The 55,435-nt window shown below is 34.2% G+C and overlaps 5 protein-coding genes and 1 long non-coding RNA gene across 11 annotated transcripts in view; 2 read left to right on the top strand and 4 right to left on the bottom strand.

Annotated features, from left to right (window-relative positions):
- Positions 1 to 8,691: 8,691 nt before the first annotated feature.
- LOC114164525 (linoleate 13S-lipoxygenase 3-1, chloroplastic-like) lies at positions 8,692 to 12,872 on the top strand. The gene is made up of 8 exons (XM_028049236.2): positions 8,692 to 9,203; positions 9,295 to 9,557; positions 9,995 to 10,235; positions 10,317 to 10,637; positions 10,737 to 10,930; positions 11,043 to 11,335; positions 11,442 to 11,708; positions 11,793 to 12,872. Exons 1-8 carry the CDS (start codon positions 8,810 to 8,812, stop codon positions 12,559 to 12,561), a joined length of 2,742 nt encoding a protein of 913 aa, XP_027905037.1. The 5' UTR covers positions 8,692 to 8,809; the 3' UTR covers positions 12,562 to 12,872.
- A 476-nt stretch (positions 12,873 to 13,348) lies between these two features.
- Positions 13,349 to 24,433, bottom strand: PSD (ARM repeat superfamily protein). Of its 4 annotated transcripts, none has more exons than XR_003599413.2 (14): positions 22,489 to 24,430; positions 22,199 to 22,288; positions 22,020 to 22,109; positions 21,742 to 21,846; positions 21,482 to 21,541; positions 21,134 to 21,196; positions 20,954 to 21,049; positions 18,665 to 18,832; positions 17,599 to 17,772; positions 17,435 to 17,497; positions 17,267 to 17,365; positions 14,135 to 14,281; positions 13,687 to 13,877; positions 13,349 to 13,573 (listed from the first exon to the last, which is right to left on the bottom strand). XR_003599413.2 is itself a non-coding variant. In XM_028047687.2 (13 exons), exons 1-13 carry the CDS (start codon positions 24,202 to 24,204, stop codon positions 13,791 to 13,793), a joined length of 2,958 nt encoding a protein of 985 aa, XP_027903488.2. In that variant the 5' UTR covers positions 24,205 to 24,431; the 3' UTR covers positions 13,349 to 13,790. The 4 variants fall into 4 exon arrangements, 1 of the variants encoding a protein (XP_027903488.2); XR_014984454.1 differs by lacking the exons at positions 13,349 to 13,573; positions 13,687 to 13,877 and adding exons at positions 15,400 to 15,623; positions 15,852 to 15,961 and having other exon boundaries at positions 14,145 to 14,281; positions 22,489 to 24,433; XM_028047687.2 differs by having other exon boundaries at positions 13,349 to 13,877; positions 22,489 to 24,431.
- Positions 24,434 to 25,774: 1,341 nt separating this feature from the next.
- On the bottom strand, positions 25,775 to 36,759 carry LOC114164731 (ion channel CASTOR). 3 transcript variants are annotated; one of them, XM_028049482.2, is made up of 12 exons: positions 36,448 to 36,758; positions 36,284 to 36,364; positions 35,534 to 36,145; positions 35,142 to 35,324; positions 34,098 to 34,157; positions 33,821 to 34,024; positions 33,156 to 33,404; positions 29,978 to 30,076; positions 29,175 to 29,369; positions 28,496 to 28,588; positions 26,499 to 26,762; positions 25,775 to 26,271 (listed from the first exon to the last, which is right to left on the bottom strand). In XM_028049482.2, exons 1-12 carry the CDS (start codon positions 36,733 to 36,735, stop codon positions 26,053 to 26,055), a joined length of 2,547 nt encoding a protein of 848 aa, XP_027905283.2. In that variant the 5' UTR covers positions 36,736 to 36,758; the 3' UTR covers positions 25,775 to 26,052. The 3 variants fall into 3 exon arrangements, with proteins under 3 accessions (XP_027905283.2, XP_027905284.2, XP_085522567.1); XM_028049483.2 differs by having other exon boundaries at positions 36,532 to 36,758; XM_085666441.1 differs by lacking the exon at positions 28,496 to 28,588 and having other exon boundaries at positions 36,448 to 36,759.
- A 2,456-nt stretch (positions 36,760 to 39,215) lies between these two features.
- LOC114163360 (ankyrin repeat-containing protein At5g02620-like) lies at positions 39,216 to 46,749 on the bottom strand. The gene is made up of 4 exons (XM_028047628.2): positions 46,492 to 46,749; positions 45,748 to 46,218; positions 44,688 to 45,097; positions 39,216 to 40,360 (listed from the first exon to the last, which is right to left on the bottom strand). The coding sequence occupies exons 2-4, from the start codon at positions 46,169 to 46,171 to the stop codon at positions 39,518 to 39,520; spliced, it is 1,677 nt and encodes a 558-aa protein (XP_027903429.1). The 5' UTR covers positions 46,172 to 46,218; positions 46,492 to 46,749; the 3' UTR covers positions 39,216 to 39,517.
- A 2,405-nt stretch (positions 46,750 to 49,154) lies between these two features.
- Positions 49,155 to 49,655, bottom strand: LOC146883430 (uncharacterized). Its single transcript, XM_085666292.1, has one exon. It carries the CDS (start codon positions 49,653 to 49,655, stop codon positions 49,155 to 49,157), a length of 501 nt encoding a protein of 166 aa, XP_085522418.1.
- A 4,442-nt stretch (positions 49,656 to 54,097) lies between these two features.
- The window catches only part of LOC114164507 (uncharacterized), a 2,325-nt gene continuing 987 nt past the window's right edge, over positions 54,098 to 55,435 (top strand). The window contains exon 1 of the long non-coding RNA XR_014984306.1: positions 54,098 to 54,248. This is a non-coding gene — a long non-coding RNA (uncharacterized LOC114164507). The remainder of the gene's footprint in view (positions 54,249 to 55,435) is intronic.

The following is a 55,435-nucleotide window of genomic DNA, read 5'->3' as shown; positions in this document are numbered from 1 at the left end:
TCCGAACCTGCTGTAAAAATTTCAGCCCGATCCAACGGTGAACGAATCCGCAGCGCCGAATTTACTGCGACAGCTCTATGAAAAACGTGAACAGAATTTTCCCTCTACCTCTCCCTCTATGTGTTAGGGCTTTCAGTGTATTCTTACTCTATTGTTCTGCCTCTCTCTTTATTTTATAGCCTCCTCTCCACTAGGTTTAAGTGAGACATGGGCTTCTCAAATTTTGGGCCTTTTCTCCACATAGGAAGGGAGCCCAATACCCAACAAATCTCCCCCTCACAACTATGTGGAGATAACCGCCAAACCGGCGATCTCACAACAAACTTCAAACTTTCCTCTTGGCAATGCTTTAGTCATCATATCAGCACCATTATCATCTGTATGAACCTTTTTCAACTCCAACAACTTAGCATCCAAAGCATCACGTATCCAATGATACCTCACATCAATATGTTTGGATCTAGAATGAAAAGTTGGATTCTTACCAAGATGGATAGCACTTTGGCTATCAACAAACAATGAATAGTTATCTTGCCTAAAACCAAGCTCCTGCAAGAATTTCTTCAACCATAACACCTCCTTGCATGCTTCAGTAATAGCAATGAACTCTGCCTCTGTAGTAGACAACGCTACACACCTTTGTAGTCTTGATTGCCAAGCCACAGCTCCTCCTGCAAACTTTATCAAATAGCCAGAAGTGGACTTTCTGGAATCAATATCCCCAGCCATATCTGAGTCTGAGTAACCCATCAAAGTAGGTTGATCACCTCCAAAACAAAGCTTCATATCAACTGTACCATGAAGATACCTCAAAATCCATTTCACAGCATTCCAATGCTCTCTACCTGGGTTTGACAAAAATCGACTAACTGTACCAACAGCATGTGCAATATCTGGTCTTGTACACACCATCGCATACATCAAACTGCCCACCGCAGATGCATAAGGAACTCTACTCATATTGGTCTTCTCAACTTCATTTGAAGGACTCTGTTTAACACTCAGTTTAAAATGAGTAGCAAGAGGAGTACTCACAGCTTTAGCATTTTCCATCTGGAATCTCTGCAACACCTTCCTAATGTATTGCTCTTGTGATAGATAAATCTTCTTTTCTCTCCTATCACGTGAGATATGTATGCCAAGAATCCTTTTAGCAGCTCCCAAGTCTTTCATGGCAAAAGACTCGCCAAGTGTCTTCTTTGACCTGTCAATTCTGGAAATATCTTTCCCAACAATAAGCATGTCATCAACATATAATAACAGGATAATAAAGTCATCATTAGAAAACCTTTTAACAAAGACACAATGATCAGAAGTAGTCTTCATGTAACCCTGCTCACACATAAAAGACTCAAACTTCTTATACCACTGCCTTGGAGCCTGCTTCAAACCGTATAGACTCTTTCTTAGTCTACACACATAATCTTCCTTGCCTTTAACAAGAAAACCATCAGGTTGCTTCATGTATATCTCTTCCTCCAAATTACCATGAAGGAAAGCTGTCTTCACATCCATCTGCTCAACCTCCAAATCAAGAGTAGCAGCTAAACTTAGCACAGTTCTGATGGATGACATTTTCACCACAGGTGAGAAAATCTCATTGAAATCAACACCCTTTTTCTGTCTGAAACCTTTCACCACTAATCTGGCCTTGTACCTTGGAAGCGTAGAATTTGAATCTTGTTTCACCCTGAAAATCCACCTAGTTTCCAATGCCCTTTTGCCCTTAGGCAATTTCACCAAGTCGTAAGTGTGATTATCATGCAAAGATTTCATCTCATCTTGCATTGCATCCAGCCACTGTTTCTTCTCTTCACTATCCAAAGCCTCTTCAAAACACTCAGGTTCTCCACCGTCAGTCAAGGTTATGTACTCATCACAGGAATACCTTGTAGAAGGTTGTTTTTGTCTATTAGACCTCCTGAGTTGGACTTGAGGTGATTCAGGTATATCACCAAGATCGTCATCATCATCATGTTCCTCTTGAGCATCATCAATTGGAACCTCTACTCCACTTCCAAACTGTTGATCATCAACATCACCATGTTGCTCATTGTCTTGAGCTTCCGTTTCAACATTCTCCAAATTGTGAGCGGGCAACCTCATCGGATTACCATCAGTGAGATTACTATCTTTCTCGGGTGTGGTCTTCTCCACCTTATCAATGTCTTCAATGGTCTGGTCTTCCATGAATTGTACATCACGACTTCTAACAAGCTTCTTCTCAACAGGATCATAAAACCTGTAGCCAAATTCATCCTCACCATAGCCAATAAAGATACATTGCCTTGTCTTTTTATCTAACTTGGATCTTTCATCCTTAGGAACATGAACAAATGCCCTGCAACCAAAGACACGCAAATGATCATAGCTAACATTCTTACCAAACCAAATTTTGTCTGGCACCTCAGTATTCAAAGCAACTGCGGGACTGAGATTAATAACATGCACAGCTGCAAGCAATGCCTCTCCCCAAAAGTGCTTAGGCAACTTTGCTTCTGAAAGCATACATGTAACCCTTTCAGCCAAGGTCCTGTTCATCCTCTCCGCTAGACCATTCAACTGAGGAGTTTTAGGAGGAGTCTTCTCGTGTCTAATACCATGCTGCCTGCAATAAACATCAAAAGGTCCACGGTACTCACCACCATTATCACTACGGATGCATTTCAGCTTCTTACCTGATTGCCTCTCAACCATAGCATGAAATTCCTTGAACTTTTCAAGTACTTGACCTTTCCGCTGAAGAGCATAGACCCATAGCTTCCTGGAACAATCATCAATAAAAGTAACAAAGTAAAGTGCACCACTAAATGACTTTACCTTTAATGGGCCACAAACGTCAGAATGCACCAATTCAAGCAATTCTGACTTCCTTGAGGGAGGATGCTTCTTAAAAGATACTCTGGTTTGTTTACCAGCCATGCAATGAGAACATTTCTCCAATTCTGCATTTCTCAATCCCATAAGCACATCCTTTTTAGCTAAGCAGTTAAGCCCTTTCTCACTTATATGACCAAGCCTCCGGTGCCACAAAGATGCCTCCATATACATAGCATTCACACTGTCTTTAGCAACCAAAGCTTTAGTCCAATACAATTTAGATTGTCTCTCCCCTCTGGCCATAACCAAGTTACCTTTAGTGAGCTTCCATTTACTAGAACCAAAGTGATTGTCATAACCACAATCATCAAGCAACTGCACAGAGATTAAATTAAAACGAACATCTGGAGCATGTTTGACTCCTTTAAGCAACAACTGCACTCCCATGTTGGTTTGCAGGCAAACATCACCAACACCAATCACTTTAGACTCACCATCATTACCCATCTTCAACACTCCAAAATCACCAGAAGTGTAAGATGTGAAGAACTCCTTCCTAGGTGTAACATGCAGTGTAGCACCACTATCAATAATCCACATGCTCTCATCAGATACAAGATTAACAGACTCAAAGTTACGAAGAAGAACAAGATCACCATCTGTAGCAGTAGTGACACGATCATCATCATCATGATCATTCTCTCTCTGTTTGCCCTTCTTGTCTTTGTTCTCCTTTTTCCACTTAAAACAATATTTCTGAATGTGCCCAGTTTTATGACAAAAATGACACTCTAAATTCTTGTATCTTGACTTGGACTTGCTCCTACTCTTCTCTCTACCACCTTTATGTTCCTTTTTCTGACTTCTCCCCCTAGCTTCTGTAACAAGCATCTCAGACTGAGATGAAGAACCATGTGCCTTCCTTCTCATCTCTTCATTAAGAGCACCGCTCTTTGCCATCTGAAAAGAAACAACACCATTCGAGGCAGAGTTCGTAATTGAAACCCGAAATACCTCCCAAGACTCTGGTAGAGTATTAAGCAACCATAATCCCATAACTTCGTCATCAAACTTTATGCCCATTCCTGACAATTGATCTAGGAGCCCTTGAAACTCATTTAAGTGATCAGAAATAGAAGAATTCTCCCTGTACCTCAAATTCATCAAGCAATTTAACAAATACAATTTATTATTGCCCGACTTAGAAGCATACAAAGACTCAATCTTCTCCCACAAAGCTCTGGCATGTGTCTCATTAGCAATATGATTATAAACATTATCTTCAACATATTGCCGAATAAAACCACATACCTGTTGGTGCTCAAAGTCCCATTCTTCTTCAGACATAGAATCTGGCTTCTGTGTAGCAAAGACCGGAAGATGCAATTTCTTGACAAATAATAAATCTTTCATCTTGCCCTTCCACAAATGATAATTTGTACCATTCAAAGCAACCATCTTTGCATTTGCCTCCATCATTCAAGCAAGTAAATATAGCCCAACCAAGAGCTCTGATGCCACTCTGATGGGGAAAACAATAACAAACAATATACCAGAGAATGCAGCGGATATAATTTCCCCTAACTTGCAAGAATCTATGAGGAGCAATAATCAAAGAGCAGCAATAATAAACCACCAAAAGCACAAATAAAGGCACCAAGATTTTTAACGTGGAAAACCCCTCAAATCAAGGGTAAAAACCACGAGTCGTCCAGACCAAAGAAATAGCTTCACTATGATCAACAAGAGTACAAAAGAGTCTTAATCAATAGCACAAATTAGTGCCAACACCCAACCAAATAACAAAGCAACAAAGCTTTCAAATAGAGAAGAACAAGAGAGGAAAACCTCTACAAATCACTGCTGCAGTGCGAAATTAATATCTCCCAACTCAGACCTCGTATCAAAGATCCGACCGGTCAGAATGAAGAGCAATGAGTTCCGAACCTGCTGTAAAAATTTCAGCCCGATCCAACGGTGAACGAATCCGCAGCGCCGAATTTACTGCGACAGCTCTATGAAAAACGTGAACAGAATTTTCCCTCTACCTCTCCCTCTATGTGTTAGGGCTTTCAGTGTATTCTTACTCTATTGTTCTGCCTCTCTCTTTATTTTATAGCCTCCTCTCCACTAGGTTTAAGTGAGACATGGGCTTCTCAAATTTTGGGCCTTTTCTCCACATAGGAAGGGAGCCCAATACCCAACAAGTGATAGTGACTATACTGGAGATGAAGATGAAGAGAACATCTAGATACGTTTTCATGATGGGTTCATTTGTTATTTCATGGTTGTCAAAGAAACAACCTAAAGTTACTTTATCCTCTACTGAAATTGAGTTTATTGCATTTATACTTCATGTGCTTGCCAAGCCATTTGGTTAAGAAGATTACTTAAAGAGATTGGGTATGATGAAGGAGGCCTATATAGTATTTTGTGACAATGTTTCTGCAATTAAGTTGTCAAAGAATTATGTTTTACAAGGAAGGAGTAAACATATAAATGTCATATTCCCTTTTTTACATGATTTGTACAAGGATGCTGTTATTAATGTTATCTATTGCAAAAGTGAGGAGCATATTGTATGTATAACGACAAAATCTTTCAAAACAATTATGTTTGAGAAGTTTCAAAACATGATGGGGTGTATTCAAGAAAGAAAGTTGAGATGATAACAAATTTAAGGAAGGAAAATCTTAATATTTATTTAGTATTCTCTATTTTGAATAAGTCAATACCTATTTATTTGAAATTTATTGTTAGTCATGAGTTTACCCGAATGAGATGTAAAAGATAAGTTGTTTATTTATATGTTTATTTTAAAGAGTGATATTTTTCTTTTCATTTGTTATATATGTAACCGAAAGTTTTGGATGAATGATATGCTGCACTATTAACATACTCTAACAAAGAAAGTCAGGATTCTCTTGACTATAACAATTCAATTAATTAAAAATGGGTGTAACTTTGAAGGTACTATAATTTGTATTTATTTACTTGAAATATTTGTTTTGGTTTGTTTGAGTTTTGTCCTTAGGGTAGGATCAATAATAAACTTTTATGGGTTCTTATGTTTCTCCGTTTGGCATTTAGGTCACCCATCTCCAAGAAAAAGAAAATTAAAAGTCATGATTTTGAAAGAGTTATAAGGAATTAGTCTTTGGTTGTGGTGGTGAGCGCGTCGGCCCTATAGAATTTTGGAATCTTGAAAGGTTGAACTTTTGAGCACTCATTCCCTCGGTCAACATCTACCTCCACGTATTCCTACTGTTGCCGTTTACACATACTAAACAATTAATTCTATTTTTTAATGCTTTTAACTCTTTCTTCAATACCTTTTAAACTCTGCTTTAAATAAAAAGTAATTAAATTTAAAAAGAATCACTTAAAGAATAAAATTTATAAGATAATTATTTTTGTATTTAATAATAAATGTATGACTAAACTAAACTACCTACCTATTTTTAAATAATTAATTATATGTATGACTTTGATTTATTGGGTTTTGGGTTGATTGGAGTTGGACTAAGCGACACAATACTTGTTATTCAATTCAACCATCTCCAATTTTAAAGAGAAGTGTTCATATCTCCGCGGTTATGTGAAAATGAAAAGTCCCAAGTTTTAAAATGTTTACAAATTCTACAACAATTCTATGGTCTCAACTAATGCAATGCAACTTCCACTTTAATATTCTTCCCCCGAAGGGTTTTTAGCATTAAAATAATGTCATTTCTCTGAACTCAATTAAACAAGTTAACTAGGTCATGCTATCATTAATTCAACTTTTTGTGTTTCATTTACTTTTTTATTTTAATTCTTTTCCATCCGGTGGGCCTGCTTCTATGGATCTAATACCGCAGGGGATGGAAAATTGAAACAAGATTTCGTTAAATAATTTGTCTGGATAAATATAATTTATTAATTTAATCATAATACCTATTAGATGATGGATATATATAATTGAAATTTTATTTCGAATGGTATAGTCATAAGTTAATGCGCTGACAGATTTCTATTAAAGTGTGAAGTTATAATAAAAAAATGTGATGTCATTATAAAAATTTGTTTTGCATAAAACAATTCTATTTAGTATGCAAAAATTATTGTAGTGAGAGTAATTATTCTTGTTAATTGTTTTCTTATTTTCAAAGTCCTTCTCAATATAATGTTTTAGTTGTAGGTTTCAAAATTTTAAAACTACAATTAGTTTTTTTTTTTTTTTATCAAAAATCGATTCAGTCATGACTTTTATTTTCAAATCTGACAAATTTGATCGAATTGAACTCTAAAAAAAAATATTGACCTTAATATAACGAAATAAATTTGACTTGATTTTTCGTCATAACAATATTTTCTACTAAAATGCGTCATCAATTTTATTTACGCTTTTGTAGTATATTTAACTATTGTTTAAATGTGAATATTATTTTGAATATTAAAAATATGTAATTCAAGAACACTAAGCAAAGGTTTAAGCCGCCATAAAACATTTTTCATATTCTTAGATTATCACACACAAACAAACACACACAGATATAATTTTGTTTTTTGTGATTGACAAAAAGAAATTATAGTCTAAAGTCTCGGTAACTAGGAATACTTTTCTTATACAATAATAAGAACCTCATTACTATACGTGTCTTCAAATCTAACCAATTAACCAATAACCCTATTTCCTCTTATTCAAAACTAATGTTAGAACTGCATCGATAGTTTTATCAAGTGTTTTGGAAATTGATTTTATATTATGAAAATGAGTTTTTTTTAATGGTTAATCATATACGAAGTTACACCACTTATTTATTTAATAAAACTTTTATTACTGAAAAAGTTATTGTTGTTAATTAAAAAACAACTATTTTCTACTTAACATCGTAACAATTTAAGTGTTATATAATTTAATGGTGACTTGTTTCAAATCTTTATCTTAAATAGTAAATTTTAAATTTAAATCAATTTTACAAAATGAATTTGTACGAAATTTAGTCACTTATATATTATAAATTCTCTTTATCCCATAACGAGATATTCAACAATAATACAATTTTATCTTGGTTTAACATTAAACCTTTCTTAGCTTTACAAATCAATTTTTTTTTAGATAACTCTATCAAATGAAGTGTTTGTAACTTAGTTCTTTGAGAGCAAACCTAACTTTGTCTTCCTTTATTTTCAATATATAGGAAGTAATGAGAGTGTTCTGAATATGCTTTGGATGGATGGATACATTCTTCACATAAACAGTTTACGGAAAAAGAAATGAATTACAGACTGCAACAATTGGAGGAAAATATTTTGTGCTTTTTTCTTTTGCTTCGAAAGGTACCATTGAGTTGGTAAGTTGACTTAAAGAATGCTTCTACTTGTTCCAATAATAATAGCGATCAATGCTTTACAGGAAATATTTGATGACACAAGTAGACACAATGTTACTTTAGCTTGTTTTTCGAAAAGCTTTTTGTACTACGCAATGTATGTAATTAAACATTTTCCTTAAACATTGCTTGTACATTAGCCTCTAAATGTTTTTTTTTTTAAAGAAACCCTAAGAGAAACGACTCTTAAAAAAGGAGAACACAACAAAGGAATCTAATGTTAATTTTTTTTTAGGATAATTGTTTTCATTCCTTACATTTGCACGAATGTATCCGATATAATATGAAACGTATTCAGGAACATATCTTCTGGCAAGATAAAACTATTTATTTGGGTTCTAATCAAATTAAAAAATAAAACATAGTTTGTTTCTGGTCCACGCGGAGTGTTTATACTTAAAAATTAAAAAGAAAAAAAATGGTTTTGACTTGGTAGCGGGGGAGAAAATATAACTCTAGATTCACAAATAAATATGGACGGAAAGACTCACCTGCATTGCATACTCAATTCTCTTTTTTTTTTTTTTTTCTTTCTTCTTTCTTCTTTCTTCTTTCTGCCCTAAACATAAAAACAAACTCAACGCTTCATCCGTTGTGAAAAAGAAGCAGCCAACATGCCAGTGGCTCTTCATAACGAACTCATGGGTTTTACCTCGTTTGCTTCTGCTTCCTCCAAACTTCTTCTTCAGAATAATACTTTTCGACACAACCAACCCTTGTTCGGCCTCAATCCTATCTCGCTTCCTTTCCAGAACACAACAAGGGGTACGAGGTTGAGAAGGGAAGCAAGGTTTCCGGTGGCAGCTATCAGTCAGGATTTTATGAAGACCACACTGAGAGTGCATGCAGAGAAACCGGTGCAATTCAAGGTCAGAGCTGTGGTAACAGTGAGGAACAAGATCAGAGAGGATTTCAAAGAGACCATGTTGAAGCATTTGGACGCCATCACTGATAGGATAGGGACAAGAAATGTTGTGCTGGAGCTTATCAGCACTGACATTGACCCAAGTAAGCCTTTCACAACTCACCATTATTACTTCCCACTCTCTCTTCGAAAACACATCAAACGAATCTAATGTTATTTTAATCTGCTTCTTAGAAACGAAATCTCCAAAGAAGAGCAACAAAGCAGCCCTAAAGGACTGGTCAAAGAAATCCAGTGTCAAAGCAGAGAGAGTTAATTATACAGCCGAATTCATTGTGGACTCGAATTTTGGAGTCCCTGGAGCTATTGCTGTGACAAACAAACACCAAAGAGAGTTCTTCTTGGAAAGCATAGTGATCGAAGGGTTTGTGAGTGGAGCAGTTCATTTCCCCTGCAACTCATGGGTACAGGGAGAGAGGATATTCTTTTCTAACAAGGTACCCAACTTGGAAAGGTCAAAGCATTTAATTACTATTTAATGCTAACCGGTGGAACATGCATTCCATTTTTTTTTTCTTTTAAAAATTTTAACTTTGATTGAAAAAAAAAAAGATACATGATTGTCAAAGTTTGTCAAAATTTGTTAGTTAAAATATCATTCTCCTTTTTATTATTCAAAATTTTCAACTTTCAATTGTGACTCGGCTATTTTGATCAAAGAAAAAGTCTTCCTCCATAATCACAAGTTACAAATCGTAAACAAGCAGCCATAGATTATTATACCCGTGAAATGTGTTTTCAAAATTCTTATCGACTAATGCTGGGGTTAATTTGAGCTTACGTATATCAACCACCGACAACATGGACGCTACCCAATTTAATACATACAAGTTGTTTTATTTTTTATTCTGCTAATTCTGGTTTACTTTGTCAGGCATATTTACCTGGTGATACACCTGGTGGGCTTAGAGTACTGAGGGAGAAAGAGTTGATAAATCTTAGAGGTGATGGGAAAGGAGTTAGAAAATTGTGTGATAGAATATATGATTTCGACATATACAACGATCTGGGTAATCCAGATGAAGGAATTGAGCTTACCAGACCGACTCTTGGTGGAACCCAAAACCATCCATACCCAAGACGCTGTCGTACTGGTCGGGCCCCCACTGATACAGGTAACATTATAACAATTCATTCACTCGTCTAAGGTTGATTATTACGTACGTGAGCATAACACAGTAAATTGCGTGTTATAGATATGCATGCTGAGAGTCGTGTGGATTTGCCACAGCCTATGTACGTACCAAGAGACGAGCAATTCGACGAGGCTAAGATGAACACATTCGTAATGAAGAGGCTGAAGGCAGTTCTCCATAACTTGATCCCTGGCCTTAAGGCTAGTCTTTCTGCTGATAACCAAGACTTCAACCGATTTTCAGACTTCGACGACCTTTACAATGATGGCCAGCCCTTGCAAGATGAAATTATAAAGAAAATCCCACTGTCACAAGTGATCATCAAGATACAACAATGCAGCCAGGGACTTCTCAAGTATGACACGCCTAAAATTATTTCCAGTGAGTGTCCCTGCTGTTTTCCTTCATAATTATTATATTGTTATGGTAAACAAGGTGTTGCTTGCTGATTAAACTAATGATCTCGTGCTTGTCATACAGAGGACAAATTTGCCTGGCTTCGAGATGACGAATTCGCCAGGCAAGCAATAGCAGGAGTCAACCCTGTTAACATTGAGCGGCTTAAAGTTTTCCCACCGGTGAGCAAACTTGACCCGGAAATGTATGGCCACCAAGAGTCTGCACTCAAAGAAGAACATATTTTGGCACAACTTAATGGCATGACCGTGCAACAGGTACTCCTCAAAATCCTCGACAACATGACTGAAAATGTTTTGTCGCCAAATCCCATGACTTATCTTAAACAATTGGGACCCTACACTAACGTTGTTACTTCGAATTTGTCAGGCAATAGAGGCAAACAAGCTGTTTATGATAAATTATCACGATGTCTATGTTCCATTTGTTGACCGGATCAACGCCCTTGATGGTAGAAAATCCTATGCTACCCGCACCATATTTTTCTTGACACCGCTTGGCACTCTCAAACCAATTGCTATAGAACTTAGCCTCGGACCAAGTTCCGGATCGAAACGCGTAGTTACCCCTCCTGTGGACGCAACCACATATTGGAAGTGGCAGCTTGCCAAAGCTCATGTTTGTGCCAATGATGCTGGTGTGCACCAACTTGTTAACCATTGGTAAGAGAATCCGGAAGCAACATATGTACTACATTTAACTACAATTAATTTGATTACATCTTGTTGGTTAACTTATCCAAAAAGAATTTTGGTAAACTGTATGCAGGTTACGCACACATGCCTGCATGGAACCATTTATATTGTCTGCTCATAGACAATTAAGTGCAATGCATCCTGTTTTTAAGCTGTTGGATCCACACATGAGGTACACATTGGATATCAATGCTTTAGCTCGCCAGAAACTGATCAATGCTGATGGAATCATCGAGTCTAGTTTTACACCTGGGCGCTACTGCACGGAGATCAGTTCTGCTGCATACAAACACTTGTGGCGCTTTGACATGGAAGGCCTCCCGGCAGATCTCATACGCAGGTTAGTTGAAAAAGAAAAGAGACCCATTTCTGAGTTGAAGGAATCTTATAAATGAGAGTCTCATTGCATGATCCATCGGTGCAGGGGAATGGCGGTACCTGACGCAACACAGCCAAATGGTGTAAAACTGGTAATAGAAGACTACCCTTATGCTGCAGATGGGCTTATGGTCTGGTCTGCAATCGAGAACTGGGTCCGCACCTATGTGCAGCACTACTACGGCCATCCAGGCCAGGTTTGCAATGACAGGGAGCTACAAGCATGGTACTCTGAATCAATAAATGTGGGGCATGCTGATCTTAGGCATGAAAGGTGGTGGCCCACGTTGAATGATAGTGAGGATCTTGTGTCTATACTTACCACATTGATTTGGACGGTATCCGCACAGCATGCAGCCATTAATTTTGGACAGTACCCTTATGGAGGTTATGTGCCCAATCGTCCTCCGCTAATGAGAAGATTAATCCCAGAAGACGAAGAGGAAAAAAAGAGTGAAAAACATGCGAATTTCATGGCAGATCCCGAAAAGTATTTCCTAAATGCGCTGCCCAGCTTGTTACAAGCTACAAAATATATGGCCATAGTTGACACACTCTCTACCCACTCACCGGACGAGGAGTATTTGGGGGAGCGCCAACAGTCATCGATTTGGTCAGGTGAAGCAGAGATGATCGAGGCATTCTACAGCTTCTCCGCAGAAATGAAAGGGATAGAGAAGGAGATTGAGCGAAGGAACTGTGACCCAACACTCAGAAACCGCTGTGGCCCAGGGGTTTTACCTTACGAGTTACTTGCACCTACCTCTCCACCCGGCGTTACATGCAGAGGGATTCCTAACAGTGTCTCCACGTAAAGTCTCACCTTCCCCACCCATTACAAATTTTGTCACATATATTCATTCTCATTTGCAAATATGTCCATCACCAAAATCTGCCTAAGATCACTAATTCACGGAAACAACTCTACTGTGAATGTGATTGTAATTTCCAACTTGTACGCACGCGATACTAATTTTCATTTTTTCATTAAATTTAATTATTTGTATTTCTCTTAGATCTCTTTTCATTCTGCTTCTTCCCCCATTGTCTGTGCCGCAATTGATGTCGTTAGTTCCTGACATTGTAATATAAAAACCATATAGGCATTTGTCACTTTTCCCTTCAATACCATTTTTGCAAAATGTATGTCTTCGATTATTATTTTTTTTTTGTTATTTATGTTTTTGGGATGGAGAAAAAACGAACTATGTGGAACAAAAGTTCGAGAGTGCTTCAAGCATATTTGTCATCACTTCCGTTCAATAAAACTTTGCTTCATTCTTATAGCATATATATTTTTCTTAAACATTTATAAGATGGTTTATTACAACTTAAGTTTAACTTAGACACTAGGATTGAACGTCAGAGTATCAACTTATATTGAATTCAAATTTGTATGATTGAGAAATACTAATATTTTTTCATATTGAATTTGATAACATCGTTAATAAAATAGATTGACATAAATATTAAAAAATGTCATAAATAAACTCTTTGAATATATATATGGACAGAATTGTGATTGTAATTATGGAGTAAACAGAAAGGGCATCAACAAATCTTAAAGGAAACGGAAACGATGCGACACGGAGAAAGAAAGGGTTGAGAAATCAAAAACCAAAATCTTGACCTCATATTGACAAGCTTGGAACCGATGGTTGGAAGTCCAGTGTCAAGAGAATAGCAAAAATTTACAAGTGTGGGACAAAAAGAATAATGTAAGACCTGAGACAAAATTAGCTGATTGGTGAGGTTGCATGAGGAAGGCGTCAAAATTAGGGCCAGTAGAATATCCATCGCTCGTCCGCAAAATCTATATACACAACCCTGCAGTATTCCCCACCGTTTCATTACCGCACTATTGAGGGACAAAATTTACTGGTGACTGAAAAACAAATCAAAACTCAAACTTGATTTCATCAAAAACAAATCGTAACTACCTTCTGTAGAAAGAAATCAAACGCCAAACTAGGAGACGGCCAAAAAACAAAGCCTTATATATTATATAGGAAGAGGACTCGCTAATTTTTCCAATACAAGTATGCTATCTGAATACAAGGCTTCCATTCTGCTGCAGTCTCAAGTTTTCCACTACTGACTGATAGAATGATTTTAGTGCCTTTAAATCACCCTGCACCAAAATATCGTAGTATTTTAGCCCACCACAATAGATATTCATCTGGTGATTCACCTATTAAACAACAAGCACTACGATTCACACTTTACTTAGCAAGAGACATTACAGAGCATAAATAATCTTTTCATCAAATTACTCACAACATAAGCATGGCAGAGAAGAAGTTCCAGGATGTTATATGGGGGAAAAATAACTTCGATAATTACAGTAGGACTATATTCTAAACATTCACCGCCATAAGCTTTTATTACCTGCAACTTTTGACGATATTGCTCAGCCAGATCTTGTGGGCTATGTGCAGAAGATAATCCTTTTGATACAAAATGAACCACAAAATCATCCCCAAATTTTTCATACATTACCTTCTGTGCCAGCACGATTTCTCCAAATAAAATAAACTGTACAGAAAATCAAAAATAGAAGAAGAACATGAGCACTAAAAATTGGCACAAACCATCAAAACACTTAAATAAATATACAATATCCATCTTCCAAAGTAACAAACACCAAAAAACCATATACAAGTATTCTCCGATTACACCGTTATACTTAGTTGTCCATACCCTCATACAAATTTTCCCTCTTTTTTCTTTTCAGCTAAACAAATTTCCTTCAAACAAACCAAACGTACTGAGCCCATTAGACAAGCCAAACAATCTTTGTTTGGTTCAACTTATTTTTAAAAAATATTAGCTTATTTTTTCATACTATCTACTCAGAGCTTTTGACAAATAAGTATTTTCTTTAGAACAAGAGTTTCAAACATGCACTTATTTTATAGCAAATCTAAGATCAAGGAGACACCCTTGAATATACAAACATCTTTAAACAAATAAACTCCAAGACTAAGAATGACAAACTGGACGGATTAGATTAATTTTATTTTGAATTATAATGGATACGATAAAAAAATCATTAATCCCTTTTGATCCACTAAAAATTTAATTAAAAAATCTTATTCATCCTGATCTAATTGATAAAAAATCCAATTCAATTTATCCATTAACAATTTTTTCATGAATACAATTCATCCATAAAAATAATATATTTTAAGAAAATTAGAAATCTATTTTTAAAATTATATTTTCGGAAATAAAATCTGTGAAACAAACTTAAAATATATTTAAAAAAATTGTTAAAAAAGTAAGCTTAAGAAAGAATTATTTTTGAAAAAAAAGAATGATTGGATTAATTTTCATCCATTAAGTACTGTTGGAATACGATTGAGTCTTGTCAAGTTTTCCATAGAAGAAACTTCTTGACGGATTACAATTTGATCACTAATATGATAAAAATCTAGATTCATTGCATAGAGGATCATAACGATATAAAACTTATCCAACATTTATTTTATCTCAATTATTGAGTGAACTACCAACAATATTTTCAATTCCTCAACTATTGATTGAGATTTAGCAATGAAAGACATCATGTCATTATCAGATTGCTTAAGAGAAGCCAATCGATTAGCATAATCGTAGAAGTGTTGGATACCGTTTACAAAAATAGTTTTTACCTTGTTCAAAAAGGAGTTACAGGTTTTGAATGACATGAGAGTGACAAAGTAGAGCACAAAGACGAAAATCAGGTTTCTTCCACCGTTGAATTTGATTTGGTGGTACTCTACTCTGATCTTCTGAGTGATCATGGAAACCTTGAGCAAGATATCAAAGTTCAATTGACACAGACCAAGATAGGTAGCTTTTCCCATTTATTTTCTTAGAAGTTATAGAAGAAATCCTGGGAAAAGAGGAGATAGTCCCTAAAGACATTTTGAAACAAGGTAAAGGCATGTACATAAGAGAAAGAACATAAGGCAGCCCTAGGGTTTCAACAAAGAGATACCATGAGAAACTCCAGACAACTCACCAAATGGTACTAGAACGAAAAATAGGGGGCTGAGAGGAGCTCAAAAGGCTGCGACTACGGAAGGATAGCAACAACTAAAAGGTGGCATGAGACACGCACCTTGTTCAGCCAAGACACTGACAACGCATTAGGCGAAATTTGGATTGGCGGCGATTGAGGTTGGGTCACACTCCTTGAGGCACACCAGACCCAAGTGTCAACGAACGAAACTTCAGCAATTGATGATGACAGAAGGTTAAGAGTGGAGATCGAATGACTTTGTCGGATAGATACACACAAAGAGAGATTAACCCACTTTGATACCAACACGAGAAAAATACAAAAAGAACAACAAATAAATTAAAGAGAATGAATTTTTATTTCTTAGGATCTCACTTATAATAACTTTGGAGATGTCAAATACAATGTATGAATAAGAAAAGACTTATCTAGGAACTAGATCCAACACAAAGCTATGAACAACTTTTCAATAAACTTTATTTAAGACAACTTATTCTAACCACTATCATAAAATCATATGAAGATTAACTACATTATATGGAACCAAATACTCAACCTAGTTGGAATCCCCATGTGAATTTAATTACATTCAATTTAATAAGAGTTATTCAATTATGATAACTCTAGACATAATAAACTCCAATTACTATCAAGGCAAAGCAAATAGTTCTCAAAAAGAATTCTTTAGATGATCATGTTTGGACAATTTCAAATTCTAAAATCAAGAGGCATATTGTATGTTATACTCTATTGTTGAAAGTATTTCAATTCTATAAGTAATTTGAGCCCTTTATATTCATGATCCTCCAACAAACCATACTTATGAGTGTTCTTAATTGTAGAGTGCATCAATTGTCCGATGACGTAGGTCAGGTGAGACTAGATCACAATAGAGACATGGCACTGGGATTGTTATGCTCTTAGGTTGAAGAGTTGCAGCTTAACTATCAACTATAACTTTTGGCTTAGTGGTAAGTGTCCAATTCAACAATTGGTATCATAGCTAAGGTTACGAATTCGATTCCTCCTAATGAGACAATTGTTGTAAGTGACATCAATTGTCTTGTGGCGTGTAGGCCAAGTGGGCCAAGTCATAATCAAAGAGATTGATTCTTAGTCTCAAACAATTGTTGAGGAGGAAATTATTGCAGGGTACATAAATTATAGCTTTTGGTCAAGCATTAAGTGCTTGATAGAATATTCACTTATCCACATCATTGTTTTTGTTTTACATGTAAAATATATTTTTAAATTCTGCTTGGGAGCTTTTTTTTTCCTTGAACTTCCTCAAATGACATCCATTTTATTAAAAACAAATAAGCAAATAGTTCTCTTCAAGGGACAAAGAATGAGACCACAAACTCTTCTTTCTATTATGCAATATAAACAATCTTATAACAAGTAGCCAATTGAGGACTAATAATATACGCAATGGTTTTGAACAGTAGTGTCATACCACTTGAAAGAAACGAAGTGAAAAAAGAATGTACAAAACCATAATTCATGTATCTTACCGTGTTTGCATCATGGAAATCAAAAGATCTGTCCAGCACACTGTACAAACAACAGTTTATAGCAAATGCTTCAATCACAAAACTTCGAAAACCAGGAACCTGAAAACCATTAGACATTTAGGAAAAAATTATAAGAAAATGGGATAAGTAGAAGTAAGTAGAATATACCTTTTCCTCATAAGGCTGGGCACACCAATCTTTAATTAATCTAATAAAAATCTGTACACATGCCTAAATTGTGAAAATAAGTATGATTTAGAATGTATGTTTTGTCAAAAAACTGGTCCAGGAAAAATAATGGCTCGGTTGAATAAATAGAAAACACTATATACCTTTCTTACAAGGATATCCTTATGATTACAAGAGGAGAACAAAAGCAACTGCATCACTGAATCCAGGTATGCTTTACATTTTGGGAAAAGAAATACAGGAGACAGGTCATGTGTAGTAATCACATGAAGAAATGTATACAATGTTCGCTGAAGTTCTTGCAATTCACGAACTTCCTGAAAAAGGACCATAATAATGATAATCTTATAATCATGCACATATATTTGAGACAGTTTATAAGCAAAGAATAAGATAGATGGTAACACAAAAAGATGCTTTTCTACAATAGATTTCACATTTGAAACAATTAAGTAATGAACTAAGAACAAAACTCACATTATACCACACAGCATAGCGACTAAGTAACAAAATAGATAAGCAGTGTCATTGTTTATATCGGAAAGTTGCTCTAATTGCGGCTGCTTAGCCCCCCTTAGTTGTGATCTCTATAGCTGCCTTAATTGAAGCCTCAAGGGTGGTGTTTAGTTCCAAAGCAACAGATATGACTTACATAGAGTTAAAGTATAGGAAAGAGGAAGACATTGAGTTGAAACCCTACGTTTCAAAGATAACAATACGATAAATAGAGGAGAATTGATATCCTCTAATAATAAAGATACAATGTAGGAATAATAAAAAACGTTCTTAATAATACATATATGGTCTACATATTCTTGATCATATAAGATCTGCTCCTTATTATAAATCATAGAACTCCTAGAATTCGGGCAAATCTAACTTTATATGTCAAGTTTGAGGGATTGTTGGACACTAAGTCCAAGTTCTAAGAAATTCCTCAACCTAAGGTTCATCAGATAGTCATATTGTAGCTCCAAAACATGTAGAAAGTAAAGAAAAACAAACATAGAGAAGTGAACATTTGACAATAGAACAAACAACAAGCACAATTACTATAGCACAAGCACAAACTTCTTAAAATTTGAAATAAAGAAATAATCAAATCATAAAGACCAATCATATAACAAAGCTAACTTAAAGCAAGTATTAGAAGAGAAGGAAAATTGTATCCCATTTACTTATTACAAAACTGCAACAACATTTTCATACCTCAGTGATTGCATCAGGACCAGGAGAAGGTAACCCATTTCTAGGAATAACACTGAATATCCGCTCAACAACAGCTGGAAATATTTCCTCCAAAATGTCACGCATCAAAGTATTGAACTTGCAGATAAGTTGATTGAGTAACAAAAGAAAACCAACCATTTGCTTTGGCTGCAATAGAACGTAAACAAGACATTACACAGTTTTATCTTCAACCAAAACCAAAGTAAACAACCACATTCAGGTGCAAAACATGTACTGAATTTTGGGGTTTTTATATAGAGGGAGGAAGATGGAACTTACAGCACTCATACATTCTTAATTTCGTATGAAAAGATATTTTAGATATTTCCATATATTCTAACAGCCAACCTTAAGATTGATACAAATAAACTAAATCATATAATGATACTATAGAATGGTAGTAAGAAGATGGTTCCTAGGGACTGCCCCAGGACCCGCCAAAACTTCAAATTAATCTGCATGGGCCAGGAGATTTTTTTTTAAAAAAAGGTTGTTTCATCAGAATTCCCTGGGAAGACTACGAAGATGATTTAAAACAAAGTATGGCAGAGATCAAAACTTGAAGAGAAACTCCGCCAGAATATATTTAAACAAGCCCGTAAAGGCATGTTGAAGATGTCACACCAGTAGACAAAACCAGTTAAGAAAATGGTTGGAATGAAGAACAAAGGTCAAGGAGAGCATGATGGAGGACATTATAGTGGTGATTGTGAAAATGGTTGCGGCAACAAAGACATCTAATTTGAAGGAACAACCATGAAAACAAAGTAGAATTCCAGCATTGATAGATTTCAAAAGCGGACTGATAACGGCACAGGTCTGGAGGAAGGCACTGTACCGTTCTAATACTATATTGAAATTACAAGGTTTTGTGTATAGAAGGAAGAGGAAATAAGGGAGTGAAAAACTGAATTTGATGTTGAGTTGATGATATGTTCATAAAACCTAAAGGCACTAGGTCTTATTGATAAAAGTTATAATTATAATTAAACAAGGAAAAAAATCAAGAGATGAGGAAATAAAGTAACAAACCAATCCTAAAATATAATGGCATAAAGGGAATCTAAGATAATCTAGATAATACAAGATATTTTGGACATTTTCATACATTCTACCATTTCAAATTAGGATCAAAGTCAACGAATGATGCACAAAGAAGATACTATCCATATGAAGTTATGATTATTCTAAAAATATATAGGATATGATACGTGTAAAATAGATACCTAGATAACTATACAAGTTCCTAAAACATAAAAATATATAATTGCAAATTCTCAAACCCAAATAAAGAACATACTTCCTGGACATTACTAAATAAAAGTTATAATCATTGCAACCTTAAATCACTTCCTATTGTCTACAAATAGAAATAGTATCAAATTCATACCTTTGTTGAAATCATCCATAAATAGGACATCTTCCATTTTTGTCTCACTAAGGAGCTATTCTCCTATGTTTCTATATGAAACATGCTTCCATGTCTCATATGTAATTGAATTGAATTTTCACAAACTTTTTAAGAGGATTGGAAACCTTATGGATACATATTAGTGAAGTATATACTTAAGTAAATGAAAGTATTGATGTTTCATAGTTGTCAACCAACCACTCCAAGAGTGTTACCACCGATACTACAACATTACACATTCTCCAAAAACACATTCATGTGATACAGAAAAATGTCAAGAAACTCAAAAAGACAATCTTTTTTCCATCCTTTAAAAAGCCATACCCTTGTAGTCCCTATTACCATTTTGAATTCATGTAGGAACTAAAAGGGATTAAAATGAATTATGTAGGGATTAAAAGGTATTTAAAATAAAATGCCCAGATAATCTATAAGAACTAAAAGGGAAAATTTTGCAACTATAGGGATCAAATGAATAACTAAACCAAAAATCTACCGAAGATGACAAAATATAACAGACAGTCAGACACCCTGCAGTTAGAGGAAAGGAATATCCTAAAATGCCAGAAAGAGTTCAAGAAGGAACAAATTATCAGCAGGGTTACAGCAACATCTGTGTAACATACTAAAATCTCAGGCTTAATTAATCATATATGCATATACATATCGTTCCTAATGGGATCATATATTCAAATGGTCCGCCCATGGGAAGATAATATGTGAGAGGAATATTATTCTAAATGTCATCATATTCCAATGCAAGGAAATGTTCGACACACCAATAACAAAATGCAAGGAAATGCATTTATATAAAGAAATTTAAAAAGATTTAAGTTAAAGAAATTAGAGATATGTACTTCAATTTCTTCAAGTAACTGTTCCAATGCCTTTGGAAGGTAAGGAAAGACAGACGCTCCAAGTGTATCCACCATGCGATGTATAAAAGATGTGACCTACATACCATATATGGATATTACATAAAATTTACAGATCTACTTTAAGCAAACCACTTTTAAAACACTAAATCTAATTCATACCTTGTTTCGCAGAGGTTCTACTTTTGGAAATATAACAAGAACTTGAAGAAGTACATCCAGTGTCTACATAGAAGACAGTACGACAAGATTTAGCAAAACAAAAAGATTAAGAAACCAAACATGGGTTTAATAGAAATAGACACAAGCTAACTACGAAAAATTTTCAATCACACAAAGCATTATGCAAAGATGGGTTCTATACATTATATGGCAAAACTCCATCATTTTCATCTATAAGATTGTAGCAAGATTATTTTCTAGAGTTTTAAACAAAAAGACAAACTATACATCTGATAAACCATATACAACTCCAGGGAGCATGACCAAAAAAGTTTTGAAAATACAAACCTGCTTAAACATGAGACCAATGGCAGGGCGACTGCCAGTTACAAGTCGTTCGCTAAAGCCCTATATCATATAAAAAATAGTAAGAATGGAGGGAAAACAAAATTATTGATGTATTTTACCACAATACTACCCTTTAAACTTCAAATTAAGACAAACAAACAAAACGTAAATCTTTTTATCACTATTTGTTGAGTTTTGAGGCTTTTATAAAAGAATAAACAAAATTTGGGGAAAGTAGAAGTCTAAATTAGAAAAAGCACCTTACTGAGAGAATTAATTGCCATGATAATTTGCTGAATTACAGCAATTTTTGCATTAGCCTCCTCAGCATTCAATAACTTGGCATTTATGAGCAATGCCTCAACCTGTATTAACCGAGGATAGGAAATTATATGCACCAAACACCAACCACAATAATCTCAAAAGAAGAAATGCTTCTGGAAACAAGGGTAAACATAACTTTTATGAAGTATCTTGCACTCTTTTTTTATTATTTTTTAGATTAGAAAATCTCTTGCATTTTTAAGTAAAAAACAACCTGCTGACAAAGAGGACTGAGCAAAGAAGATAGATAATCAGATTGCTTTTCAGGCTGGATATCTTCTGTTCCAATCAATAAACCAATTGCCTGTCAAAGTACCTCAATAAATATAAGAGAAGAAAAAGAACAAAAATAATCACAGAAATGTCCATAATCCTGAAACATTAGGAGAATACCTCAAAAATGTGGCTACCATCTTCTGACCCTGATAGCTCTTCGGCAGTATAATTCATAATAGTGAATTGGGCAACAGTGTCTTGCAGGCTCTGAATTCAACAGAACATTTTAAAAAATCAAGAAGACAGATGGTGGAAGTAACCAATCACACAATCCATCCATACACATCAAGGACAACCAAAGAGTGCAAGTCAGGAATAATTTATATATAATTTTGGTTATTTAATGTAATGTTGAGTACATTTTAAAAACAGAAACAAGAAATAGGGAAGGATTATATAATTGCTACCTGCAAAATAGTCTCTATAAAAGGCACCAACTTCATCTTCAGCAATTTAACAACCCTCATAAACAAATAACTGGCTCTACGACTAACATTGATGTTTGAATGATGTATGCCTCTTTCATCAAGAAAGGCAGCTAGAACCATTGGAATATATTGAGTATTATCCTGAATAAACTTAATATATCTTGTCACTGTCTCCAAGTAAACAAGGGCAACAAGCCTATTAGAGTGACAAGGAAACTTTGTCGATAGAAGCATAATCACAAGCTCACTCAACAATCCACTCCCAGTTTTCATGGCTTCCTCACTTATAGATTCTCCAAGTGCATATAAAAGAGAAAGTGCACCTTCCACCTCCTCCACATTGCTATTCGAAGATCTAGAAACAGCACTTGCCAACGAATTTCTAATAAACATCTGAGTTACATCAGGTGCTACACGACCCACAGTGCGAAGAAGAACAAACAAATCCTTTCTGAACTCTACCATCCTATCCTCCTCCTCTTTACCAATTTTGTCCATCACATCAAGATTAGTGCGGTATGCTGGGTCGTAACGGACTAGCACTAGGATAACTTCCAATATCTGCCCCAAGTGAAGTAGATGTTTCTCCCGCAAAGGGGTAAAGCTCTTCAAAATGGTAACATAACCTGAAAGAAATTGAATGATGTTGAATGTAGCATCTAACTCAAAATTCTTCATTACATAGAAAATGGAGGGTAAAACTTCACTCAAAAGCTCCAAAGAGATTCCTTTAGCATCCTCAGAATTTATGCGTTTGAAGCAATCCAAGGCCTCAACAGCATACCCAGTAAGCAATGCAGCTATATCAGAGACCAGCTCGGCATCACCATTCTCAGTCACTAACCTAAGTAGACGACTAATATGAAGGCTTTGCAACAACGAAAGTTTGGATTGGGGCTCCATTCGCTTAGAAACAACTGCCAACAAGCATCTGACTGCAGCACCACGAAGCTGATCAGACAGATGACCAACCAAAATCAAATCAAACAACAAAGGGATAAAAGCATCATTGACTATCAACCCGATGTCTATCCAAGAAATATATCTCCTCATGGAATCTAACACACTAGTACATAGCTCTTGATCAGAATTCCGGTACATAGAAACAATGTCATACCAGGCCCTGACAATCTGAGAGACACACTGCTGTCTCATTGCATCTTTAACCCGGCTCGCAACAGTCAATTCCTCAGGGGTTCTAGGGTAGTCCAAACTAATTAATTCATCATCCAGGGCATTCAAAACTCGACAGAACATGTCTATGACCACGTTTCCTTTGCTCAAGTGTGGAAAAAAATCAACAAAGACGGAGGACCAGACCAAAGGGTAATCGAAGTAAATCAAAGTTATCAAAACCTGTGCAAGCTTGTTCTTTATGAAGGCAGGGCCTTCTAAAACCCTTATGAGGTTCTTGTCTTCGAGGCACACGATTGAAAAGACGGAGCCCCTGATCATGTGCCTCTCATCTAGGGTCATTGTCAAGTACCGTGTTCGAATGACTTCATGTAAGGTCTGTAGGCACCAAAACTGGACTTGAACAAGATTTGAAAAGCATAATTTTTCAATGCAAAGTCTACAAATTGATGGCTTCTCCTTAGTAGCGTTACAGTAAAGTTTGGCCTGTTTCTTCAAGTCATCGTCAAGGGCTCCCGATTCATCAAACATAATAAGAATCGCTTTATCCAGATCATCCATAGTGTTGTTCTAAAGAGTGGAGTTGTGGCGTGGGAGTGTCGATGGATGGGTCTCGCAAGGGCAGGTTTTGAGTTGCCTTCTCGGACTTGCCTTCTAGGACGGATCAATGGAGGAAGAACCCAATAACATAAATACGGGTTAGGGTAGGGTTTTTGTTCGCTTCTATCACTTTCTCTCTGTATCTGCTGTCTGCCTCTCTGTTCAAGGTTTTTCTTAATAGTAATGGGAGGGATTTGGATTGCCGTTTAACTTTTGATTTTTATTTTTATTTTTATTTCCTAAGCACAAAATCTAATAGGTTTTCTTATTAGAGGGGATTTTATTTATATTTTATCTTTTATATTAAACATTTTCAACTTCAGCTATGTTTTTTAACAAATCACTAAAAATATTATTTAATATTTTTCCTTAATCTGTTATAATAGAGTGAAAATAAAAACAAATATATTATATAATATTATTATTTATACCCATGTTTGAAAAATCAGTTTGATCGAAGGAGAATAAATCAATCAAGCAATCGGTTCAAATAAACCGCAAAATCAATTTAAAGAATAATTAATAAAGGAACTTAAACATTGGTCAAAGGTAAAATAAACCATCAAAAAATTATACAAATTTGATTTAACCAGAGAAATAAAGAAAAATAGTTGATAATGTATTATTTTAACTTTATTTTCATTAGCAGAAGATTTTTCTTAAAAAACTAACATAAAATATTATATATATATATATATATATATATATATATATATATATATATATATATATATGTGTATCTATTCTGAATTTCTAAACTATACAATTTTAAATTATATAATTTAAATGTATTTTTAAATTATACAATTCGAAGTAGAAATAAGTTTCTAAATTATATAATTTAAAATATATTTTTAAATTTTAAATTTTACAATTGAAAATGAATTTTCAGTTATATAGTAAAAAAGGTAAAAGATAATATAAAACTGCTAACAGAAATTCTCTGTAATCCGGAATGCTTGTATCGTCATTATTATTCATAAAAATTAAAGTTTGAACTTAGTCAAAACCAGAATAACACATGCCCTTGTATATTCAATTAACAATCCAGTTCAAAACATTATTCAAGGAAATGATTTCAAACCCAATTTTTCATTTAATAAGTTGTCTAATATTCAAGTGTCTTTAATTTAATAAGAATTAAATATGTATTAAAATTAAAATTCGTTTCATCCTAAACTTTAATATGTTTTTGTACCCAACATAAATATATATCCTAACCCAACATGTCAAAGGTGTTTTAGGATGAGATTCAATTCCTTCACACTATTTTCGTTCACACTATTTTGATACATTTCAACTTAAAACTAACTATATTAAATTAAACATAGTATATTAATTTACTTTTAAAGATTAGAAACTAAAATATATCAAATTTAAAATAAACACAAATTTTAATTTTATATCTAAATTTAAAAACTAAAATCATATTAATTCTTCAAAAAATATCAAATAAAGCCATATTATTATGTAACAAAGACCGAAAGAACGGAAAATACGAAAATTCCGACATGGTCATGTGAAATTTAAGTACGAGAGGAATTGTGGTGGTGAAGGAATTAAAAGCCTCCATCCATTCAATTTTAGAAAGGAGATGAAACTCACTTGAATTCCTACATTTTAAAATCCCAATTTTAGTCTCTAATTTTCCAAAAAGTGATGAATTTTTAACTTTCTTCACTTCCTTTGACTCTAGTTTTCACAGAGAAGGACCAAGTGAACTTACAAAGTAGGAAATTAAAGAGGTGATTTTCTAAAGTCAGGACTAGATTAACTAATGCTTACAAATTTTCCCTTTCCACAAATGCCTCATTCCTTTTCTGTAATCACCACAAAAACATCCTTCAATGACCACTTCCGTCTGTCAGTTTTTGCTGGGGGATTAATGATTGCCCTCTCTGCATTTGCTAAACGGTAGCCAATCACAATCTCTCTTCTCTGTCGAGCTCGTAACATTATCTCATAGAAACTCAATTCTTCACCTTCACAAAGGTATAGATCTGCTGGCCTTATATGCATCTCATTTCCCTAATAGAATTCCAGAAAAGAAAACTCATTAAATTATGAAGCATGAAATAAAATTAAATGTTTTAATTCAGGTTAACTGCAAGGGATGTGAATTTATCAATTTGCTATAACATAGGAACTACATAATCTAACCAAAAACCAAACCTGGCAGACCTTTCAGTACTTTTGAAATAATGTACGCAAAACATGTAATATAATCTGTCCCTTAACTTTTATAAAATGTGTACCTCCTCCGCAAACAGCTCCTCCAATACATCATTTATCTGCCGATCTTCTGCGACCATAGCCAAAGCCATGCTGACAAGTTCATTTGATAAAACATAATCACTAATCCTTGACATAGATAGAAGATTTTTTGTCCTAGGATCCAAAATTTCACTTATTATAACAGTTTTATCAGAAGCCTGCTTCATTTCCCCAATCCATGAGCCTTTAGAGAAACTTCCTCCATGGGCTTGACTGGCCATAGCTACATAAGGAAGACGCCTAGCCTGAAATAAAACATCAAAAGCTTCAGAAATAATATAGCAAGAAAAGACAAGATTATTGAAACTCCCAAAACACAAGTCAAATATGTAAGCTTCAAAGGGAAATAGGATCAGTTAATAAGGATTACAACAATGAAAAAAACAATTTAAAGTTCATCCAGTAATTGATCCTAATATTCATGAGTGGAAGTCATGAAGATCATCCAATCGTGTTTACAAACAATACCGCATAGACGATGCAATTGGTGTTCTGTCACCCTCACAAAAATTACCGTAACCACAGATAACATATTGCAGGGTTAAAATTGATACCTGAATACAAATAAAATTTTAGAGAAAAAGTTCAAGACCATGTGATTTTAATTAATTGTTAAAATAATTGAATATAAAAACATGATTATGCTTCATCTAAAAGATGATAGTTTAACTCAATAAAAGAGCATGTAAAACATGTGTTTCATCGGACAAACAATACAACCCTCTAGAGTCTTATTTTACGTCTATCATGACAGAGAGATGTGCTCAAACGATAAGAACATAGATCTAAACTAACTTCATACTAAATGAAAACACATACATGTGTATTTTATGTTGTAAGGTACCTTTACTACCGTCTGCCAAAGAGATCTATTAGCTAAAGAACAAGACACGTAAGAAGATTTCTTGGACAAAGAGTTAAGAGTTGCATTTCTTCGACAAATCCCTTAACCAGGCATTGTCAACTCAACAAAAGAAATACTTTGTACAACACTGCAATTTAGACAAATCAAGAAAATGCATGTTGTCCAAGAACAAGAAAAAAGCATCCATTGTTGCATGGAGTGCAATAAATGCATCATCAATATCAAACTCCCGACAAGAGGAAGACATACAAAAAGAGCAAATGCTACTCAACGGCTGAAAAAGGTTTCACAATGGTTACTTTCTACAAAGCCTATATAAAGCAACTCAAGAACAAGAAAACAGTGAGAGATTATATTGCCTAGTAAAAAAACACTACTAAAAATTCTGAACCAACTCAAAGCATTAAAAACATTGTTCATGTTCAATTTAGCAAGCTAGAAAAGAGAGCATCAAACTTATATACCTCAACATACGATCAACCTCTCTAGTCTAGGGATTGATTAGAGGCTTGAGTTCAAGTGGTTTAGTTCCCTTCCTACTTTTCTTAGTCTTGATTTTTTTCAAAATAGGTATCAACTCCCTATGTTTCGGGTTGTATGGTTTTTTGTAGATAGTTTGCTTTGTTTCTTTTGAGCGTGGGTTTGGTTTGGTCTCCCCATGTCTTTGTCCTTTTTCTTTTCTTTTTTAATAATATGATTTATGTGATGGCAAATAATAAATAAACTCAAGAGTGTCAACTTGATGTCAACATTCATATGATGCTTAACATATGTTTTATAAAAAAAATCATATCATATTTTCTTATTTAATGTAATCAAATCATATCTTTAACAGTTACTATGTCAACTTAGTTGAGATTTAAATCAACATAGTGATGTTTTTGCATGCCTACTTTCATTAAAGAAAAAAGGTGTCACAGGCTATGAAGGGAAAGGTTCACTTAGGGAGATACAATACAACATCAATGAAACATGAACCCAACTACATAAGAGATTGACATCACTTCAACCCAAAACTTTAACCCAATGAATTTATGGTTCTTCATCCTTATATAGTGCTCTTACAAAGATATATCATATCAAAGCTTAAATTCTGTTACGATAGAAACTCACTTGTATGTCCCGAATTAAAAGTAGAGTGGCAAGAGACCTAGAGTCAGCTTGAATTGCTGAATCCTCTACTGATTCATCAGCCAAAATCAATATCTGTAAAGGCCAGAATTTCAACAACAATCAATTGAATTGAATACATTCTAAGTTTTGTAGGCAAATTTTAAATTATTCCCTGGAGTGAAAAATTGTATAGGCATTAAGCAGTAATTATGGAATTACTTTTCTTGATATAAAAAAAAAATACAAGAGTATTTAAAGAAAAACGAAATCCTAATAAAGGGAAAGTAATATCCTGAAATAATGGAAATAAATCTCCAAAAGTAAAGGTTATAAATCAGGAGCATATCTAGCAAATAAACTCTTAATCCCAATCCCTTCATTTTAAGGATTTCATACAAACAAATCTATACTTATATTCAATTCAATCAATCTATATTTATTACTGTACAGTAAATGTGTAATGTTGGCACCAACATTTCAACACCCATATTATACAGTTTAACTTTAACTCCCCAACTTGCTTCCAACTCCTCTATGTAATTGCGCAGCTATAGAAAGAAAAATCCAGTAAGATCCTGACCAGCATCAAATATGGCAGACCTTGTAAGTGTGATCCATCAAGAATGGAGATAATGTAGCAAAGACACTTGTAAAAGACAAACTAATAAATATCACTTACTGAATCAAATGATTCCAAAGGAAGGCTTTCCAAGTGGCGACGTATAACAGCATTCCCATCACGATTAACCAGAGATATATTTTCTAGTCGATTTATGTCAAGGCCACCATCAGTTAGCTTTTTTTCTCTTTCTTTTTCTGGAACATCATTGAACATCCAGAGTTCTGATCCATGTGCTAAAGATGCATCCAAAACCTAAACAAATAGAGAGAACTTGAACAGGCCCAAAAAAGTATTGATACCCACCACGAATAAACAGTTGCAGGGACACAGGAATTCCGTCACTCCCTCAAGAAATTGCTTGATATATCATATCAAGCGTAACTTTTTATCTGGCTCTTAAAATTAAAGGTTTTATATATTGCCTTAGAAGACGTTAATCAGAATTGAATATGTTGTATTTATGGTTTATAGGTGTTAGATATTGTTAAAATATCATTAGATAGTGTTAGTTACAATATTATGTATATTTGGGCTTAATCCATATTTTCCTGTATGATTCTTTATTACAAATACATTACCTATGTGTATGTTATGTGTATGTTATGTTCTACACAGGGGAATTAATCTTATGCCTAGTTTTTCACTATTTTCACCATAGGAAAAGTGTACCGAGTTTAGAGGAAACAAAATTTCCTCTAATTATGTGTATTTATTATAATAAATTATCATTCCCTTGTTCCGTGGTGTCATTCAAACACATGGGTTCAACATCTTATCCCTCTATTTCTCTATTTCATACACTATGGTAACTGAAGTAAAGAAAAAACGGGACCATAGCAACAAATTTCTTATACTATTACCATGATCATATCCTCCATATCACGCCTCCAACCACAGAAAAGAATTCTCTCTGGAGATTTTGGATAAACAAAGTCTTTGGGCAAGCTTCCCCTCCAAACCTGAAATCAAAGGGGCAAGAAACCATATCAGTCAATCTCTCTTCAAAAAATGGTCTTGACTTCCTTGGCTTTACTATTCTCAATGTGTAACAAAGATCACTGTTAGCACTTGATAAATAAGTTTAAAGCCCACAACAGAATGTTATCCGTTGAACAAAATTTAGTAGAATTCTTTTGAGCTGTAAATGTAGATTGTAAATTAAATGTAAACTATTTTAGTGTATCAAGTTTGAAATCCTTGGAACTTACGGATTCTATTTAGGAGACTGTCTAGGAAGTTATTTCTGACTATTATGAGATTACTTCTGATTATTAGGGGTGATTTGCTTCCTTCTATTTAGCCTTGAACCATTATATAAAAAAATGTGTAATCTCATTTTGAAATTATCATTGAGAATCATTCTATTTTTCTCTCTTTGAATTGTAATTTTTCTCATTGCATCAGAGCTCTACGTTTTTGCTTGAGCTCTAGCCTCTCCTTCCTTGTTTCATGTCCATCATTGTTGCAACTTCTCAAGAAAGCCTTCATTGGTGTTTCTCTTTCCCTGGACAGTCTTCATTGCTGCTGCAACACATTTATTGAGTGGTTGAACCAACATTTCTTTCACTCTTTATTCTGCAACTGTTCAGAACCTACGTCATATCAGGATCTGGATTGCAGACATGCATATCAAACAATTGAAATTCAATAGAGGATTCCAGCTATGTGCAGAAGATTGGTCAGATTCAAAGGTATTTAGGCCTTTTATAGGCTCAATGGAAAAAAACTATCTCACCTGGTCCCAAAACTGTGCACACACACCTCAAGGGCAAAGGAGAATTATATACCATTTAGGTGGGAAGAGAGTCATAGAATCAACTGCTAATTGGGAAAAGATTTAGGGATTCCAAACAAAATTACAGAAAGAACACAATTATTTTATTATAGGATCCTTTCTCCGTATCAGTATGACCCAAGAGAAGATGATGCACTTGCCTTGAAACTCTTCCAGAATACACTAACTCCTTCCATCTCTAATCAACCTCCTATTTGTTCAACTAGTTACAGAGCAATTAGTTATAACTACTCTGGTTGCTGTTAGTTACAATTGTATATCCTAGTTAGTTGTAACTACCCTAACTGTTCTGAGTTTGTTACAACTGTATCAATATCTTTACATATTTCTATTCTTCTATCTTCGCAAGTACACTTACTAATGCCTGGGTCATTGTATGAAAATGATAAAGAAAGAAAGTGGGGAAGTGAAAAGGATAACAGAAGATAGTGGATATATATGAAGGAAGAACAGAAGTATAGATATAAGAAATTGTGCACTGCGCTCTATTGATTATCATTTCAGTCTCTCTAAAATACATCAATCGTGCTTTATTTCTAGACAACTAGCCAACCACAATAAAATCTAACTAACCAACCAATAAGCATTTTTTTCCTATTCAAATTTATATAATACCTCTTCCCCAAAATAGTTCACCTGCAATCCCTCAAGAACTCTTTCCAAAAAATACTCACAAAAACAGGCTCGTCGTGAGTCTGAATTTAGTTGTCCCTAAAACTACTTCTAAGGCCTTGTCAAAAAGGGAATGAAGGGATAAAATGAGAGAGGGGATGAATGCCTTGGAAAAGAGTAATACGTGGGAAATTGTTGACAAACCCAAAAGAGAAGAACATTGCTCATTGCAAATGGATTTTAAGTACAAGGCAAATGGATCCCTTGAAAGATACAAAGCAAGGTTTGTCGCCAAAAGGTTACACCCAAGGTCAAGGGATTGATTGTTAAGAAACATTCACCTCTGCTAACAAAATGGACACTGTTAAAACTTGTCATACTTGGCTACATTTTTGTTGTAAACCTCTTCAATAATAATGTTAAGAATGCATATCTTTATGGCAGCCAAGATTGAAAATCTGAGTTTTCCACAAGGATTTTGAAGAGATGTAAATAAATAACAAAGTGTCCAGGCTTAGAGAAAGCTCTTTATGGCAGGTTTGAAAAGGTCATGAAGGAGTTTAGGACCGCATCCTAACAAAAGGTTACACCCAATGTTATGAGATTGATTATTAAGAAACATTCTCCTCTGGCAGCAAAATGAACACTAAGAATTTTGTTATGCTTGGCTACATTTTAGTGGGAAACATCTTCAATGTTAACAATGCACATCTCCGTTGTAGCCTAGATGAGAAAAATCCAAGTTTTCCACAAGGTTTTTGAACAGACAAATAAATAACAAAGTTGGCAGGCTTTGGAAAGCTCTTTATGGCAGGCTTGAAAAGGTCAAGAAGGAGTTTAGGAACAAAAAAAGCAGGCTAACAAAAGGTTACACCAAAGGTTATGGGATTGATTATTAAGAAATATTCTCCTCCACTAGCAAAATGAACACTGCAAGAATTTTGTTATATTTGGCTACATTTTAGTTGAAAACCTCTTCAATGTTAAGAATGCATATCTCTATGGCAGCCTAGATGAAAAAATCTGAGTATTCCACAAGGTTTTGAATAGACAAATAAATAACAAAGTGTGCAGACCCTGGAAAGTTATTTATATGAGGTTTGCAAAAGTCATAGTGGAGTTTAGGACCAAACAAAGCCACAGAGACCACACTCTCTTTATCAATCATAGAGTGATTTCCATGATCTAATTACCATCCTAGGAATGAAAGGCGTGTATTCTTTAGCTCAATGGGGGTCTTGAGCTGTAAATGTAGATATTGTAAATTAATTGAAAATATCGTAGTGTACCATCAGGGTAGAATCAAAGGAGATTATCATCAGGGAAACTCGTTTTAATTATTAGAATATATTTCTAATTATTACAGGTGATTTATTTCCTTTATGTAGCTTGTACCATGCTATAAATACCGGTGTAATATCAGTTTGAAATTATCAAAGAAAATCATTCTATTCTCTCTTCAGATTCTGTGATTTTTCATAAGATTCATTACAGCTTCTAACATGCCAACTAGCTCAAATAAACTTCACTTTTTATCATTTGACCATGTATTTGTCATGACCAAACCACGGAAAAAACATCAATAGAGAAAGAGAGAACTGAGAAACATCAAATTATGTGAGACAAAGCACCGTAGGCAAAGATGCCGGGGCATAGGTATCATCATCCTCTGCAATAACCAGAATCTCATCACCTTCTTGTAGAACATAGGAGTCATCTGGATTCAAAATAATTTTACCACCATATGATGCAACTTTGATTCCACAAGGAATTGCAGCAGGAAAGCTGATTAATACATCCTCGAATTGCATGCCTTCCAACTGTGGCCATCTTTTGATGTAGAATTCACAATTTTCAAATCCTAGTATGTCTTCCCAAATCTGCCAAAGATAGCTCATCATTTTTTTTAGAAAAATCTTAACAAAAGGATGAGGGTATCAATATCTCATCTTCAACTGCATTGCAATTGCAAAAAGAAAATAAAGCAGAACAAGGCCAACACAATAAAACTCCCCAGTCACTCTACAAATCTGAAAGAAAAAAAAGGTAGCACAGACAAAACACCAAACGGAGGCAATAAGGCAAATCCTATCTTACAAAAAATGGAAAGATAGGAAGGAAGATCACCCAAAAAATACTAGTAATACACCATACAAACAAACAAACAAACAATCATGTAGTTATTCTTGTTAAGAATTAAGTAACTCGAAACCAATAATTGAGGTTTTTCTTGCACTGGATTAAGATTGTGAATTATGCAACTTGAAAACACCATGAAATGGTAGTAGATGATGACCTGTGCGAGTCCAGGCTGCCGAGCACATTGAATCATCAAGCGACCAATGACATCATGAGCTACAACAGTTTCAACAAGATCACCACCCACAAGTTTAACAAGGACCTCATTGTCTAGATCACTCAATTCAACCACGATGTGCCCTCGTAATCCTTCTTTTACTCCAGTCAGACTTAAGACCGTTCTCAATGCACGGGCATCACTCTGTACCAAGAAAATGTAAGTTAATGGTCACCCACCCTTATTAAACTTGGAGCAAATCATTACTCAATCAGACCTGATCAGCATTCCCATCTTCAGCGAGGACTATTATAGCACGTGCTTTTGAAACAGAAACCTGCATATGACATGGTTTTAGCAAGCAAATATACAAATTAAAACAGGCCAACATCTTCCACAAAAAATGAACATTTATGCAATAATATACTGTATCAAGTGAAGAAAAATACCACAAGATTAAAACAAAAAGGCTAGTGGCAGTAAGTAGTATTTTGTATAAGAAGTTATCAACAGGTTGTGCAGCATAATAATTAATGGTAAAAGTGTAGAAATTAATGGAAAGAAAAGGAGAAATTTTATTAAATACGCTCCTCCTACTCAGGTCTCTCCCACCTAGAACTAATCGACAAACTTAGAATTTACTTATATTTGCTTCCTCTATCTATGTCGTACCTCTGCTATTGTAGTTGAAAAGCTAATAACTAACTATAACAACTTCTCTAAATTTTTTACTAACAAGGCCAAACAGAGGCCTACCCAATTGGCCCTTTTGATTATTCTTATTTCTTCTGATCTGACATAGTTTCCTAATAAGAGAACACTGCTTGCTAAGAACTGGCATCTTCCAAATTGCAATCTGCATGAGTTCTTACAGCAGCAGAAACAGATTTCGCTAAACACTGATAGCAAGTTTTGGTAACTATTATTGAACCAATTAAAGCGACCAACTTAATCAGTTCAGTCCATCTGATCCCTAAAAGCAAACTAACCAAACTGATAAACACATCAATCATGTTACAATTTTCATTCTCTTCGGTTTTCTATTCATCATGGCTCAGGGCTATATTGAAATTTTACGAAAACAAATAAAACTAGAAAGACGAACATTCCTTGAAGACTGCCTCCCTTAAACAAAGACAAGCATTCCTAGTCCTGGTAATTAATGGAAGAACAGAACAGGAATGACTGAAATACAGAATATGCCACCGTCAGTGCTCTTGAAAATCCTTTAAAATATATGTTAACATTAGAATTCATTATTATTATTATACCAGACATAAAAGAAAATCACAATTCCAAAAGGATAAAGTAGATCCTACACCTTTTTCAGATCAGCCAGAATCAGAGGGCTGCCACTTCTGCATATGACAGATGTTCCTTTGAAACCAAACTCCATTTTTGCAATGTCAAGCTCCATTTCTTCCTTGTCTCGCTCAGCCATCACTACAACAGTTCCTCCACCCAGGCTCTCATTGGCTATGGCGAGCTGATTTAGTAATGAACCCTGCACATCCAATCACATTATTTGAGGTCAAGACACGTGAGTATTTGAAAACAAGTCAACCAAACAGGTAAATCACTTGGCCAAACAACAATAAATTGATATATGTTTGAATTGTTTATAATGAATTATTCATTAGTTCGTTGAGAATTTTATAAGGATGGTTACAAGACAAGACAAACCAATAACAGATGGTAACACCAGAAGCTTACCAATTTATCACTCCAACCAAGAATTAAAGTATGATTTTGCTCAACCACCTCGCTTTTTCCTTTCCTCAGCGAGTCAAATTTCTCAGATATTGCGTCGGACACAAGTCCAAGCATCATTGCAAATATAAGCATCCCCCCAAAGCTAATGGAAATCGCAACTAACCTTGGACCAATACCTTGGGAGCTGGCATGATTGCCAGAATCAGCAACGTAGGTCCAAGATAACCAGAGGCAATGTGCTAAATCCTCGGTAGTTACCCCAAAAAGGGCCAACCCTCCAAGTAAAATTAGCAACAGCGTTGCCACCAACAACACGAGGGGTTTGGCATACGGGTAAACCGATAAAAAGACATCAACTCGATATGCTATTTGCTTGTTTACAGAAACTCTTTCGGGTATATTGTCAGAAAATATTGATTTCGACACATAGTCTATGTACTTGAAAATGATGAGAGGGATAAAAAGAAGTGTGAAGGAGAAAAAGAGAGCTAGATTTCTTTTGAAATTTTCGCTTAACCCAGGATTCGCGTCTTTAGATGTGGAACTTGTCACGTTCAAGGGGTCCAATCGGTGGCACGCGTGTAATCTGAGATTAAGGCCGAGAATATCACCCTACAAAGAAAAGTTTAGTTTGGTTCAGTTGTTAAGGATGAAGGTTGCATTAGAGGTGGTGTGGAGATATTGAAGAGCAGAATAGAACTAATCTGATTTGAGATGAAAGAGAGAGCGTATAAATAGAAGTTGCCTTGCCTGCAACTTAGTGAGTTGGCTTTCTAGATGCGCATTACGGAGCAGTAGCAGCAGCAGCAAAAAGAAAACAATAGTCAACGTCTGCACCCACACGGACATAAAACAAGAAACGGTGAGAGGAGAGAGACAGAGAGACAGAGCGACAAGAACAATCTAGTACCTACCACGAGAGCAAACTGGAAGCGAGATTGCGAAAGGAATATAAAGTTATTCTTGGCAGATGACTTAGCATTTTCAGTGTTGGAAACCTGAGGTTTGTCGTTCGTGAGAGTGGAAGTCCGGGGGAATTTAACTCTACGGCGATGACGGATGCCAGTGAGGGTAGGAGGGGTGCAAGGCTTTGAGTTTGAATAGAACCGATGGCCGTACTGTGAAGAAGAGGAGCGCAAGAAGGATGGCGACGGGAAGAACCAATCTCTGCCTGAGCCAGATGTCTCTGATTCCAGGGACATGTTCAGAAATATAGACTTTCAATAAGTTAGAGAATCTAAATACTAAATAGTGGTAACAGGATTTTCTTTTCGATAAATGGAAGATGTATACCGCGACTCCGACGTGTCACACAGCTGTCCTACGTTTTAATATGTCAACTCATTAAATTTAAAATTTTAAAACTTTTTACTTTTATGTTTGGCTTAAAAAAAATATTTTATTTCTTTTTTTTTAAATATGTACCTAATCTTCAAAATTTTGATCTCAAAAAGAATTAACACTTTAAAGTTTATGAATTTTGATCCCGAACTTTAATAAACTTTAGTCTTAAATTTTGATAAAAAAATATCTTAAGTTTAATCTTTTAGTAAAGAGTTAGGAGATGTGTGTTCGTTAAGAGGACATACTTTCATTAAGCGAAAATTAAATTTGAGTTTGATATAAAGTTTGAAACGAGGACTTACTAAGTGAGTCTAATTTTGTTGGATGAATAAATATGTATTTTATTTTCAGTGTTCATTTCGTTGGATAGGACGTGTAGTCGTTGAGTGAGTAATAGTTCATAAGAATTCATTGAACGAGTAACTCAACTAGAGTCTAGAATTTTTATATCATGAATTTTGCTTATATTTTTTCTAAAGAAGAAGGTTTGTTTTGGTTGCAAGTCAATATGAATTTTATTATTATTATATAATTTCTTTTGAATTTATGCATGTTGAAAATTGTCATTTGCTTACCCTTCTTCTTTGGTGCTTTTGTTTGTATTTCTCTTTTGCAATAATCGTTATAATTGCATGAGCATATGAGTCTATTATAGGTGAGAGTGAGGCTAGACCATAAGACTCATGGTTAATATGGAAGTCCATAATGTTATGTCTGATATATTTGAACTTTGTATATTGCGTAGAATTGTCCTTCTATTTAACACTAGTTATGTAAATGATGGGTGCCAGTGAGGGTATGAGGCGTGTAAGGCTTTGAGCTTGAATAGAATCGATGGTTGTACTATGAAGAAAAGGAGCGCAAGAACGATGGCAAAAGGAAGAACCAATCTTTGTTCGAGGCAATTACATTGTTTGTCATCCATACATTTCAATCATTCATCCAAAGTTTAAGTAAATTCTCAAATTAACATATCGGGTCACATTAAGGGCTACTTGTGAAGTCCTCATCATTTTCAACCTTGTCATGCCAACATGTTATAAAATGCTTTTCTTAATAAATATGTGATTCCTGATCTTTCATTATGAATAGAGATACTAAGAGCGGTGTCAATTCTTGTTAGATTTACTTTAAAAAAAAATCAAAGAATCTAAATCATTATATTTTCTAATGTTAGCAATGGACAGTGGTCAACTAAGAACATTTTCTTCTTAAGACATTTTACTTTTTGTCATCATGTGGGAATTAGAACTAATTCCTGTTTATCTACTTTTATCTATGTGAGGTGGAAAAGCAAACATTAGTATTCAGCTATAAGGATTATTCTGTACACTACAGGAAGTTCTAATTTTTTTTTTTTATTATTGGGAATTTTATGTATGAGTTTTTATAGCGCTAAAGAACCAACATTAAATTTTGAATCATTAACTGAATAATCATATTCTTTGGCACTGGAAATAATCTTCTATATAAGATTTCTTATTGTTTTTGTCATCAAATCACCAATTATACCCTTACATGCATGTTTACTTGATACCTATAAAGAAGCACTTTTAGCCAGGATATTATTAAAAATTGAAGCATGTGAATTGGTTCGAATTAATATGAAATTATTATCTCACACTCATTCTATATTTTGTCTCTAGTTAATGTTATTAGGTTTCATTCAAATAATCTATGCAACTTCAACGTCTATTGGTCAACCAAATAGTTATTTTTCAAGTAGTCTTTCAAAAAAATTACATAACTTTGATTTCTTATTTTAAGTGAGGGATGAAAATACATAGAAACGAAGACAATCATCATGAGACTCAAAAGTAAAAAAAATATTTTTTTATTATTTTGTATATTTATCACTTTGTTTGATTTTTGAAAAAGAAAATTAAATATCTACTTTTATTTTACATAATTAATTAAGGACCCATATTATGGGATGCTAATATTATATATCTTTCAAATTATTCTTGTTGTCCCATCATGATTCCGATTGCAACACTTCCTGATATATTATTCATTACTTTTGGTCATATTGGTTTTCTCATTCCTTATCTTGGACATATTGAATTTTTTCATAAAGTTCAAAATAAAACCAACACAAATGCAGTGCATTTGTAATAAATAATAAAGAGCGGCAACTATGGTGTTAATAACCAATGTAACAGGCGGGGAATTTCATTAGCCATGAATTTTATAGGAATAAGTTTCATCCATCATTTTATAGGTTTACTGAGTAGGTTTTGGTCTAGTCCCTCACCATCTTACATTTGTTTTCTCTATTTCTTTTGTCATTTTGGTATGCTAGAAATGATTGATATAACTTAAGATGCCAATCTAGAAATGATTGATAACTTACGATGCCGATATAGTGATTATTTGCATACCTATCTTCCATTAAAAGAAGTCTTCACCACAACAATTATTTCACCAAGATCATACTAAATTTGATAACATCCTTTCTACTTACGAGTGGAAGTGGCGAGAATTCCCCACCCATTTTTCTTCATTTCCTTCTGTTCTCACGGTATCTGTAACAAAGACCGTAGGTTATCTTCATACAATCTGACACTGACAGTAGAAACTACCTATCGCCACTTCAAGAATATGCTGGATAATACAAGCCATTTCATTCGGATATATCAATTACAGTGCGTACATCCTCTTGTATTCACTGTTTAAAATCTCTTGGTCTGATGCATGAGACATGGAGAATGATCGACTCTCGGCCCTCAATTTTGTCTCCTCCATCCTATGCAAAATTACACAATAGCACATGGAGCCAATTGTAGAGAGCATTATCAAGCTTCCAATCACTGTAGCATATATTGCAAGCCATCTGGAGTGTGATCCTACCACCACGTATGTAAGAGAAATGAAGGCAATGGAAATGAAAAGGCAAGCCATCCACATGAGCTTGTTAATGACAAAAACAAGCTGCTTTTTTGCCTTTTGCTCAATAACAACTACGGAAGTTTGAACCACTACAACTGCCAGAGAGATGAACAATGCCAGGCTGTCAAACACAAAAAATATTAGGAAAGCTGCATTGTTTGCTATATTTGCTTGTCCAAGAGAAAATCCATCTGTTTTATTTTCAACATATTGACCAGGGACAGTGAAGATGGCTGCAAAAGCAACTGTAGCAATAAGAACGGCAACAACAGTAGCAGAGTTTATTGCATTGTTGAGGCCACTGATGTGTAGCTTTTTCAGCTTTTTTGCAATTTTCTGAACCCTCATGCCTGTCTGACGTGTCTGTTGGAGTTGAGATTGTACATCGTGCTTTATGTCACTGACAGTCTGCTTGAGTTGTTTTGAAGCATTTGGAGGTTTCCCTTGGTCAGTGGAATTAGCAGCCCCAGCATCCCTCAATATGGAGACAAGTTCAGGACTCCCAAATTTTTCTGCAACATCAAGAGGAGTTTCTCCAGCCTTGTTTGTTGAATTGATGTTGATACCTTCCATTGATAACAAGCAGCGAACATTCTACAATAAAAAATGGCTAGTTTAGAATAGACATTGAAAGCCAACTTCTCTTCATTTCAAGGAATACGCTTTGTCTTTCCAAAGAAAAAACAGGAACAATTGAAATTTTAGCATGGAAACATGCTGCCTATGCATAAGTATAAATTTATCCTACATATTTTTCCTTTGAGTTCATTCCTTAAGCTTCTGTTGCATGTATGCACGCACGCAATACAAAACTGCCTCAGTTAAATTCAATGATGCCAGATCAGGAAGGCATAACAAGAAAACCAATAATCTTAACAAAATCATAAAGCTGCCTTGAGGCCTAGGTTATACAAGACAAAGGTCAATTATTCACAGGGTTGTTGGGCAGACTACTAAAAATGGAGATACTTCATGATACTATAGCAACAGTACTTCAATGTTTAAGTAACAGCGAACAGACGTGTTAAAATGTCTACCATCAAAGCAAGAAGAATAAGAATATGGCTAATAACAAATCATGAATGAATAAAAAAAACGAGAAAAATTCTAGTAACTCTACTGTCTGTATCATACATAGGAATAGGAAGAAGAAATCAAGGCCTAACATTTGTAAATTAAAATTTGTATTAGTCATGCAAAGGGTGGTTATTTATTCGAGTTTGGATAACTAAATTGGAACTAATTTGTCCAATAACTGAAAACAAAGACTACGAGTTGAAGGAACTAATCAGCATCACTTGGAATAGGAGGCCAGAATGGTACTTGATATACAGATGTTAACCAGTAGATGAGTTAGAATAACTTCTAGTCGGTATTATTTTTCTTTTCTTAATTTTATGGCCCGTTAATTGTTAGTTGAGCCTGTGTGTAACTTAGTCAATAATCCTGGAGCAGGTTTTCCCTTCAAGGTATGAATGAAATTGAGTAATGATTGTCACGAACCTATTAAGTTGCAACTTTCACAGCAGTGGTGTCTAAAGTTTCACTCGTTTGTATGACAGTTGGTGAATTGGGAAACTAAAGTTCTACTCTACACGTGTAAATATGGTGCTTTTGGGTCATCTTAGTCTGCTTTCAGAATAGCTTATAATTAAAATGCTTAAGAAAAAACTTTTGACTGAACTGCTTGAGTGCAAAATATGTAAATCCAACCTTCAACCCAAAAGAAAATTATTGTTATTCAGAAAAATACTCAAACTTGAGTTCTCACTTTTTATACAGTCCACAAGCTGTATCATTTAGTACCAGTTCCAAATGGCCACTTGGAAATTGAAGATATTGGAGACATGTTCAGATGCTTCATGAGAAATTATCTCAATAAGATCAGCTCCAAGTAAGTGAAAAAGTATTGGGGGAAACTACCCTAACATCTAGAGAAATTAAGCAAACTGTCAGAAGTAGAAAACAACAAAAGGCAAAAACAACCTTCCATGGCTGAAGGCCAGAATCCAGTAACCTCCAATAAAAATGGAGGCGATGCCACATCTTCAGAATTGGAGCAGTCCTAGTGGCATTCATACTTATACATGAAAGATCTTCCGAAGGGGAACAATCCCATGGAATGGCGGGCTCCACTCATGAAGCAATCCTTTCAATGTAGGGAACACCAATATATAGAGAAGGCCTCCAACATTCTTTCACATGGAAGGGGGGCATATACAAATGTTATAAAAGGGGGAAACTGCTTGGTTACTGGGTACCAAAAGGAGTTGTACAAGTTGGATAATAGGGTGCTAGCCTGGTAGGATAGTAAAAAAAAACCTTTAATTAAGGCCTTGTTGAGGATTCACAAGAAATAGACCAAAATACATGTTTAAGTACATAACAAGCAGAAAACTATATAACTAACAAAGACTAGGTTTAGGATATTAGGCATAGAGGGAGGCCAATAAAGATTGTACGTAAGACCCGCAAAATTTAATTAATTAAATAATAATTAATTAATAAATGCAGGTAGTGGGAGCCTTTATGACAATTAATGTTAGTTGGTATAACATGGAAAAGTATCAACTCAAGTGGTTGAGAGTATTTAGTTGCATTGAGAGGACTTGGATTCAAGTCTTATGTATGTCATTTGTGTGTTATTTAATTTATTATTATTTTAATAATAAAGTATTTGATAATGATGAGTGATAATATAATCCTAAAATTATAGAAATTATCAATTATAGGAGTTATCACGAAACATGAGTTGGTTGAATTGGTTGTGCATTGACCTTCAAAGCTACCAGGCGACTGGAAAGTAATTAGAGGACATTGTATGAACACTTACTTTAGGGTTTGGAAATTGGGGGTTTTATGTTATGAGATTAATTAATGTATGAATTTAGGAAAGAATTATTATGATCACCTTTAATTTAATAATTAGAGCCTCTGAATGCATGATTTTTGGATTGGATTGCGGAATTAGGCAGAAAAAAGGCAATTTGGGATTTTAGGGTTTCTGTGTTAGGTGCAACAAAATTTCGATTCCTCAGAAACTGATGTGCCGCCTGGCGGGACTTAGTCTGCAACCAGGCGACAATGCAGGTCAGGGTGGTAGTTTTGTTTCTGGACGTGAGAGCACAAGGGAAAAATCAATGATGCATTCTGGAGAGAATAGTATGAATCAATTAGAGCAATGACAGATCACGAGTGTCTTGGTGTTGTTGAGGAAATATATGAAGGTTTGGGCTTCAAATGGTAAGTGGGAAAATTGTGTTATTATAAATGAGGCAAAATAGTAACTAAACCAACATTGGAAATGGAGTGGCTGGACCAGGAGAATTAGGAAATTGGGTATATTTGTGTGGACAAGTTAGGCATGGTTTAAGGCAAGTGTTAGAATGTGATATTTTGTGGCAAGGGATTAAGAGAAAATTTGTAAGGTTGAATCAGTGTTGTAGTTATGTTGGAAGGGAGAGGGCTACTTGTATCACTTAATAATGAAAGCATAAGTGTGAACCATTGAGATTTTGCATACGTGATAACATATAGTGAATTGATGTACATAAGAGGATTTATGATAATCGGAAGTGGTGTTGACAATAATGAATCAGGATTGTGGCATTTCGGATGAGTGGCAGAGAAGAGTTGGTGCGTGAGCAACAATGCTTGGATTAGAACAAAAACCAATACTGCACGAGTACTGGTGTAGCGCCTAGCAGTAGGGTTTGCTTCGCTAGGCAATAGCTACAAAAACAGTGGTGCACTGGGACGTGTGGCGCCTGGCGGTGAGGGTGGTCTTGCCAAGCGATGTCTACAAGGTCAGTGTGCTCTGAGGCGCTTGGCGCCTGGCGGCACGTGTCCCCCGCCAGGCGGTCTAGAAGTGAGTTTCGCCTGGTGGCTCTGGAGTAGCGCCAGGCGATATCACAGTGACAGAAGCTTTGTTTGCTTTGGATGTGCGTGATCTACAATGCTTTGTTGATACCTCAAAGGTCGGCTTGCTGGAGTGTTCCTGGAGTTGTGGCTCAGAATGTACTCCTTGAGTTGTGGCTCGGGATAGGGGTTAAACACGTGGCTTTCCTTGAGTTGTGGCTCGGAATGACATCTCTTGAGTTATGGCTCGGGATGGCGGATGAACACGAGAAACTATTGAGTTGTGGCTCGGGTTGGCGAGTGTTGACGGTGTGGTGTTGACGGTGTGAGTGTGCGAGTTGTGGCTCGTACAGATGGGTCCAGATAGATTGTCCTCCTCAGTATTTGGCTGACATGTTTAGTAGTCTTGGGATGTTACGAACTATGTTCGTATTGGGAACTCCACCTAGCGTTACGGAGTGTGGTCCGTAACAGGTTTTTCGCACGTGTTCTACAAGTGGTGGCTTGTAGGTGTAACAGCAAGACATTTTGAGGTATTCATCTGAAGACATAGAACACGGGAACATGCTGGTGGCCATGTGGTATGGAATCAAATGATAGAATTCCTTTGGTGTGAGTGTGAATATATATTTGATTTATATATATGTTTTAAACTATTAGCTCACCCTATTTGCTTGTGTTTGGCGATAATCGTGTACGCGGTACATAGGAACAGATAAGGTTCTAGGTGGACGTGGTGAGACATAAAGCCGGAGCATGGGCTATCTCGAGGATTTTTTACAGAGTATATTATTTTATGGAATTTAAAGACTTTGTAATCATTTGGATTATTGAACTTAGTTATTGTATTAGAGTTTTATGAATTTTGGATTTCGAGGTATTTTATGATGAAATAAATGTTTTAAATTTTCCATGTTTTGGGGAAATGGAATTATAATAAATGATGTTTACTTTTTATTACTATTTTATTTTATTTAAATTCATAATATCCGACCAGGATGTTACACTGTCTACGTGATTAGTTTATCATGTCCAATATGCGTTATACAGAATAAAGAATCACCTGAGTACGGCCCTTCTTTGTGGCAATATGCAATGCTGTATTTCCTTTATTATCTTCCAAGCGTAAAACTGCTGGGTCAGGTTTTACCAATTCCAGCAAAATTTCTTCATTTTGCCCTTTCACAGCCATGTGTAGTGCAGTTTGGCCTTTCTTATCAGTTCTAAATCCAGTGCTTGGATCCTTGTTTAATAAAGCTTTCACAACTTCCAAGTGCCCCATCCTAGCCGCAGAGTGAAGGACAGTTTTACCATTATTCCTGGCTATTTTAGCAAGGTTAGAATCTGATTCCAGAAGGAGATTAACCACATCAATATGACCTTGACTTGCAGCTGTATGTAAAGCAGTTGAGTTGGACAAATCAGTGGTCATGGCCAGGTTGGGAAAGGACTGCAGTAGTTCTCTCAAAACCTCTGCAAAATTCTTTTTCAGTCAGAGATATATCGAGAGAGAATGAAATAACAGACATGCTATTTGTGAAAAATATCTTTGGTTCTGCTTGCCTAGGATTCTCACCCATAGTAGTATATCAGAAAATTAAACAACACTATCTCATAGGCAAAGTAGTAAAACCATTGAAGCTAAATATATAATCGTAAAAGAACAAACAATAACTTTAACATTAGATGTGCATGTCAATTTACTGAGAAGCCACAATTATACAACTCATGTCTTCTCTAACTTCATTTTCAATATGCATAAAGAGAGACAGTTGCACAGGCAGGGATAAGGGAAGGATGGAAGAATACAATCAGTCCTGGACGATGTTTCTTTAACTAGGAAACACAAACTTCCAACAACTGTCTTAAACAAATCAAAAGTAACACATCCAAAGAGCGGCTTATTGGAAAAATTGTGGAAAAAGACTGACAGGACAGTATGGAATTTTGGTTTTGGTTTAGATCATAATTAACTAAAAATCAATAAGATACCACACCCACGCACAATCTTTTCAGGGTAATTATGCTCCATTCATTTACATTGTAAAACTGTTACAAAATCCAAAACCAAAACAAGAAAATTAAGGGGAGCTTAGGCCCAAACATAATTGCAAGTGTCTTACCAAGATGACCTTGCTTTGCAGCAATATGGAATGGATCATAGCCATTTCTGGCCGCAATAGAAGCGGTTTGCAGGTCCAAGTACTTCAGTATCTCACTAACAACCAAAGCATGCCCATTCTCTGAAGCAACATAAAGAGGGGTCTCCCCCTCTAGGTTCTGCTTTGCTAACAAATCTTTTGTCTCACAATTAGAATAGTTTTGAATTATCTCCTTCACTCTGCTCAGGTTCCCTGCCCGAGCTGCTAAATGAATTGGTAAGTCACCACGTTTCCCAGGTGACTCCTTGCTCTTCTTCCTTTCGCTTCCCATAAAGCTGAGCTGCTTCTCCATCACTATGCGAAAACTCTTTTGTTTTTCCATAAATCCACGAAAACTCTTCTGTTTTTCCATAGTAGATGCCCGAAAACTGCTTTGTTTCTCCATTATCACTTGAAATCCTTCTCCTGATAACAATGAAAATTTCTATCTCTCTACGACGCAACAGAAGCAAAATTTAGAAGACCATTAATATTCACCAATAATCAAACTTATACAGACGGATAATTGGGTTTTGTATACATCAAACATGCTTATTTTAGTAAATTAAGTCATCAAGAATCCAAAGATACCAAGAAGCAAACCAAAAGGCAAAATCTATTTTATCCATTTTCTATGGTTAACTTGGAAATCAGAGATGCCCCATTGACTGGAAGGGCTAATAGAATCATAAAATAGCACGAATATTAGAAATTAATTCATAATACCTAGATGCTAAACTCGGTGAAGTTGGACAGATAAATAGATCGAAACACAGAAAATCTGGAGGCCCGAAGACCGATTTTCACAAACTCAAGACTTAAAACTGTTCCGAAGAAGGCATAGGATTACTGAAGATTCATGCCTCTAAAATTTCTTCAGAATAAGAAACAATTAAGATTTTGGGAACAAAATCACAGCTGAAGTGACACTAATACCGCCAACAACAAGGCAGACTAACTTTTTTAATCCTATGCTAAACAATCAGTTTTATCACCAGCCAACACGCACTAAATTGTAAAAAGGATTTTTGCGTAATTTACGTATTATTGTAAGGTTTAATTATATAAAATGGTGCTTTTTCACATTTAAAAAAAATAGCCACTCCTTATATTTTATTTTTGGCTTGTGTGGTAAGTCTTTATTTAAGGTTCACAATTTCATTTTATTAGTTATTGTTTAAATATTTTATAATTTAAAGATTTTTAAAGTTTAAATTTTTTAAATTTATAAATTTATAATTGTATAATTTATATTTTATAATTTTAATTTAAAATTGTATATTTATAAAATTATGATTTTATGATTTGAATAAAATTTAAAAATATTTCAGATAATTTTATAGTTATATAATTTTAACTAAAATATAAAAATTATTAAATTATAAATTATTAAATTATTAAATATAAATAATAAAATAAGATATGTAATGAGAACTGAACTAGATAAAATGGTAAGATAATAATCACCATTATTATTTAACTGTTTATGACATTCAATCATCACAAACAAAGTTAATTACGAAAACTTAATTCAAAAGTTAAATTTATTGACAATCAATTATAAATTTAATATAATTTTAATTGAAAATTCTCAAATCTAACTGTATCCTTCTTTTTTGTCATAATTGTTTTGGTGAGTGTGATTAGTTAACTCAAGACCTAGTTAACGAACCACCAGGTGAGCAGTATCACATGTTCATCACGTCATTATTTTTTTTATATTAAAAAAATTAAAAGCGTTGTCTTGAAACTCTTTATGTTTGTTGTGTTTTATTCATTGTGGAGAAAACCATTAAAAAAACTTCAAAGTGAGGACACAAATCATGACTTGAAAGAAGGGGTTGGAATTATTGTGGTCTGGTATCCTCAAAGTTGAGTTTCAATTTCTATTTTTGTAAAGTAGGTGAATGCAATGCTTAAGTTTTTATCGTCGTTATCCTTCTTTCTATTAGAAATTGTGACTTGCAAATGTCACAAATTGAGTTTTAGTATTGATTTTTGTTGGGATTTTCATGGTTTTTGAAAATATGAGAGATATGAGATATACGAGAGATATATATGATATGTTATACAGAAGAACATGTTTTTGTATTTTATTGATATACCCTATATATAGAGCAAAATATAACAAAATATCAAGTATAAAATATTTAGAATATCTCACTCCTAATCTAAAATAATAACTAATTTCCTAAAACTGAAACATATATTTAAAACTGAAATATTTCCCAAAAACTAATTTAAATAAAAAAAAGATATTAAGTAATATTCTCAACATTCCCCCTTGCTTAATATCTATTTATTTAAATTTTATATCTTCATATTTGATTCTCCATCTTTTGATGCTTCATCTTCTCCTCTTTTTGTGCTTGTAATATTTATTTTTTTCTTTCTTCCATGGCATCACATCTTTCTTCAATTTGGTATCATCCTTCATATTTCTTCTTATATCGGCATCATCTTCTTTTTCTTTGTCCGGTGTGGATTTCATTGGAGTGGCATCAGACCTTTTGTGAATATTAGAATGTGAACCTCCATCTACTTTCTTCACTTGGACATCTACTTTCTTCCAAAGATATTTATTTTCTAATTTTGATCCTTCTTTCATACTCACTTTCTTTGTAGCAAATTCCTCCTTCATAAAATTCAACGCAAATCTTTTGTCTTTCATTTGAATACCTCTATGTTGTTAGCATTTTTTATCACACGTACTTTATTCTCAAAGGAGATCTTATAACCTTTCTCTACCAATTGAGTAACACTTAACAAATTCTAGGTAATCTCAGGAACATATAAGACATCAAAAATTAATTTGATACCTGAATGAATTTTAATTGAAATTGTTCCTATACCTTTCACAACAAGTTGTTCTCCATTCCCAATTCTTACCTTGGAAATATTTGATTTATTTAGTTCCTTAAAAATTTCCCTATCATGAGTCATATGGTTTGTGTAACCACTATCTATAATCCAATCTTTTGAGGATTCGTTGGTTGTGACACATGATGTTGTAAAAAGTAGATCCTCCTCTAATTTATCCTCATCTAATCTATTCTCCACAATCTGAACATTTTCTTGAGAATCTTGAGATTTGCACACCTTTTCCACATGTCCCAATTGATCACATTTGTGACATTTGACATCTGGCCTCCACCAACACCAATTGGGTTGATGACCTTTTCTCTTGCAATGGGGACAAGATGGAAAAACATGTGTGTTGTTGTATTTGCTCCTTCTATTTTTCTTGACTATGAGCGCATTCTCTTCAGTGTAATTTAAATTACCTTCAACCGCCTCATGATCTTCTCTCATCAATCTTCGTTGTTCTTATGCTTGCAAGGCATGTATCACCTTTGTAAAGATAATTGCAGACAAATCTTTTGTGTTTTCTAAGGAAGCAATAGATGCCTCATATCTTTCCAGCACCGTCTAGAATCTGAAAACTCTTTTCCCAACAATTTTATCTTGTTGGCAATACCCAACAATTTGTTTGAGTATTCTTTAATCGTCTTCGACTCTTTCATTCTTTGCATCTCGAACTCCCTTATCAAGTTCAAAACTTTCATGTCTCGAATCTTCTCGTTCCCTTCATATTCCGCTTTCAAGTATTCCCAGATTTCTTTGGGAGACTTTAGAGTCATGATCCTGGTCATAATCATTTGTGAAACACATGCGAACAAGCATGATTTTGCCTTTGCCTTTCTCATTTTCTTGTCTTTATGCGCTTTCATTTGAGCCATGGTGGGATTTTCAGACAAGGGAACATCATCTTCCTCCACAACTTCCCATAGATCTAGCCCCTCTATATATGCTTGCATCCTTACCGCCCATAGATTATAGCTTTCACCATCAAAGAGTGAAATAACGACGTGTGACATATTTCCTTCCATTCTATCGGCAATAAGAACAATGGATTTGATAGCAGTTGTTGGGATTTTCAGGGCTTTTGAAAATATAAGAGATATGAGATATATGTGATATGTTATACGGAACATGTTTTTGTATTTTATTGATATACCCTATATATAGAGCAAAATATAATAAAATACCAAATATAAAATATTTAGAATATCTCATTCCTAATCTAAAATAATAACTAATTTTCTAAAACTGAAACATATATTTAAAATTGAAATATTTCCCAAAAACTAATTTAAATAAAAAAAAAAGATATTAAGTAATATTCTCATAATATTTTGTAGAGTAGAAACAATTCCAGGAAGAAGTTTAGAAAGGTCCATATTGGAATATAAGTAAAGTATTGTTTTATATCGCGTTGTAGTTGACTCTAGATGCTCATGTTTGCTTACATGAATTGCTTCTTGCAATCCATCATTTTCTTCCAGCACCCATAATTTAATTTAATTTCACTCTTGTCCATTTTATTTGAACACTATTAAGCTGGGGTGGTAGATAGTGTTTTCGAAATTGTATTTATACTTCCAGAAAACTTAATGCGCACAATTTGATTTGCAATTGTGAGCTCCTAAATAATTTGCAAATTGTAGAACATTTCCGATTCGATGTAAGTTCAATGTAAGTTATTGATACGGATGTAAAAAAATCAGATCTATAAATAAAATTTGCAACTGATAAGAAATGATATTATAAATAGATATTGAGAGTAGGAGTATTTCTATACCCATATGTACAAGTATCATAGTAACTGTATCCTTCTTTAGATACTCATACTTGCTTTTTTAATTTACCAAAATACCCTCATATATAATAAAGTGGGTTGTTGATCCAAACACTTATTAAAGAACTTGTATTGTATTAAACGTGATTTAATATTTACTTTTGTAATTTTATTTGGACTTTATTGAAACTTATGATAGTAATGTATTATATTTTATTTGAATTTATTTAAATATTTTTATGTTTGATTGAATGTTTAAAATTCAATTTTATATATAAAGATCTTTTAAAGATTTTTATATAGATATTTTTTTATTTTCATACTATACAACTTTTTATAACTTTATACGATTTTATATATTTTTATACAATTTTATTTATAGATTTTTATGGTTAAACTATTTTGTTAAATATTTTTAGATTTTTTTTGGTAAATATTTGTGGATATTAAATAAATATGTAGATACTTGTATAATGGATTCTCGCACAGATACATGATGAATATTGATCCAGTACGAAGAGTAACAAGGAACTACTATTCGTACCCACCACATCTTGTTGACATCCCTAGTTAGAGTTGTCAAACATAGAATGGTGACCAACACCTCCCCTTGCCCCAAAGAAAACACACACGGAAAAATATAAATCCTAGTTGTCTACAGGAATGAACTTTTTGGATAGTCTCATAATCATCTTTTTTTTGTACATTTTTCTAGAAAATCAATTTTTGGAGTTTTCGAAAATAATTTTTCAAAAATATTTACGGGAAAGACAATTATGAGATTGTCGGAAAGCTTTTTCCGGTGAACAACTATGGATTGTATTTTCCAGTATGCGTTTTCATGCATCTTCCTCTTTTTGGATTTCATTTTCTGATAAACTATCTTCTCAACATTAAAAGTACTTATCTTACTACACTTCTTTGTAATGCTTAAAATGGGTGCCCAATAGAAGTTCAATTACGACGAGCGCGCACCACAATGTCTTTAAGGATGATATGCATCGCTTCAAGCCATACCAATAGTAGCCTCACGATGAAGAGGAAAAAGGTGGGGGAAAGTTGCGGTTAAATGAAATACTTATCAAGGTTATTATGGGTTTTTCACATTAATGATAAGGTGCATGAAGAAATTTGAGGAGTGTAGGAAGCAATTCCCTTGCTTACATGGAACAAATAATTACTACTTAAGTTGTGTGTGCTTTTGGATAAAAGATTATGAGTATCGCTTCCTGCAACCAACCTTTTTTCTTCCTACACCCTATCAAAGTTGTGAAATACCATAGTTAACCTTTTATATTTTTTTACTTTAACCCTAAGCTTTTACAATTTGCTTTTCCCTTCCAAAGCTGACCTTTCATTTAACCCATTGAGTGAAACGCCTCCCTCAACGTTGGCGGTGGGTAATTTAAAGTTGTCAATAGGGATGGCAACGGGGCGGGGCGGGGACGAGTTTCGCTATCTCATACTCATCCCCGCATAAAAAATTCATCCTCATCCCCATACCCAAACCCAACGGGTATCAAACTTTTTTCCCATCCCCATCCCCACCGGGTAACGGGTATAATCTCGTACCCATACCCGTACCCGTGTTCTAACTACTTCAATATTAATTTTTATAAAAGAAAAAAAATTACGGTAAAGAAAACATAATATTATGAAATATTCAATATTAGAAGGATTTTCTTCGATGCCAAATACCTTAAAATAAATTATAATTATTTACATTTTATATTAGAATACCAAATAAAATTTCATGTGAACCAAAACATTTATTAAATTTGCAAACTACAACATTGATGAACTTAGTTGATAAAACTAAAAAATATTTCAAAAAAAATATAAAAGGAAAACAAATATTCAAATTAAAATATATTTTAAATGTTTGTTTACTTCAATTTTTTAAATTCTAATGAATCTTTTTTTTATACACTAATAAAAGTTATAATATATCACTTGATCAAAATGACACAAAGAACAAATAATAAAAGGAAAACAAATATTCAAATTAAAATATATTTTAAATGTTTGTTTACTTCAATTTTTTAAATTATAATGAATATCTTTTTTATACACTAATTAAAGTTATAATACATCACTTGATCAAAATGACACATAGAACAAATAATAAACATAATAATAAACTTTTGACATAGATTTTGTATCTTTTGAACTTCAATATATGTAGGATAGTGACAAAAAAATATTCATAGAAATTACATTAAATTTTTATATTGTAGTAAATAAAAGTTATTTATACAATTAAAGTGAAAAAAGTTACAGTATGATTAATAGTGAGTTATAAAATAACAAATAATTAGATAGAATATATCGAAATATTATTCTACATGATGAAAATAAACAATAAATAAAAATATTAAAAAACTAATAAATGTGTGTTTTAGAAATAATTTGAGAGACTATCGAAAGAAATCGCACAAAGGAAATCAAATGTATAATTAAGGTATGATAAAATGAAAAAAACCTTAGAGAACTAATTATTAAATTATGTTTGAAGTGGTTAAAATTAAATAGAAATATCATTAGTGACCAAAAAATTTGTCATTAAATTACAAATAAATTAGTAATTAAATTGGTCACTAAATCAAGTACCGATTCGATCATTGAATCGGTCACTAATTTAGTCATTGATTAAGACAATAAATCAACTACTACCACCAATGACGAAAAATAGTGACTGATATGTGTTACTAACTAAATCAGTCACCATTTCATATTTTTCTTGTAGTGAATTATCATATACTATTCCTAAATATCATTATATATATATATATATATATATATATATATATATATATATATATATATAATTTTAACCACTTCAAACAGAATTTAAAGTGAAAAAATTACATTATGATTAATAATGAGTTATAAAATAAAAAATAATTAGATAGAATATATCGAAATATTATTCTACATGATGAAAATAAAATAAATAAATAAAAATATTAAAAAACTAACAAATGTGTGTTTTAGAAATAATTTGAGAGACTATCGAAAAAAATCACACAAAGGAAATCAAATGTACAACTAAGGTATGATAAAACGAAAAATATCTTAGAGAACTAAGAAAACTTTTCAAATATCAACATATATACTTAATGGTTGAAAAATAACGAAAATTATTTTAATGAAACAAAAGAGTTCTTCAAATTAAACAAAAATTAATAATAATAATAAGTAAAGAATTTTTTTTATATTACCTTAAATTGAGAGTATAAACATTCTCATGTGAAAGGAAAATTTATAATAAATAAAAATATTAAAAAATGATATAAATATTCAAATATGAGGCATAATTTTTCTTTTATTAACATACATCATTTTAACATAATTACATAAAGGTTATGATAAGATAAAAAATATATTGGAGATGAGAATGAGTTTCATGACAAGTGAAATAATTAAAAGAAATAAAAAATAGAAAATATATATATATATATATAGGGGTTACTTGATTAATTGTGAATATTTTAATAATTTAAACGAGAATGGAAATATGACGGGGACGGGTATTATGGCGGGTATATGTACATCCCCATACCCATCCCCATACCCAACTGAAAAAGTCGGGGATTCCCCATACCCATACCCATACCCAGTCAATGCGGGGATTCCCCGTCAAAACGGGGACGGGTTCGGGCAATACCCACGGGGACGGGTTTATTTGTCATCTCTAGTTGTCAATCCTCATTCCTGCAGTAGAGAAGAAGGTGTGGGTAGTGTGTGTGCAGATCAATTCTGTAGTAGAGAAGAAGCAGAGTAGAGTGCAACATGGGTGGTTCTTTCGTAGGGCGTGTGCACAATAATTTCGTCCACCTAAGAGGTAAGCGACGTTGCAGTTTCGAAAAAGAAAGCCAGTCGGAAGAGGGATTCAGGGATGCATTTTTTTGTAGTGTTGGAGAAAATGCCTCTGGAAATTGAATATCGAGGAAGGCTATCGGAAAAAACTTTTCGAAATTTCTCTCGGAAACACCATTTTGGTAAAATGTCTAGATAGTTTTTTTCGATATCCTTCCCTAGAATTAATTTTCTAGATGCTTTTTTGGATTTGGAAAGTAACATTGAATGACATTTTGAGGTGAATTTGGGTGGTTGTGGGACCATTTCGATCGTATAATATCAATTTTGGTTTATGTATATTTGTTTGCATAAAGTTAATTTGACTTGTTGTGTATTGGTTTGTTTAATGCGTTGATTGTGTGTAATATGTTGATATTTGGATATTAGTAATTTTGTGTATGTATAGTCAGATAAAGATGGTAATAACTAGAGGAGGTGGATCTCAAAGTGATCATATATGGCCAACTACAGCGGGATAGCCCAAGTAATTTTGAATTTGAAGTTGTTGAAGATGAACCTCTGGAGGAAAATGTTAGCGAGGAGGACCATCATGTTGGTGAAGAAGGAAATTTTGAAGGACTAGTGGACAAGTCCTTGTTTGTTTCTTATGATGACCATGTTGCTAGATAATTGTGGAATGAAGTGGTAAGCTCATATGTTGATATAGTTAAATTGAGATTAGTATGTGTGTTGGAGATATTAATCTAATATTGATAATTGTAAGATCGTGGTGAGTTGAAGGTTGAATCACACAACAAAAGGATGAATAAGTTTGGAGGTCCACACGAACGAATTGAAGTTGTAGTTTAGTTGTGAGGATTGGGAGGCCTTGTATGAGCCAACTATAATAGTGAGGCTTGTTGTGTGCATTTGTGGAGCGATGGTACAGTGATACCAATTCATTTCACTTTCCTATTAGCAAGATGACCATCACTTTGGATGATGTGTCAAATTTGTTACCGTTGCCATTTGTCGGACAATTGTACAACTATGCAACTTTGGATACGAATGGAGAGACAAACATGTTGGTAAAAACGCTCTAGGTTGACCCTGAGACAACCACAACCGAAACCAAACAATGTAGGGATAGGCATGTGCGTTTGAGTTGATTAAGAGATGTATGTGAGAATGTTTGTAGTAGCAGACAATGAAGTGTTGCAGCTGGATCAT

The sequence above is a fragment of the Vigna unguiculata genome, chromosome 9 (genome assembly GCF_037176805.1).
Source record: "Vigna unguiculata cultivar grain cowpea cultivar isolate G323 ecotype 2 chromosome 9, ASM3717680v1, whole genome shotgun sequence".
In the NCBI taxonomy this organism is placed as follows: domain Eukaryota; kingdom Viridiplantae; phylum Streptophyta; class Magnoliopsida; order Fabales; family Fabaceae; genus Vigna; species Vigna unguiculata.
The sequence above is the reverse complement of the archived record's forward strand: the minus strand, read 5'-3'. Positions and strand labels throughout refer to the sequence as shown.

Bases quoted from the DNA above. Each gene is read 5' to 3' on its own strand.
- LOC114164525 (XM_028049236.2), top strand. From the start codon at position 8,810: ATGCCAGTGGCTCTTCATAACGAACTCATGGGTTTTACCTCGTTTGCT. The intron at 9,558-9,994 runs GTACCCAACTTG...TTACTTTGTCAG, and splicing joins GGATATTCTTTTCTAACAAG to GCATATTTACCTGGTGATAC. The intron at 11,709-11,792 runs GTTAGTTGAAAA...CCATCGGTGCAG, and splicing joins CCGGCAGATCTCATACGCAG to GGGAATGGCGGTACCTGACG.
- LOC114163360 (XM_028047628.2), bottom strand. From the start codon at position 46,171: ATGGAGAAACAAAGCAGTTTTCGGGCATCTACTATGGAAAAACAGAAG. The intron at 45,098-45,747 runs GTAAGACACTTG...AGAATTTTGCAG, and splicing joins TGCAAAGCAAGGTCATCTTG to AGGTTTTGAGAGAACTACTG. The intron at 40,361-44,687 runs GTGATTCTTTAT...TTTTTATTGTAG, and splicing joins CAAAGAAGGGCCGTACTCAG to AATGTTCGCTGCTTGTTATC.
- PSD (XM_028047687.2), bottom strand. From the start codon at position 24,204: ATGGATGATCTGGATAAAGCGATTCTTATTATGTTTGATGAATCGGGA. The intron at 22,110-22,198 runs GTATTCTCCTAA...GTACTTTGACAG, and splicing joins ATGGTAGCCACATTTTTGAG to GCAATTGGTTTATTGATTGG. The intron at 21,542-21,741 runs GTGCTTTTTCTA...TATATGATATAG, and splicing joins CAATTAATTCTCTCAGTAAG to GGCTTTAGCGAACGACTTGT.
- LOC114164731 (XM_028049482.2), bottom strand. From the start codon at position 36,735: ATGTCCCTGGAATCAGAGACATCTGGCTCAGGCAGAGATTGGTTCTTC. The intron at 35,325-35,533 runs GTAAGCTTCTGG...TTGGATGTGCAG, and splicing joins TTGGTTGGAGTGATAAATTG to GGTTCATTACTAAATCAGCT. The intron at 28,589-29,174 runs GTAAGTGATATT...TGGCCTTTACAG, and splicing joins CTTTGGAATCATTTGATTCA to ATATTGATTTTGGCTGATGA.
- LOC146883430 (XM_085666292.1), bottom strand. From the start codon at position 49,655: ATGGAAGGAAATATGTCACACGTCGTTATTTCACTCTTTGATGGTGAA.